The sequence below is a fragment of the Bubalus kerabau genome, chromosome 19 (assembly GCF_029407905.1).
Source record: "Bubalus kerabau isolate K-KA32 ecotype Philippines breed swamp buffalo chromosome 19, PCC_UOA_SB_1v2, whole genome shotgun sequence".
Taxonomy (NCBI): Eukaryota; Metazoa; Chordata; class Mammalia; order Artiodactyla; family Bovidae; genus Bubalus; species Bubalus kerabau.
Genome location: NC_073642.1, coordinates 34,007,327 through 34,077,851, shown reverse-complemented (window position 1 = coordinate 34,077,851; position 70,525 = coordinate 34,007,327). Strand labels below are relative to the sequence as shown.

At 50.9% G+C, this 70,525-nt stretch overlaps 1 protein-coding gene and 1 long non-coding RNA gene across 4 annotated transcripts; one reads left to right on the top strand and one right to left on the bottom strand.

The window, feature by feature from the left end:
- Positions 1-42,141: 42,141 nt before the first annotated feature.
- Positions 42,142-43,722, bottom strand: LOC129634098 (uncharacterized). Of its 2 annotated transcripts, none has more exons than XR_008705421.1 (3): positions 43,518-43,722; positions 42,622-42,775; positions 42,142-42,275 (listed from the first exon to the last, which is right to left on the bottom strand). It is a non-coding gene; the product is annotated as an uncharacterized LOC129634098 (long non-coding RNA). The 2 variants fall into 2 exon arrangements; XR_008705420.1 differs by lacking the exon at positions 43,518-43,722 and adding an exon at positions 43,387-43,452.
- Positions 43,723-56,869: 13,147 nt separating this feature from the next.
- On the top strand, positions 56,870-69,256 carry C19H15orf39 (chromosome 19 C15orf39 homolog). 2 transcript variants are annotated; one of them, XM_055556065.1, is made up of 3 exons: positions 56,870-57,035; positions 61,994-64,819; positions 66,729-69,256. In XM_055556065.1, the coding sequence occupies exons 2-3, from the start codon at positions 62,044-62,046 to the stop codon at positions 67,094-67,096; spliced, it is 3,144 nt and encodes a 1,047-aa protein (XP_055412040.1). In that variant the 5' UTR covers positions 56,870-57,035; positions 61,994-62,043; the 3' UTR covers positions 67,097-69,256. The 2 variants fall into 2 exon arrangements, with proteins under 2 accessions (XP_055412040.1, XP_055412041.1); XM_055556066.1 differs by having other exon boundaries at positions 61,994-64,871; positions 66,729-66,862.
- Positions 69,257-70,525: the final 1,269 nt, after the last annotated feature.

Here is a 70,525-nt window from a genome sequence, read left to right as displayed (position 1 = left end):
GAAAATTTTTAAATATTTACATATTAATCATTAAAAAATAACTACAATAAACCAATTATTTGTTAATATAAGGAACATTTTTATGAAAAGAAACTATTTAAAAAAAGTGAGAAGAATGGCTTTGTTTTGTTTTTGAGAACCTCTTTAATCCCTGGCTTAGTAGAAAACAGCTTGATTTTCATATCTGTTTCTGCATTCAGTCTATTGCAATGCATTGTTTTGGCTGAAGAAAGTGAAGAAAATTCAGTGTCACAAAGATATATAGCTAGAAAAAGGAGGAACCTTTTAATAGACTTTTGCAGATATTCTTCTTTGATAGCATGTCAAAATTTGACAAGTGGAAGTTTCTTAAAGGTTAGTTGCAATGTAGAATCTAAAACCATAGCAAGGACATTTTTATCCTCTGTTACCTTAAAATATATTGTTCTGTCTTGCCCTTTGAATGAATCTTTTATATGGGCATGATTTTATAATATCATGTATTTGTCATTTGGAAAATATTGATTGAGTTATGCAGATCTTCCAAATTTTAACACGTTTTTACTATACAATATTGAAAAATCACATATGTTACTATCACCACTAATCTCATCAGAAAAGTACTGCTGCTTCTGCTGCTGCTAAGTTGTTTCAGTCGTGTCCAGCTCTGTGCGACCCCATAGACAGCAGCCCACCAGGCTCCTCCATCCCTGGGATTCTCCAGGCAAGAACACTGGAGTGGGTTGTCATTTCCTTCTCCAATGCATGAAAGTGGAAAGTAAAAGTGAAGTCGCTCAGTCGTGTCCAACTCTAGCGACCCCATGGACTGCAGCCCACCAGGCTCCTCTGTCCATGGTATTTTCCAGGCAAAATTACTGCAGTGGGGTGCCATTGCCTTCTTCGTTTAAGTACTAGTAAAAGAAAAAACTGCTGTTTCCTCTCTATTCACACTTCTGATATCAGATGTATGGATTTTTTTCCCCTACATCACCTGTTCTCTAACACTAACTACTTGGAGTTACAGCAGACCCCAGAGGTTAAGGGCTCAGTCCCACAGACTGCCACCACTTTAGATGCCAGCCACAAATCCTAAGTTGTTACTTGTACTTTCAACTAATCAGCTATTAAGCCTAGGGTTCCCATAACCCCCTTTTAGATAATTTGCTATAATGGCTCACAGAACTCAGGGAAACACTTATTTACATTTACTGGTTTATTATAGGATAAATAAAAAGGATAAAACAAAAGAAATGAACAGCCAGATAAAGAAATACATAGGCAAGATCTGAAAGTGTCCTGAATGCAGGGTTTCATCTGCATGGAGTTGGGGTGCACCATCTTCCAGCACATGGATATTTTTATCAACCCCAAAGCTCTCTAAATTCCTTTGGTTAAGGGTTTTTATGCAGGTTTCATTACATAGGCATGCGTGTATGTGTGCTAAGTCACTTCAGGTGTGTCCAGCTCTTTGCGGCTCTATAGATTGTAGTCCGCCAGGCTCCTCTGACCATGGGATTCTCCACACAAGATTACCGGAGTGGGTTGCCATGCCCTCCTCCAGGGGATCTTCCCAACACAGAGATCAAACCCTCATCTCTTCTGTCTCCCGCCGTGGCAGGCAGGTTCTTTACCACTTGGGAAGCCCCATTATATAGCAAGATTGATTAAATCATTGACCACTGAAGATTAAGTCAGCCTCAAGCCCTGCTGTATTTCCCAGAGATAAGGAATGGACCAAAAATTCCAACCCTCTCTAATCTTCTGATTGGTTCCTCTGGCAACCAGTCCAACATCTTTCAGGAGTCACCTCACTAGTATAAACTCAGGTGTGGATGAAAGGGACTTGTTATGAATAACAAAAGACCTCCTCTCACCCCTACCACTCTGGAATTTCCAAAGGTTTTAGAAGCTCTGTCCAAGAAAGGGAGGAAGACCAAATACATACTTCTTATTACATCACAGTTTTGATGCCAAAATCTGAGCCTCTGTGTGCTGGTGCCAAATTGAATCTTGGAGACAAGAGTTTTGGGTGACGTAGGAAAGAATAGCTTTATTGCTTTGCCATCACCAACTTGATGAGCAAGGTCCAGGAAGTGGTGAAGGACAGGGAAGCCTTGCAGGCTGCAATTCAAAGAGTCAGACATGATTAAGCAACTGAAAAACAACAATTGCTTTGCCAGGCAAAGAGGGACACAGAAGACTTGTGCCCCTCAAAGGTGTGTGCAGGGCCTGCACTCATTTTTTTTCTTGGAAAAAAAAAAATTATTGAAGAATAGTTGACTTACAATGTTTCAGGTGCACAGCAAGGTAAGCAATCATTTAATCTAGCCTTAGGCAGTTTCCTCCTAATGAGCTTCTCTGGGTCCCTAAATCAGGCCTCAGGTGGTCTCTTGAGGTTGTCCAGGTTATCAAACTATGATCTTCTTTGGAGTGAAGAACACTATTATCTTTCATTTGTTGGGGGTTTCAGTTCTGGAGACTTCTCAGGTGGCACTAGTGGTAAAGAGCCCGTGCCTGCCAATGCAGGAGACAAAAGAGACGCGGGTTTAATCCTTGGGTCAGGAAGATCCTCTGGCAGAGGAAATGGCAACCCACTCCAGTATTCTTGCCTGGTGAATCCCATAGACAGAGGAGCCTGGAAAGCTATAGTCCATAGGGTCCCAAAGAGTCAGACAAGATTGAAGTGACTTAACATAGCATGTAGACTTACCTTTGTGTCCACTCTTCATCTCCAGTGATAAGAGACCCTCCTCCCTTCCAGGTACTGAGGGAAAGATCTTTGCAAGGGAAATTGATGCCCTGCCTTTAGGTAGATAAAGGGAGGATAAAGACTTCTTCCTGCATCAGTCAATTACCAATTGCCTTCAGGTCAAAATAATCCTTATGCCAAAACGCTATATTTTGGGGTGGCATATTTCAAATCCTAAAAGATGTTGTTGTTAAAGTGCTGCACTCAATATGCCAGCAAATATGGAAAACTCAGCAGTGGCCACAGGACTGGAAAAGATCAGTTTTCATTCCTATCCCAAAGAAAGACAATGCCAATGGATGTTCAAGCTACTGCACAAGTGCACTCATCTCACATGCTAGTAAAGTAATGCTCAAAATTCTCCAAGCCAGGCTTCAACAGTATGTGAACTGAGAAATTCCAGATGTTCAAGCTGGATTTAGAAAAGGCAGAGGAACTAGAGATCAAATTGCCAACATCCGTTAGATCATACAAAAAGCAAGAGAATTCCAGAAAAACATCTATTTCTGCTTCCTTGACTATGCCAAAGCCTTTGACTGTGTGGATCACAATAAACTGTGGAAAATTCTTAAAGAGATGGGAATACCAGACCACCTGACCTGCCTCCTGAGAAATCTGTATGCAGGTCAAGAAGCAACCAGACATGGAAAAACAGACTGGTTCCGAATTGGAAAAAGACTACATCAAGGCTGTATATTGTCACCCCGCTTATTTAACTTATATGCAGAGTACATCATTCAAAATGCCAGGCTGGATGAAGCACAAGCTGGAATCAAGATTGCCAGGAGAAATATCAATAACCTCAGATATGCATATAATAGCACCCTATGGCAGAAAGCAAAGAGGAACTAAAGAGCCTTTTGATGAAGGTGGAAGAGGAGAGTGAAAAAGCTGACTTAAAACTCAACATTCAAAAAATGAATATCATGGCATCTGGTCCCATCATTTCATGGCAAATAGGTGGTAAAACAATGGAAACAGTGACAGACTTTATTTTTTGGGGCTCCAAAATCACTGTAGATGGTGACTGCAGCCATGAAATTAAAAGATGCTTGCTCCTTGGAAGAAAAGGTATGACCAACCTAGATAGCATATTAAAAAGCAGAGACATTATTTTGGGGTTGCAAACAGCATGACTGAGCGATTGAGCGACAACATCCCAGTCCCTTCATGTGCCACTGCCTTAATGTGTGCTAAGGGACTAACAGCTTTACCCACCATTCTTTTGAGTGATCAGTGAAATGATAACATAGTCAAAGGGTAAATAATGTCTTAGAGTATTACTATAACTGAGCATAGCCCTGTGCAGGTCCTCCTGGGCACAAGAAGCCTTTCTGTGTCCCACCCCTTACCTTCTCCCCTTGTTTTTTATTTTCAGGATAAAGGCTTTAGGCTCCTAGATGTCCCTGAGTTCCAGGGAGCAGATTCAAACAGTTGCTCATCAGGGCAGTAAGGGAATGCAGAAACAAAGGAGAAACAGTCAAGAAACTTTAGTGCGATGATTAAAGCAAGATCCTGGTTCCTCCCCAAGGAGCATACATCACACTATCTTTGGATTCTTCTGCATGAAATAAGAAGAATACCAGACCACCTGATCTGCCTCTTGAGAAATTTGTATGCAGGTCAGGAAGCAACAGTTAGAACTGGACATGGAACAACAGACTGGTTCCAAATAGGAAAAGGATTTCGTCAAGGCTGTATATTGTCACCCTGTTTATTTAACTTATATGCAGAGTACATCATGAGAAACGCTGGACTGGAAGAAACACAAGCTGGAATCAAGATTGCTGGGAGAAATATCAATAACCTCAGATATGCAGATGACACCACCCTTATGGCAGAAAGTGAAGAAGAATTCAAAAGCCTCTTGATGAAAGTAAAAGTGGAGAGTGAAAAAGTTGGCTTAAAGCTCAACATTCAGAAAACGAAGATCATGGCATCCGGTCCCATCACTTCATGGGAAATAGATGGGGAAACAGTGGAAACAGTGTCAGACTTTATTTTTCTGGGCTCCAAAATCACTACAGATGGTGACTGCAGCCATGAAATTAAAAGACGCTTACTCCTTGGAAGGAAAGTTATGACCAACCTAGATAGCATATTGAAAAGCAGAGACATCACTTTGCCAACAAAGGTTCGTCTAGTCAAGGCTATGGTTTTTCCTGTGGTCATGTATGGTTGTGAGAGTTGGACTGTGAAGAAGGTTGAGCGCCGAAGAATTGATGCTTTTGAACTGTGGTGTTGGAGAAGACTCTTTCGAGTCCCTTGGACTGCAAGGAGATCCAACCAGTCCATTCTGAAGGAGATCAGCCCCGGGATTTCCTTGGAAGGAATGATGCTAAAGCTGAAACTCCAATACTTTGGCCACCTGATGTGAAGAGTTGACTCATTGGAAAAGACTCTGATGCTGGGAGGGATTGGAGGCAAGAGGAGAAGGGGACGACAGAGGATGAGATGGCTGGATGGCATCACCGACTCGATGGACGTGAGTCTCAGTGAACTCCGGGAGTTGGTGATGGACAGGGAGGCCTGGCGTGCTGCGATTCATGGGGTCGCAAAGAGTCGGACATGACTGAGCGACTGATCTGATCTGATCTCTCTGATCTGCATGAAATAAGGCCCCCACTGATGTGGATGATGAATAACTTCAGGTGGACCACAAGATTCCTGGAGCATCACCCTGTTGCCTTACCAGCAACCAATCAGGAGAAAGTCACGCACCCTGTAGCTCAGTTCAGTCACACAGTGTGTTCAACTCTGAGACCCCATGGACTGCAGTATGCCAGGACTCCCTGTCCATCATCAACTCCCGGAGCTTACTCAAACTCATGTCCATCAAGTCAGTGATGCCATCCAACCATCTCATCCTCTGTTGTCCCCTTCTCCTCTTGCCTTCAGTCTCCCAGAATCAAGGTCTTTTCCAAAGAGTCAGTTCTTCACATCAGGTAGCCAAAGTATTGGAGTTTCAGCTTCAACATCAGTCCTTCCAATGAACACTCAGGACTGAGCTCCTTTAGGATGGACTGGTTGGATCTCCTTGTAGTCCAAGGGACTCTCAAGAGTCTTCTCCAACACCACAGTTTGAAAGTATCAATGATTTGTCACTCAGCTTTCTTTATAGTCCAACTCTTACATCCATACATGACTATTGGAAAAAACACAGCTTTGACTAGATGGACCTTTGTCAGTAAAGTAATGTCTCTGCTTTTTAATATGCTGTCTAGGTTAGTCATAGCTTTTCTTCCAAAGAGCAAGCATCTTTTAATTTCATGGCTGCAGTCACTATGTAACCCCGCCCCAAATTTTGCCTATAAAAACTCCCTGAAACCCATTGAGGAGTTGGGGATTTTTTGAGCACAAGCTACTTGTCCTTTCTTGGCCCTGCAACAAACTTTTCTTGGCTCCAAACTCTGACGTTTTGGTTTGTTTGGTCTCACCATGTATTGAGTACATGCATTTGTTTTTGGTAAAAGGAGTTTTGTATTTTCATTTGCTAGATCTAGCAACCCTAAGGGAGAAGGCAATGGCACCCCACTCCAGTACTCTTGCCTGGAAAATCCCATGGATGGAGGGGCCTGGTAGGCTGCAGTCCATGGGGTCGCTATGAGTCGGACATGACAGAGTGACTTCACTTTCACTTTTCACTTTCATGATTGGAGAAGGAAATGGCAACCCACTCCAGTGTTCTTGCCTGGAGAATCCCAGGGACCGGGGAGCCGGGTGGGCTGCCGTCTATGGGGTCGCACAGAGTCAGACATGACTGACGTGACTTAGCAGCAGCAGCAACCCTAAGCAAGACATTACTATTTAGCACCCCATGCGAGGTAAACCTCTTTTTATACACCATGTTAACTCTTTGTTAACCCTTGCTGCCTCCATGAGAATCTTAAAACACTTACTGAAATGAATACTTTCAGTCCCCAAACTGCAAAGACTCAGAGGACAGAGGCAAACTGTGGGCTGGGATGGATACTAGAGGTAAGGACACGTGTCTTCCTGTAAAGGACAGGGGGAGGGTCTCCATTTCAGCTTGGTCACAAGCTCCTGTCTTTTTATATATATATATATATATATTTGGCTGTGCCAGGTCTTCCTTGCAGCATGCAAACTCTTTGTTGTAGCGTGTGGAATCTAGTTCTCTGACCAGGGATCAAGCCCAGGCCCCCTGCACTGGGAGCAAGGAGTCTTAAGCCGCTGGACCACCAGGGAAGTCCCACAAGCTCCTTTCTCAACCCATCTCTTCTCCCCACTCTCTCGCCAGTCCTGTCTCTAACCAAGGCTGGTATCTGTGCAAACTCTCCCCCCATAGAACTGACCACCACTCCCCACAGAGTTCTGAAATATGGTTCCACCTTCTGGAAGGCCCCTGGGTGTCTGCAATCCCCCTGGTAGCGGGGCTCCGGTCTGAGGCGGGTGGTGGTGATGGGTCCTCCCTCACAGCCTGTTGCTCTCCACCAGACACAGCTGCTGCCATTTTTCTCTCCTGTTAAGGACCTGAGAGCAAACTCTCCTCCCTGCTGGGAGAACTTCTTCGTCCCAAGATCACAGAGTGGGGGATATTCCCTGCTTGAGGCCCTGATTTCTCTCCAGCTAACATGACCTTGACCTATTCCCTTCTGGGAGGACAGCCCCCACTATATTAAGATGGCTTGCACTCCTTCTGGGCTGCCATTCCCAGCATCCCAGAAACTGAATGCTTGCTGCTGAACCGTCTGATCAAATGGCACCAATCTGCCCAGGGTTGGTTCCAGCCAAATGGCTCCAGCCCAGGGTTCCCCTCTGAGAAGAAGGCCACAGAGGGAGAGGTTTGGATGAGGTGGCCCCAGCCATGGACCAGTCTCTAGGAGAGGCTGTGTAGGGTCAAGAGCAGCAAACCTCTCCCATTGCTGGGCACTGATCTGGGGAAATAGCTTTGCTCAGAACCAGAGTAGGTTTTTCCCCATAGAAGCGGGGATGGGTGTATTCTGGAAGCAGTGATGTGTTCTCCTAAGGAGGTAACAGGGGAGCTGGGTGTGTGTGAGCAGGTGGGTATGAAGAAATGGGTGGAGGTTCCAGGGCTGGTGCTTTCAACCTGCCCTCCCGATTCACAGGGGAAGAGAGAGTGAGGCCAGAAGACAAGTGAGTTGTCCAAGATCACACAGTGACTGAGGCCTAGAACTCAGGGCTTTGGGTTCTCCATTGGGATAAGAGGCCTCAGGGTTAGGTGGCAGATTCTCCCTCTACCTCTAGAGGGGGGAAGGGTGGAATTTCCTGGTGAGCCTTATGTCAGAAAGGACTCTTGGGGCTAATTCAGTCACTCCTCCTCTCCCAGGCCTAACCCTAGCTGCTGCTATTGGACTTAAAAGATCAGGGAGACTGGCTCTGGGGTCCTGGCTGGACACCTTCTGGTTTAAGCAGGATGGCTTCCCACATGTGTGGACACCTAGAGCAGAGGAAGCTGGGTTGCACAAGACTACTGCCACCTGTATCACTCTTTGCAGAGTGGCACTCAGGCCACTCTTTGCAGGCCTGGAGCAGGAGTATACACAGAGGCTGCTACCGGGCTGGTGTCCCTTCTCTGTGGTGGCGTGTTGCATATTTCAGAGGCAGCTCCCACAACATACCCCAGTGCCTTCTTACAATGTGTTTTGACACATGTCTCATTAAGACATGCAGTCTGTATGCCCTGCCCTCTCATTTGGGCAACCTTATGACTACTGCAGAAACAATGCTATATGACTTCTATAACAGAGTCATGAAAGGCCATACAGCTTCTGCCTGATTCTTTTTAGGACTCGTGCTCTTAGACCCTAATTGCTAGGTTGCAAGAGAGCCCAGGCCCAGGCCAGCATAGGTGGAGGTGCACTGCCTGCAGCCAGCATCTGAGTGAGCAACTTTTGCACTGACTTTTGCCCCAGCCACCGTCTGACTTGACCTGCATACTGGTATCTCAGCAGGCAGGTAGAGTGACCTCATATTCCCATCTCTTTAAGAATTTTCCACAGTTTGTTGTGATCCACACAGTCAAAGGCTTGAGTGTAGTCAAGGAAGCAGAAGTAGATGTTTTTCTGGAATTCCCTTGCTTTCTCTATGATCTGACAGGTGTTGGCAATTTGATCTCTGGTTCCTCTGCCTTTTCTAAACCCAGCTTGTACATCTGGAAGTTCTCAGTTCATGTACTGCTGAAGGATTTTGAGCATTACCTTGCTAGCATGTGAAATGATCGCAACTGTGTGGTAGTTTGAACATTCGTTGGCATCACCTGTCTTTGAGATTGGAATGAAAACTCCACACAAAAGACTCCAAGAGAGAACAGTCCAGCTGAGTCCAATCAAACTCCAGAACCATGAGAGATACTGTTCTTGTTTCATATCACAAAGTTTTGGGGTGGTTGGTTACCTAATAGAGATTGGAGTATATTCTATTCCAGGCTCTATCCTGCACCATGAGTGGCCTCAGCACCCCAGAACCTCTGTTCAAAATCTACATGCTCCCTGGGTCCCCCTGCACAACAGGCACCATTGGCCAGCCCTTGGGCTTAGAAATACCCATCCTTGCTGCCCTAGGGGAGATAAGGTGGGCAGAAACCAGCTCAGGTCTGGAAAGTAGGCTGGACATCTGGAAGCCAGGGACCCAGAGTGTGGTCTAAAATGGGGCATGGGCTCTACTCTTGGTCCCAGTGGGGCTGGGAGCAGGCAGGGCAGGACCAGAGTGAGGGCTTCTGAAGCACAGAACCCAAGGACAGTACTGGATGAGTACTTTATATCTGCCATTTCTTTTCTTTTCTTTTTTTTTAATTCTTATTAATTTGGCTGTGCCAGGTCTTGTATATAGAATTTTATTTATTTATGTTTGTATTTATTTTGGCTGTGCTGGGTCTTTGTTGCTGTAAGGGCTTTTTCTAGTTGTGGAGAGCGGGGGCTATTCTTCGTTGTTGTGCACAGGCTTCTCATTGCAGGGGCTTCTCTTGTTGCGGAGCATGGGCTCTAGGGCACATAGGTTTCAGGAGTTGCTGCACATGGGCTCAGTAGTTGCAGTTCTCGAGCTCTGGAGCACAGGTTCAGTAGTTATGGTGCTCGGGCTTAGTTGCTCTGCAGCATGTGGGATCTTCCTGGATCAGAGATCGAACTCATGTCCCCTGCATTGGCAGGCAGATTCTTTACCACCGAGCCACCAGGGAAGCCCTATCTGCTCTCTCTTGATCCTCCCCCAGCTCTGCCCCACTGGGCTCATTGTCTTTGTTGCCCATGAGAACACACAGGTTCGCAGAGAGTAAGTCACAAGGTACAGATACCCCAGCAGAAGCCAAGGTCAGATGATAGTCTTTGTCAAACCACAAGGCTCCCAAGGCCCTCCTTGGCTCAAAGACACTTGATTGAGCATTTCTCAGACATGTAGTCTACCTACCTTTATTTAAAAACCAAACAAAACTGTACCCACTTTAGATTAAATGGGGAGGCCAAGGAAGCCTGAAATAGGAGAACCCAGCCTTGACCGTGGGGGATGACGCTGGAAGTCAGAGGGCTGGAAGCGTCCAGCTGCCATTCGTCCAGAAGCCCAGTCCTGTTGGAGGTCACCAAACCAGCTGGGGGAGACTTATTTATCTCTTTAGCTCCCCACCAAGGGATCTCTTTATCAGCTGCCCAGTCCTTAAACCCAATGTTCACCCCGAGGAGTGTCTTTTAAAACCATTTGGCCTTGAGAAAGGCAGTCTGCCCCTTATCACTCTGTTCTGTTCTGTGTTGGCTTCCTGGTGGGTTATCAGGGGAAGCTTTGGTTTCTCCTTCTCCTGTTATCTCCCTGCTGGGTTTCAAAGCTGCCCTCAGCAGCTCCTGGGTGCCCCACCCTGCAGAGACTAGACAGCTGGAGGGGCAGGAGCTTTCCCTTCCAGTCAGTCCTTCCTGAGTCCCAACTCCTGGAACTTGTTTGCCCCTCGCCCACCTGGGCACTCAACAAGGCTGGCTGGGTGTCACCCATGGCTTCTCCAGGGACGTATGACATCATGAGGGTAAGCCTCATGGAACCTAGATTTGGGGAGTTCACAGAGCATCCACTTACAAAAAAAGCAAACCAATGTAGGCTTCTCGCTTTACTTTTGTATTGCTTATTTATTTGCCAGATACATTATATATATATATATTATAGAAAGCAGCTTCTTTTATTTCTTGAGAAAGGATGTTTTAACTCCCAATGAGGCAAATTCCCTGGTGGCCTGGTGGTTGGGATCTGTGCTTTCGCTACTGAGGGCCTAGGTTCAATCCCTGGTCAGGGAACTAGGATCCCACAAGCTGCACAGTGCAGCCAAAAAACAAAACAAACAACAAACCCAACTCCCAGTGAGTAGGAAGGCTATAAAGTCAGATTAAAATGATGGTGGCCTCGCATTCCCAGACCTACCCTCTGACAAGAAAGGATGTCTGGCAGCCTGACATGATCTCTAAGGCCTGTGAAAACCTTGTCTGGGTTGCATCAGCTCCTAGATAGGTATTGAGACTCAGATCTAAGGAAATGAGGCTCTGGGAATTCCACAGAGCTGCCAGGTCCTAGCATACACATGGCTGTCTCAGGGCCTGCATAGCACCTTCGCTTGCCCTGAATCCCCATCCCCTCCCCCCCACGCCCACACTCACGCTGCAGACACAGCCCAGCCGTCTCCTCCTCTAAGCAAAGCCTGCTTTGTGGGTGTGAGATCTGTGTGGTCACACAGGCTCTGTGCTGAGAAGGGCCCAGTGCTTGGTTTCACGCTCTGCCTTTGCTATCTCAAAATCTGAGCAAACGGACTTGCGTTTTCATCTGCAAGAGGCCATACCGATTATGTAGCCAGTCTTGCTTCCACAACACCTTGCTAATGTCATCTCTCACTCTAAACTGAGTCTGAGACCTCAGACAGCAGCTCTGCTTACTTCCCGATCACTCTCCCTTGAAAGCCCTACTTGCTTATTTGTCTCCTCACAAGTCTCTGAACCTCCTGAGGTCTTGGACAGAGTCTACATGAGCCCCGCACTGTACTTAGTACATGGCAGGTGCTCAGTAAACGTGTGTTGACATAAACAGTCCAGCAAAGGACTGGCCCTGTTCCTTATGTGATTCTGGCCAGAGCTGGGCTTCAACACACTTCTCCTGCTTTGGGGCCAAGACAATCTTCCCCGCCCTCTTGCTCTCCTGACCAGTGGCCAAAGGCCAAAACCAACCCAGACCAAAGCCAAACAGAAATTTGTTTTTCTGACCTAGGACCCAAATTAACTTATTTTGTTTTTTCCCAGAGGTACTCTACCATTTTCTAGAGGAGTTAAGATCAACTAATCCAGAACATCAGAACACCCTCAACTCTCCAGGGCTGGGAGGTGTAAGGTCAGAATGAGGACAAAAATACCACCCAAGGTGGAGTAGGGCCCTGCTGGGTCATGATGGACCCAGTATATCTGGGACCCAGATGTGAGGAACTGGTAAGCTGTGACCAGGGGGAGTGGCATGTGCTGAGGCTAGATTTCATAGGAGCAAAGAAAAGAAGGGTATGGCTTAGACCAGTTCTGCCAAATCCTCCATGAAATCCCCTTACAGCCTTTCATTCATTCATTCATCCACGTATGCAGGGGATGTCTAGTGAGGAAGACTGACAGATCCCAAAGTTGTCGTTTTTTTTTCCTGACTGCTCAAGTGGCATGTGAGATCCTAGTTCCCCCACCAGGGATGGAACCCATACCTCCTGCAGTGGAAGTGCAGAGTCTTAACCACGGGACCACCAGGGAAGTCCCGATTCCAATCTTTTTAATGCTTAGAACCCAGTCTTCTTTGGAACAAGGTAGAGTCTATAAATAGAATGATGGAAAGAAGCCACTGGTGCCCACTTGGCTCCCTGCACAGGATGGAGGTTGCACAGATGCACCTTCGGGGCTTCTGCTGTCTTTAAAGGCAGCCCTCTCCTTGCTCGGGGACCAATGCCCAAGCCAGTGGTTATTTGAGCCTGCAACCGGCAGTGCTGTGCTGTTCTCGAAACTTAACCAACTTCCCCAGGGCTCCTCTCTCCTCCGATAGCTGAGTTCTCAGCCAGCTGCTCTGGGCTCCATCTGATCAGTCTCTACATGCATGCATGCTAAGTCGCTTCAGTCGTGTCGGACTCTGTGAAATCCTATGGACCGTAGCCCGTCAGGCTCCTCTGTCCATGGAATTCTCTAAGCAAGAATACTGGAGTGGGTTGCCATGCCCCCTCTAGGGGATCTTCCCCACCCAGGGATCAAACCTGTGTGTCTTATGTCTTCTGCATTGGCAGACGGGTTCTTTACCACTAGTGCCACCTGGGAAACCCTGAATTAGTCTCTAGTGGAGCCCCAAAACGGACCACTCTGCTTGGCCCGGAGGCATGGGAGATAGATCCGGCCATGTCTCCCCTCAACAAATATTGAAACACCCGCTGGGTGCCCAGCTCTGGGCTCAGGAGGGTGTATCCAGCCCCAGGAGGGAAGGGATGGTCTATTTTCTAGAGCTCTGGTCCCCATTGTGGGCACCCAAGAAAGAAGTGTTGAAGGAATGAATGACCAGGCCTGGGCAGACTAACTTCTGGGCAAAGTTGGGCATAGACCATCAGTGCTCAGCTGATCAGAAAGGAAAGAAGTCAGGTGTATGGGGAAGGTGAAAAAACTTTCCATTTTCTAAACTCAAGAAAGGAAAATACTTCCGGGGCCAAGCTCTTAGCCACGAACAGGTTCATTTTAAACCTGGCGGAAGTAACCACAGACAGTCTTACGTCAGTACCCTCAGGGCCAGCCAATCAGTGGCGGCCTCGTTCCAGGGACCACGCTTCTGAGAACCAGCCAATCAGTACCAGCCTTATTCCCCAGAACTCCCGCTTCTGAAAGACAACCAATTCCTAAGCTTTAATGTTGAAAGTCAGCCAATCTACAAATAGCCGGGCTTCTGAAAGTCAGCCAATTACTGAAGAGCCTGCTTTCCATGCCCTGTACAAGATCAGTTCCAGCGTTGTGCGGATTTTGCGCTTGCTTAGCAAGTAAAGTTCTGTGTGTGTGTGTGTGTGTGTGTTTTCTCTTTCTGCAATAAATACAGCTTCCCTGGGAGGAAGAGTTGCACTCAGTGCACAGGTCCATAGGTGACTGGTGGTTTCTGGGCCACTGGGCCACTTCTCTGTAACCCTGTCCTCTTCTTGCCCCAGAGATGTTTCGAGAACTGGGGAACAAGGCTTTGACTAAGGAGAGAGTGTGTGTAGGGTATCTTCACAAGATCCTCTGTGGGGCCCCACAGGCAGGGGAAGAGAGTTCAACCTAAGAGGGATCCATGGCACAAACAGCCCTGCTCTTCCAGGGCTGCTATGAGAGGGCCGTTAATGGATAGTGAGACATCCATGACATCACAACTGATTGGAATGACATGATCTGATGGAGGCGGCAGGACAGTAAGAGCAATCCTCAGAACTACTCTAGAGCTCCCGAGCCATACCCAGCGGGGCCCCTCTTTCATGGGATACAGTACGTCCTGATGAGTGAGGGGAGGGTAAGTCTGGGAGCGGTTCCCATGGGGAGTGAGGTTCAAGGGGCCAGAGTGCGTCTCCCACTTGTGCTGACATTACTGGCCAGCACTTTAGGTCAGGGAAACAAAGAGGTGAGCACAGCTCCTCATCTTTATCTTCTCCCAGTGCTGTCCCCCACTATCCCACAGGCTAAGCCAGTGATGGGGTTGTTACTGAGCACAAGTTTGTGTGCTTGACACAGTAAAGGTCAAATAAGCTGAACCAAAATGTCGAAGTTTGAAGCAGAGAAAGGTTTATTGCAAAGCCATGCAAGGAAAAATGGTGGTTTGTGCTCAAAAAACCCCCAGAACTCCCCAAAGGGTTTCAGCAATGCATTTTTAATGACCAGGTGGGGGAGAGTCCTACCAGGGTATGCACTCAGCTACTGCACAATTCTCTGGTTGGATGTTGAAGTAACAGTGATTAACTTTGTCAGTCCTTAGGTGCCAGTAGGCCTGGGGGCTCCGTGCTCAGGATCATTAAGTAGTTAATTTCTTCCATTTGGTGGTGGGTTTTAGCATCTGAAAAACTAAAGAAATGCACATGAGATACTATTATCTGGATACTTCAGAGAGGAGCTACAGCAGAGGGTTTAGGAGTGAGGTCTCTCCTGGGAAGGCCCTGCAGTGTCCTGCCTAGTTACAGTGTGAACCCAAGGCAGGAGATTCTTTCAGTGGAGAACTTCTTGGGATAGGGGCCTGGGTTGGCCGGAAGAGGGCCTGGTCGGGACCCTTGGAGTGATGCTACAGGAAGCCGTCAGTCTCTGTGAAGAGTCTGTGTGTTCTGCCTGCTTTGTCCCACTCTGTTCCTCCATACAAACACCTGTTGCCACACCTGCCTTCACTGGCTAGATGACATATATTAAGGTGCCTTTTCCATTTACCGGAATAGACCTAATGTGGCAACCAACTATCTCAGTAAGTTGTGCTTTATCAAGTCCTGGTCTGTTGGGAGTTTGCAGTGATTTGGGACTTCTCCTTGTGCAATGGGTGCAGCAGCCACCCATGTGCCCTTCCTACAGTCTGGCTACCGGTTCTTCTTCCCTTGACCTTCTACCCTCAACCCCATGCAAACCTCCAGAAGGCTGATTTGCATAACATTTTGCCTGTGTTTGCCTGGTGGCTCCTCTCTCCTTTTGGAGCCAGCCTGGAACTCCTGGGTTTTGGCTGCCAGGAGCTCTGCTCCTCCACACCTGCCTGCAGGATGAGTAGGTTCCTCAATTCTTCTCCCCAGAATTAGGCTGGGACTAAAGCAAGGCCCAAAAGTGCGCACAGCAGAAATATTAAAGAGGCACTCATTCTTTCCTTCCTTTTTTTGGCTGCATCGCGTGACTTTTGGGATCCTAGTTCCCCTACCAGGGATCAAAGCCCAGTCTTCGGCAGTAAAAGCATGGAGTCCTAACCACTAGACCCTCAGGGAATCCCCCCTCTTTTTTTTTTTTCAATTGAGGTGAAGTTGGTTTACAATGTTGTGCTAATTTCTGCTGTGCAAAGTGAACCAGTTATACACACTTATTTAACGTATTCTTTTCCACTATGGTTTATTCCAGGAGATTGAATATAGCTCCCTGTGTTATACAGTATGACCTTGTGGTTTCCTATTCTAAATGTAATAGTGTGCAGCTGCTAAGCCCAGACTCCCAGTCCCTCCCCCTCCCACCCCCCTTCTCTCGTGGCAACCACACATCTCTTCTCTGTGTCTGAGAGTCTGTTTTGTAGATAGGTTCATTCATGTCATATTTTAGATTCCACCTGTAAGTGATAGCACATGATATTTGTCTTTCTCTTTTTGACTTACTTAGTATGAGACTCTCTCAGTCCATCCGTCGCTGCAAATGGCATTATTCTGTTCTTTTTTATGGCTGAGTAGTATTCCATTGTATAGATCTACTGCATCTCCTTATCTGTTTATCTGTCGATGGCCATTTAGGTTGGTTCCGTACCCTGGCTATTGTGATTGGAGCTGCTGTGCACAAAGGAGTGCCTGTATCTTTGAATTATAGTTTCTGAATTATAGTTTTGTCTGGTATATTCCCAGGAGTGAGACTGCTATATCATACATGAGAAAATGGAATATCTCCTGCCGTATAGTAAACAAAGAATATCACAGTAATCCGCAATTGCAGCCACCACTGACAGTGAGCTGGTGAGCCCTGAGGGAACTCAGGAAGGATAAAATACCTGCCATCTAGCAGTCAGGAGCAGCAGCAGTCATCAAAGTGCAGCCACTCCCTACGGTGAGCCCTAAGGAAGCTCAGAATGTGGAAAACACAGGACACTGGCCCCAGATAGCCGAGGTGCATATCAAAGGAATTATTTCAGTGAACCCAGACTCTTGCATCTTCCCATGCATAGAAAAGCACTAAATTCTTTAACCCGGGATATCTGGTCTTCTTTAATTTACAAACAACTTTTAACATTCAGACTACCTGCCTTTTGTTGCAAAATTTCTATATTACCTGGTTCATCCCCCTCCCCACCTCCTCAGAGCAGTTCTCCCAGAGTTACTTGAGATGCTGCCTCCTGGGCTTGAGTCCTAAAATTTTCTGCCAAATAAAACATAGCTCTCAACTTTTAGGTTGCGTGTATTTTTTCAGTTGACATATGGTAATTCTATTTTTAGTTTTTTGAGGAACCTCCATGCTGTTTTCCATACTGGCTGCATCAACTTACATTCCCACCAACCATGTAAGAGGGTTCCCTTTTCTCCACACCTTTTCCAGCATTTTTTGATTGTAGACTTTTTAATGATGGCCATTCTGACCAGTGTGAGGGGCTACCTCAGTGTAGTTTTGATTTATATTTCTCTAATAATTAGTGATGGTGAGCATCTTTTACATGCCCACTGGCCATCTGTACATCTTCTTTTGAGAAATAACTATTAAGTTCTTCTGCCCACTTTTTGATTGGATTGTTTGTCTTTCTGTTGTTGAGTTGTATGAGCTGTTTGTATATTTTGGAGATTAAGCCCTTGTTGGTTGCATCATCTGCAATTATTTTCTCCCATTCGTAGGTTGTCTTTTCATTTTTCAAATGGTCTTCTTCACTCCACAAAACTTGTAAGCTTGATTAGGTCTCATTTGTTTATTTTTGTTTTTATTTCTAGTGCCTGGGAGACTGACCTAAGAAAACATTGGTACAATTTATGTCAGAGAATATTTTGAAGAGACACTCACTCACTCTTAGGTGCTGACCCTGTCCTTGCAAGATCCTGAGGGTGAGAGCCTCCTGAGCTTTTGCCCACGAGATGCCTCACTTGCCTTACTGGAGCCCCTGCTGGGGGTGTTCAGGCCCCCAGGATCTGAAATCAAATCTTATCAAATGTGCCCTAAAAGCTGTTAATCCTGAGTCTGCCTCCAACCCCTCTTGGAGGGGCAGCTGGAAGAGGGAAGAAGGGGTCTGAGGTTGGTGGCACTGTGAGATCAATATCAGGATCAAGAATCAGAGGGGAACCGCCCCCACAACACCACCCCAGGAACTGAAAACCACATTGAAGGAAACTTGGAGTGACCTGCCGTCAGAGGGAACCAAGCAGGCCGGTGAGCGGGGACGATGCTGATGTGAAACTCAGCATCCTGAACTGAACTTGACCCTCACCACAACCTATCCTGGGGACCACCTGGCCCTTCCCAGAGAGGTCTAAAAGACTCTAGGGAAGGCTAGGCTGAAGCAGGAGGTTTAAACTCCATGTCTCTCATAGGTTAGCTGTAGAAAGGGGACTATTGTGAGACCAGGGTACAGGCAGTAAAGATTCACCTGTGCTGCAGGCGTTGGTGGTGGTAATGTGCCTCTATCTCCATGCCTAGGCCTCAGAATCTCTCAGGCCCTGGCCAAACTTCCCCCCCTCTCTCAGCCCTGCCTGTTCCCCACTCTGCAGAGAACTTTATCTTGCCTGACCCTTTGGACATCCCTCCTGCTTTCAAAGCTTATCCAGAACCTAAAACCCCTCTGTGCCTAGGTCACTGTTTGTGGCTTCAGGGTATGTTTTCTTGGGAATTCCCTGTAGGTCTAGTGGTTAGGACTTGGTGCTTTCACACTTTCAATGCTGTGGCCCGTGTTTGATCCCTGCTTGGGAAACTAAGATCTCTCAAGTCACACAGCATGGCCAAAAAAAAAAACCCCCAAAGAAATGTGTTTTTTTTTTTAAGTCTAGCTAGAGGAGAGTGTGCCCCTGCTCACTGACCTCTTTCAGTGGTTGGGTGGAGGTGGTCCACAGGCCCACGTGGGCAGGATGAGGGGTAAAGCCAGTGTGGGGTGAGCGTCCTGCTGGGTTGGGTGGTGCTGAGCAGCTCTGGGAGGTGTGTACATGTGTGCGTGGAGGTGCCCCCAGATTATTCCAGGCTGGGTCTTCTGCATTCCCTGCGTGTCTGGGAGTCCTGAGCTCACTGGACAAACATCACCAGTGGCAACTGGCTGGCAGGACATTGTTTTCCAAAGGTGTTTCCTCACTTCTCTTTGGGAAAGGTGAAAACAAAGACGAGTTGACTCGTGGTTCTGAGCCTACCTTCAGAGTGTGAAGGGATCCCAAACACCCCGCCTCCCATATGTCCCCTCCCACCTCCCCCAGGGCCGGGGAACCCAGGCGGCTTCTGACATGATACGTATGAGATAGGTCAGCCTTTAGCCTTGTCTTGTGGCTCTCTAGTGACTTATGCCCCCTCAGAGGGTATGAGGAGATAAAAATCAGAACAGACTTCAGAGACTGGCTGAGAAGGTAGTGGCCTGGGGAGGCTGGAGGGAACTGATCATAAACCAGAACTGGAGGCAGGCACCATATCCCCCCCGCCGCCCTACACACACACACCTTTGCCAGTGACCAGAGCAGGATATGACATGCCAGAAGGTGCCGCTGTCACGCGTGGACTAATTTGAACTGAACACAGTGGGGGCCCTCTCGGTGGGCTCAGGAAGAGCTTTTATCTCCCCTCACAATGGCCTAAGGGAATCTAGAGAGGGGCCTGAACCAAGAAGAGATAACTTTTCATACCAGGAAGATTTATTTGCAGGGCATGACAAGCATTTCTTTACCAAACATCTGCTGTTCCCATCTTCCTATGAATTTTCTCTCTTCCCTTTGAAGCCCCTGACCACTACTCTCTTCTCCTTAGCTTGGGACGGTATGTATATAAACCTCAGTTATTCCTGACTGCCCTTGGGAGTCTCATATTTGTTGACTGAAAAAATACACACAATCTAAAGTTTGAGTTGTTCTTGTTTAGTCACTAAATTGTGTCTGACTCTCTTGTGACCCTATGGACTGTAGCCCACCAGGCTCCTCTGTCCATGGGATTACCCAGGCTAGAATACTGGAGTAAGTTGCCATTTCCTTCTCCAGGGAATCTTCCTGAACCAGGGACCGAACCTGTGTCTCCTGCATTGGTTGGTGAATTCTTTACCAATGAGTCACCAGAAAAGCCCTAAAAATGGACAGTTATGCTTTATTCAGTAGAAAATTTTAGGACTTAAGCCTGAGAGCCAGTATCTCAAGTAACCCTGATAGAACTGCTCCTAGGAGGTGGGGTGGGGGGGTGAAGAGGAGCCAGGTTATACAGAAGTTTTGTAACAAGGGACAGGTAGTCAGAACATCAAAAGTTTTTGTAAATTAAAGAAAACCAGATACCCCAAGTTACAGAATTTAGTGTATTTCTATGTATGGGAAAATGCAAGAGTCCAGGCTCACTGAAATTATTTCTTTGATCTGTACCTCAGCTGTCTGGGGCAGTATCCTGTGTTTTCACATCCTGAGTTTCCTTGGGGCTCACCATAGGGAGTGGCTGCAGTTTGATGGCTGCTAGATGGCAGATATTCTTTCCTTCCTGAGTTCCCTTGGGCCTCACCAGCTTACCATTCATGGTGGCTGCAATTGCATGACTGTGACATCCTAGTTTACTGATACAATAGGAAATATTCCATTTCTCATATTTTTATGGGTCTCCCATATGTATGAAATTTTGTTTTTCTCCTATTAATCTACCCTATGTCAATTTAATGATTAACACAGCCAAGAAACTAGAAGGGGAAAAGGGAAAAGTTTTTTGTTTTGTTTGGGGCCATGTCAGCCAATGGGGTGAGTTCCAGGGAGAGAAGTTTCAGCTCAAAAAGAAGAACCTTTTCTCAGAAGAGCTAATGATGCCAAAAATGTGACCTCTGTGTACCAGTGCCGAATCAAATCTCAGAGACAGTGTCTTGAGTGAAGTAGAAAAGAAGAGCTTTATTGCTTTGCCAGGCAAAGGGGACAGCAATGCACTGCATGCCCTCAAAAACTGTGTGCCCCAACACTGAAAGATTTTTATAGTAAGGAGTTTTTGAACTGTGGTGTTGGAGAAGACTCTTGAGAGTCCCTTGGACTGCAAGGAGATCCAACCAGTCCATTCTGAAGGAGATCAGCCCTGGGATTTCTTTGGAAGGAATGATGCTAAAGCTGAAACTCCAGTACTTTGGCCACCTCATGCGAAGAGTTGACTCATTGGAAAAGACTCTGATGCTGGGAGGGATTGGGGGCAGGAGGAGAAGGGGACGACAGAGGATGAGATGGCTGGATGGCATCACTGACTCGATGGACATGAGTCTGAGTGAACTCTGGGAGTTGGTGATGGACAGGGAGGCCTGGCGTGCTGCGATTCATGAGGTTGCAAAGAGTCGGACACGACTGAGCGGCTGAACTGAACTGTTTTATAGTAATAGTTCAAGGGTGGGGTTGCTGATAAGGATTAGGGTGTGTGTAAAGCCTCACAGATTAAAGCTCCTTTAATCTGGCCTCAGGTGGTCTCCTGATGAGCTTCTCTGGAATGAAGGAGGGGTAACACGTTCCATTTTGGGGGGCTTTAGTTCTGGAAAAGAGCTCAAATATATTGTTCTGTGTATCCCTTGAGGTAGAACCAGGACCCTGCCCCAAGACTGCACTACTGCTTCTTGTCTGCTCCTCCCTTTTCTCTACATTCCCTCCCTTTCCTGATTTACAGTTGTCTGAAAGGCTCAGCACTCAGACGTGAGTCTGAGTGAACTCTGGGAGTTGGTGATGGACGGGGAGGCCTGGCGTGCTGCGATTCATGGGGTCGCAAAGAGTCGGACACAACTGAGCGACTGAACTGACTGAACTAAAAGGCCCAGCAGGCCCTGTGAGGTTTCTCTAGGGGCTGTGATCAAGCTTTGGGGGAGCTAATGAGCTTTCTGTCACTGGCGAAGTGCAAGTAGAGCGTGGCCCATTAGCAGATTGTGATGGTTTTCTGAAGGCCCCTGAGAAGTGTCCCGGGTGCTGGGACCAGATTCTTCTCTGGGAGCATGGCCAGGAAGGGTATCTCTTCCCCAAATCCAGCTGACCTGTCTGAACAAAAGCTGGGAGCTAGAGGGATGGGCATTGCCTGGATATCCCACTCTCAGGACAGGCTTCTCCTCTGGGCATCAGCAGTTGGTCTTTAGCTTCCTCTCCCAGCTCTGCTTTTGTCCAGCTCCTGTCACCTGACTCAACTCACTCTCACAGCCAGACGAAAGCAGGACTGACATCCACAGGCCTCCTGTGTTCAGTGCTTCTTGGATTCAGGTGAGTGATGGCTTCCCTTCTCAAGACCCAGACCTGTTGCTCAGGTGGAGTGTCTAGGGATGGACCAAGAGACCTTTCCCCTCCCTTGCCCCTCCCATGCTGCTCCCAAATTAGCACCTTTTACTGCTTCACAGCCAGGCTCAGGAAGGGCGAGGCTGTGTCATGGATGGGCACTGATAGGGAGTGGGGTTCCGTGACACTGCACAGGGGAAGTGATGGGTGCCAGAAGGGATCTTCCTGAGCCCTGGGAGCCTATAAGTGGACCTGCTCTGGGTGTGACATGCAGAGGCCCATTCAGATGAGATGAAAATCAACCCTGCGGTGCCCCAGCCAGTCCCAGGGCCTCTCTTCCCCTTCCTCCTGCCTGACCGTCACAGGGAAGCAAGCTGGGGCTGAGCCATCACCAAAGGGGCTGGGAGCTGGGTCAGGGTCCTGCCCTCAGCTTCAAGCCCAGGAGAAGTTCCTTTCCACTTGCAGCCTCAAGTTTCCCCACTTGAATTATCGCTAAGAGCTTGTTTCAAGTGAATTGAGGTCTAGGGAAGGGGGAGGTCTTGGAGGCCAGAGAAAGTTAAAAGCAGTCTTGGCCTCAGGGCCTACCATCCCAGCAATGTGACCAGTCAGCCTCCGGCTCAGGGCTGACAGGTGATGGGCCTGAGGGTGGTCATGAGGGTGGGACAGCTTGTGCTAGTGATGTACAAAGGTCAGGATGGTGGGAGCCCTATACTCCAAGTGTAGGCAGTGCGAGGGGTGTGTGTAGAGAATTTTAAAACAGTAACAGAATAAAGTCTATCTGCCTTTTATTCTTGCCATGTGCTGGCAGTTCTAAACTCTATCTGTGATAAAATACTTCACTCTGAACATCTTTCATTGGTTGAAGTTTTAAATAATTGTTTCAGTTACTGTTGAATTTTTTGTAATAGGTAAAATAAGCTTCAAATTAGTACCTTTTACTGCATATTCATTAATAAGTGTTTTGTTCTACAAAACAAAATTCTTGGGCTTCCCCTTGGCTTAAAGTTCAGCATTCAGAAAAAGATCATGACATCCAGTCCCATCACTTCATGGCAAGTAGATGGAGAAACAGTGGAAACAGTGGCTGACTTTTTCGGGCTTCAAAATCACTGCAGATGTTGACTGCAGCCATGAAATTAAAAGACGCTTACTCCTTGGAAGGAAAGTTATGACCAACATAGATAGCATATTCAAAAGCAGAGACATTACTTTGCCAACAAAGGTCTGTCTAGTCAAGGCTATGGTTTTTCCAGTGGTCATGTATGGATGTGAGAGTTGGTGGCTATAAAGAAAGCTGAGCGCTGAAGAATTGATGCTTTTGAACTATGATGTTGAGGAATGTCACGCGGTATGTTCCTCGGTTCTTTGTCTCATCACAACAAAGATTTGGAGCGATGGACATTAAAGCCCTTGGCGCGTCACAGCTCTCGGGTCTTGGACAAACTGTGCTACAGCTCTTAGGCAAATCAGTGTTACAGCTCCATTTTATTTAGAAGATAGCAGGAGAGAGAGCCAGAGAAAGAAAAGAGTGCACGCACGTGGGAGAGAGAGTCCGTGAGAAAGCGCTTTGGCCCCTCCTTTTATATGTTTTTCCTCCACTTGGGCCTGCCCTATGCAAATTGAGCTTAGCCAGAAGTGCTGTTTGTTCTGCCTGAAGTCTTTACTCTGGTCCTCGGACCTTTCTTTGACCTTCCTTCTCTTTTAGCCACCGCCATTTTGGACTCCTTTTCCCTATTCTACCTACCTAACAGGAAGACTCTTGAGAGTCCCTTGGACTGCAAGGAGATCCAACCAGTCCCTCCTAAAGGAAATCAGTCCTGAATGTTCACTGGAAGGACTGATGTTGAAGCTGAAACTCCAATACTTTGGCCACTTGATGCGAAGAGCTGACTCATTTGGAAAGACCCTGATGCTGGGAAAGATTGAGGGCAGGAGGAAAGGGGACAATAGAGGATGAGATAGTTGGATGGCATCACTGACTCAATGGACATGATTTGAGTAAACTCTGGGAGCTGGTGATGGACAGCAAGGCCTGGCATGCTGCAGTCCATGGGGTTGCAAAGAGTCAGACACAACTGAGCAACTGAACTGAACTGAACTGCGACTCAGTTGGTAAAAGAATCTGCCTGCAATGTGGGAGACCTGGGTTCGATCCCTGGGTTGGAAAGATCCCCTGAAGAAGGGAAAGGCTACCCACTCCAGTATTCTGGCCTGGAGAATTCCATGGACTGTATAGTCCATGGGGTCCTAAAGAGTAGGACACGACTAAGCAGCTCTCACTTTCACTTTTGTTCTACTGAGAGGCCTACTCAGAGAATTCCCTGTTACACACACCCGCCAAGCTTCCAGCATGATTTCCTTTGTCATTCCTAACTGGCTTGCCTTATCACTACTCCTGATGGCACATAATTCTGTGTTTAAACAGTGACTTCTGAATCAGCAGGGCTTCCCTGGTAGCTCGGACCTTATAGAATCTGCCTGCAATGCAGGAGACCAGGTTCAATGCTTGGGGTGGGAAGATCTCCTGGAGAAGGGAATGGCAACCCACTCCAGTTTTCTTGCCTGGAGAATCCCAAGGACAGAGGAGCCTGGCAGGCTACAGTCCATGGGGTCACAGAGTCGGACACGACTGAGCAACTAATCCTACTACTATTCGGAATCAACAAGGACAGCACAGTGACTGTAAAGACAAAGCAATGGAACTTGATGACCTCCGATTCTGCCACTCTGTGTAAAAGCTTGGAGGTTTTATTTGTGAAATTAGAGCCAAGTAGGAGGTGTAATGGGCTTCCCAGGTGGTACCAGTAGTAAATAACATAATGCAGGAGATGCAAGATAGATGGGTTCGATCCCTGGGTCAGGAAGATCCCCTAGAGAAGGAAATGGAAACCCACTCCAGTATTCGTGCTTGGAGAATCCCATGGACAGAGGAGCCTGGCTGGTTACAGGTCATGGGGGTTGCAAAGAGTCAGACATGACTGAAGTGACTTAGCACGCTCGCACACATAAGGTGTAATATTTTTGTTTGATAAATGCAAATGTTAGTTCATTACGAATGCATTCATTTCATTTCATGATCCTTTCCGTGTAATCACAGAGAGGAGGGAAGTGTTAAAGAATGGTCCACCACGAGTCAAATGTGCTTAGTACATCACTGGTTTGTGCAGCTCTGCGGAGGGGGACCCAGCCAGTTTTCTATCCTGGGGACCTTGACCTCATAGGGAAGGCAGGGAAAGGGGTCAGTCTCGCTGGTAGAGGAATGGCCTGAGGACTTTTGCAGCCCAGCCGCAGGTCCTCCTCCCCCATCTCAGTGTTATTCACCAGTGGATGAAGTTCCCTAGTGTAGCCTGCAGCCACTCCATTGCCCCAGGTGGGAGAGGCGCGGGCTGCAGCTTAGTCCTGAGCAAACTCTGATAAGGAGCAGAGGCCCCAACCTCAGCCTGGAAGAACAATCTGGAAGTTGTCTAGAAAACTGACAGGTGCCCTCCAGCCTGGGCTTACGTCTCCCATCTCTGTAATGAGCGAAGGGGTACCAAGTCTACCACTGTGTCCTAAGAATTATTTTGAGCTGAAGATATTTGAGAAACAACAGATGCAGGAAGAGGCCTTTCTCTGAACTTTCCCTTATCTGCCTAAAAGCAGAGCCTCCCAAAAGAATTCCAATGTCATAAATTCCCTCCTGGGAGTTTCACAAGCAGAGAAGATGGACTCCAGTCACCTGAGACAGGGACCAGAATTCACCTAAACAGATCTTATCACAATCCTCTCACTTCTCCCATCTATTCTCCTAAGAGCCCATTTATCTTTCCTAAAAGCTGTTTGTTTTCCCCTAAGTGCGCTTTCTTCTCTTCCCCTGTTAAGATGGTATATAATATCTGATAATGGGTTAATATCCAAAGAACTCATACAACTCAGTAGCAAAAAGAAAAAAAAAAGATCCAATTTAAAAATGGACAGAAGAAAAACAACAACAAAAAAAATGGACAGAAGAACTGAGTAGACGTTTTCCCAAAGGAGACATACAGATGGCCAAAAGGTACACAAGAAGGTGCTTGGACATCTCTGATCTCCAGGGAAAGGCAAATACAAATCACAGTGAGACACCGCTTCACACCTGTTAGAATGGCGGTCGTGTGTGCAAATGACTGATGCATGTTGATGAATGTCAGAAACAGATGCACTATTGTAAAACCATTATCCTTTTATTAAAAATAAATACTTTTTCAATAAAAGAAATAACAGTGTTGGTGAGGATATGGAGAAAAGGGAATTCTCTACACTGTTCTTGGGAATGTACATTGGTGCTGTCATTATGGAAACCATATGATCCAGCAATTCTACATCTTGGCAAAGGAAATGAAAGTGAGAACTTGCACAGACAGCTATAGCCCTAGGTTTCCTGCAGTGTTATACACAATAGCCAAGACATGATAATAACCTAAGTGTCTGTCAACGGATGAATGGATGAAGATGTGGTATATGTGTAAAGACACCATGGAATATTATTTAGCTATGAGACAGAAGAAAATCCTGCCATTTGTGACAGCAAGGATAGACCTTGAGGACATTATGCTCAATAAGATAACAAAAGAAAAATACAATATGATATCACTTAAGTGTGGAGTCTAAAGTTGAACTCCTAGAAACAGAGTAGAGTGGTGGTTGCTAGGGGTTGGGGCAGCAGGGTGGAGTGGTGGTGGAATGAGCAGATGATGGTCAAAGAGTACAAACTTCCATGCATAAGATGAATAAATACTGGGGACCTAATGTATAGTATGATGATTATAGTTAATAATACTGTTAGGACTCTCTCTCCCACGTGCGTGCACTCTTTTCTTTCTTTCTCTCTCTCTCTCTCCTGCTATCCTCTAAATAAAATAGAGCTGTAACACTGATTTGCCTAAGAGCTGTAGCACGGTTTGTCCAAGACCCAAGAGCTGTGACGCACCGAGGGCTTTAATGTCTGTCACTCCAAATCTTTGTTGTGACGAGACAAAGAACAGAGGAACATACACTCGTGTGACATCTATGGCGCTGTGACTCAGATATAACCTGGCTGAAACAACCTCTGCGTGGAAGAGGCCAAGCACAGCAGGAGCCCAACTCAGCAAAGCTCCCGCGCTAGAAGCAGAAGGCGAAGAAACCCAGCTCAGGGGAAGGCCCATCTTGCTGGAAACCGGGACAGCGAAAAACGAACTCAGCAGAAAGCTCACGCGGCCCAGTCTCAGATTCCAGAAGACCTCCGGTTAAGGTCAACCAGCTACAACATGCAGTGCCAGTTCAACAAAGATATAAAACTACAGCTAACCACGGAATATATCACACACCCTTGGACATCGCTATAAGGACTCTGAGGATTGAGACTAGCAAGAGGGGGAGGCCCAATACACCTCACCGCCCCAGCTCAGCAGGAAGTAGCCAGAAAGACCTCGACACCCCTATTCCCAAAGAATTGGGCCTCCCGTCTCTTGAGGGGGGAATGTTAGGTAGGTAGAATAGGGAAAAGGAGTCCAAAATGGCGGTGGCTAAAAGAGAAGGAAGGTCCGAGGACCAGAGTGAAGACTTCAGGCAGAACAAACAGCACTCCTGGCTAAGCCCAATTTGCATAGGGCAGGCCCAGGTGGAGGAAAAAACATATAAAAGGAGGAGCCAAAGCGCTTTCTCTAGGACTCTCTCCCAAGTGCGTGCACTCTTTTCTCTCTCTCTCTCTCTCACTCTCCTGCTATCTTCTAAATAAAATAGAGCTGTAACACTCAAAAAAAAAAAAAAAAAAATGCTGTGTTATATACTTACATATAAAGAATGTTCAAACTACTATACAGTTGCATTCATTTCAAATGCTAGCAAGGTAATGCTCAAAATCCTTCAAGATAGCCTTCAACAGTAAGTGAACTGAGAACTTCCAGATGTACAAGCTGGATTTAGAAAAGGCAGAGGAACCAGATATCAAATTACCAACATCCATTGGATGATAGAAAAATCAAGAGAATTCAAAAAAAAAATCTGCTTCATTGACTACGCTAAAGCCTTTGACTGTGTGGATCACAACAAACTGTGGAAAATTCTTAAAGAGATGGGAATACCAGACCACCTTACGTGCCTCCTGAGAATTCTGTATGCAGATCAAGAAGCAACAATTAGAACCAGACATGGAACAATGGACTGGTTCCAAATTGGGAAAGGAGTACATCAAGGCTGTATATTGTCACTTTCCTTATTTAACTTCTATGCACAGTACATCATATGAAATGCTGAACCAGATGAAGCACTAGCTGGAATCAAGATTGCCAGGAGAAATATAAATAATCTCAGATATGCAGATGACTCCACCCTTATGGCAGAAAGTGAAGAGGAACTAAAGAGCTTCTTGATGAAAGTGAAAGAGTAGAGTGAAAAAACTGGCTTAAAACTCAACATTCAAAATACTAAGATTGTGGCATCTGGTCCCATCACTTCATGGCAGACAGATGGGGAAACAATGGAAACAGTGACAGACTTATTTTCTTGGGCTCCAAAATCACTGCAGATGGTGACTGCAGCCATGAAATTAAAAGACACTTGCTCCTTGGAAGAAAAACTATGACAAACCTAGACAGCATGTTAAAAAGCAGAGACATTTCTTTGTCGACAAAGGTCCCTATAGTCAAAGCTATGGTTTTTCCAGTAGTTATGTATGGATGTGAGAGTTGGACCATAAAGAAGACTGAGCACTTTTGAACTGTGGTATTGGAGAAAACTCCTGAGAGTCCCTTGGACAGCAAGGAGATCAAACCAGTCAACCTAAAGGAAATCAGTCCTGAATATTCATTGGAAGGACTAATGCTAAAGGTGAGGCTCCAATACTTTGGCCACCTGCTGCGAAGAACTGACTCATTGGAAAAGAACCTGGTGCTGGGAAAGATTGAAGGCAGGAGGAGAAGGGGAAGACAGAGGATGAGATGGTTGGATGGCATCACTAACTCAATGGACATGAATTTGAGCAAGCTCTGGGAGTTGATGATGGACAAGGAAGCCTGGCATGCTGCAGTCCATGGGATTGCAAAGAGTTGGACACAACTGACAACTGAACTGACTGAAGATGTGTTACCTAATTTAATCCTCCCAATAACTTTTTCTATATGTATATGTTTTTATACTGCATCTACCGTGCAGTATATATGACTGCAGGAATTATGACTCCCAAGTCCCAGAGAGATGGTGACCACAGCATCTTATCAGCATCAATGTATGAAGGTTGCCTAATTTGCATATCTATCAGACCTACAGCCAACTGTGATGGGGTTGCAGAAGAAGCGTTTATGCACTAATCCTGTCATGTTGTTGCTGTTGTTCAGTCGCCCAGTTGTGTCTGAATCTTTGCAACCACATGAACTGCAGCCCGCCAGGCCTCCCTGTCCTCAGCATCTCCCGGAGTTTGCCCAAGTTCATGTTCATTGCATTGGTGATGCCATCCAGGCATCTCATGCTCTGATGCCCTCTTCTCCTTCTGCCCTTGATCTTTCCCAGCATCAGGGACTTTTCCAAAGAGTCGTCTGTTTACATCAGATGACCAGAATACTGGAGCAGCATCAGTCCTTTCAGTGAACATTCAAGTTTGATCTCCCTTAAGATTGACTCGATTGATCTCCTTGCTATCCAAGGGACTTTCAGGAATCTTCTCCAGCACCACAGGTCGAAGGCATCAATTCTTTGGCATTCTGCCTTCTTTACGGTCCAGCTCTCCTGTCAACAGTCACACCTAAAAATTTAGTTAATTTGCATGTAGCCAATCATAGTGAAGAAATGAATTGCAATGCCCTTAGGGGAATTGTGGTATGATTAAAAATATTATGTACTTCATACGGTATTTATACTACAGTATATACTTTACATGTGAAATAATATTTTACATATAACGCACATGTAATATATCTCTAAATTATATGTTTATTATTTAAATATAATTATAGATACATGTGTTTATATAAATTTAAATATATCTATATATTAATTTAGGGCTTCCCTGGTGGCTCAGAGGGTAAAGTGTCTGCCTGCAAGGCAGGAGACCTGGGTTCGATCCCTGGGTCAGGAAGATCCCCTGAAGAAGGACATGGCAACCCCCTCTAGTACTCTTGCCTGGAAAATTCCATGAATGGAGGAGCCTGGTAGGCTACAGTCCATGGGATCTCAAAGAGTCAAACACAACTGAGCAACTTCACAGGGATACTATAATTGCATTAAAAGAACCTAAAGCTTCCACTGTGCTATTGCTGTGCTGTGACTTGGAGGTTTGGATATATTAATTTATTCTTGTCATAGAGCTTCTAAGGGGTTTCCCAGGTGGCACTAGTGGTAAAGAATCCTCCTGCCAATGCAGGAGATGCAAAAGACTTGGGTTTGATTCCTGGGTCCAATCCCTGGGTCAGGAAGATCCCCTGGAGTAAGAAATGGCAACTTACTCCAGTATTCTTGCCTGGGAAATTCCATGGACAGCAGAGCCTGGCAGGCTAGAGTCCATGGGGCCTCAAAGAGTTGGACACGACTTCATGACAAACCCTTGGAATTTCCTGAGTGATAGCAGTGCCTTTTATTATTTGTAACAAGCTCCTTTGATTATACCTGAATTCATGTTAATGCGGTGGCTTTCTAGTCACCAGAAAGGCCAAATATGTGATGAGGGGGTGGGAATTTTCCACTCCACCCACCTCATTCGGACCTCCAGGAAGGGGATGGGGCCCTGGAAATCGGATTATACAAACTCTTACCCGATGAGGTTCCGAGACCTTCCAAGGTGCTGGTAGGGTGGCACACCTGGAGAGGGCTTGGAAGTGCCTATCTCATCCTCCATGTCTTGCTCTATACATCTCTTCCCTCTGGTTGTTTGTTTGAGCCTGTAAAATAAACCTTAGTTCTGTGAGTCATTCTAGCTAATTATTGATCTTGGGAGTGGGGAGTTGTGAGAACCCAAGAATTTGTGGTCAGCCCAGCAGAAGTATGTATGCCCCAGGCACCCCATTTGCAACTGGCATCTGAAATAGGGTCAATCTTATGGGACTGAGCCCTTCAACTTGTAGGATGTGACACTCACACCAGGTAGATAGTGTAGGAATTGAATTGAATTGTTGGGCACCCAGGTGGTGTTAGGGAATTTGTTGTTAATGTGGGGAAAATCTCCACAAAGGAACCAATTACAAAAAGAGAGTTCCCCACTGCAGAGTATAAAGACCCAGAACTTTCTTACCACCATCCTCTATTTATCAATAATATGCAAAAAAAAAAAAAAAAGTTTGAAATAAAAGGCAAATTTCTGGCAGGAGGCTCTGTGTATTTCTATGAAGAGCTTCACAGGAGATCCAGTGCAGAATGGCATTCTAGACCCTCCCCATTGTTGGTGAGAGAGACAGCATCTATACCAGCAAGTTGATCACCACTGGCATCCATCTGGAGCTTAAGGCACCATGGTTCTTTTGCTCCAAAGAAATGTGTATGTGTGTAGTACATATTAATAGAGACCTTTATCTGAAAAGATGGAATATTTCCATATGGAGTTCTTTTATGTTGAATAACCCTATAATGTAACTCCTGTAATATGCTCAGTGGTGTCTGACTCTGCAACCCCATGGACTGTAGACCACCAGGCTCCTCTGTCCATGGGATTTTCCCAGGCAAGAATACTGGAATGGATTAATTTAGATATTTGGCAAAACTAATACAATTTTGTAAAGTTTAAAAATAAAAAAATTTAAAAAAACTCAAAAAAAAGAATACTGGAATGGGTTACCATTTCCTCCTCCAGGGGATCTTCCTGCCCCAGGGATCGAACCTGGGTCTCCTGCATTGCAGGCAGATTCCTTACCATCTGAACTAAAGCAATAAAGAATCCTTTTATCTGAAAAGATGGAATAGTTCTATATGGGGGATCTTTGACGTTGCATAATCCTATAATAAATACGAAGAATTTGGAAATGCTGTCCATCTTCTGGTGGGTTCTCTGAGAAAACAGAGCTTAATGCAAGGATTAAGGTGTTAATTGGGGAGGTTCAAGCCCATGGTAGCAAGGGTAAAGAAAAGGTAAGTAAGGCTGGGAAAGGTGGAAAAAAGAAGATTCTTGGGAGAATGTGAGCAAGCACCTAAGGTTTGTACCCCAAGATGCCGTTAGGTTGGGTTACAAAGTTACTTTGAAGCCAGTGGAATTAGTGTAATACATTCACTGCAGATGGACACAGTTTCATCCCGTGTCCGTCACAGAAACAGAGGGACATCCCATCATGTCCATGGGATGGAGCTGGTTGATGGTGACCTTTCCCCCACAGGCCTCCTTACTCCATTTCTGAGTGTTTCTTAGAGGGGAAGGGCTGCCAGGGGCCCAGCACAGCTCACTCACACCTCTACCTTCTGCTGCCTGTGGCCGCACCCCCGAGAGCCCAGCCAAGGCCCAATAGTTGAATTTACATCACCCAGTACCACCCATGGTGCACAAGGAACCCAGAAGCGAATCAGACCTTGTCTTTACTATTTGATTGCTAATAATAATAATAGCCACCCCTATTGCCATCGGTTACTATAGCACCTGTTTTGTGTCTGGCATATAAACATACACACACACATTACATATGCATCTTGTTTAATTCTGACCACAACCTTGACAATATACATCACTTTTCCATTTTGAAGATGGAAAAACTGAGGCTCAGATGTGTTCTAGACCTTGCCCAAGAGCACCAAAGGGTTAAGAGGGGCCTGGGTTAGGCTCAAAACACGGTTTGAATTTCTATGAGGAGGTCAATCGAAGAACATGCTAGAGGGACGGTCTTTGTTCCTTAATCACCAGGTTTTCTCAATATGCTATAGTGCTGTATGACCAATGCACTGCAATGCACTTCAGGCTAAGGTTTCTGTGTGGCTTCCTCTCTGGCTACTTGTGTTCCAGATGAGGGCTCACCTGGAACAGCGAAGCCCTCTTCCCCTCCCCCAGTGCAGCATGGCCTGAGAGCTCATGGGCTGAGCCTGGACCCCCAGAGATGGGGTATCACTTGGACAGAGCTGTGGGATCCTCTCGTCCTTTGCCCTCACTTTCCAGCCCTCTTCTCTGGTGAGGTGCACCCTCCAGCATGCCTGAGCATCTGGCCACTCCTGAGAAATGAAACCCGTATCACCCTGGTCTGAGGCTGCTGTGGTGTGGTGTGAAAAGTGTCCCTTCGAAATTCTCATCATCAGGAAGTAGATGCCTGGGATACCACAGTCACTCCCTTTAAGGGAACAAACAACCATTCTTGACAAGTTGAAATATTTTTTTAAGCTAAGAAGCTGCTGCTCTAAAGTTGCTAAAACTTGAGTCAATATTTAGCTTCAATCCCCAGGACAAATAACAGTATAGAGAAAACTTTTAGAGTTGCGGGTACTCTGTAGACAAACGAATGCTGCCAATTGTATGTTTTGCACATGGGCAATGAATTGGATGTTTGAAAGTGTTATCTTTCATTTTTTTTTTTTGGTCTCACAGCTTGGCTTGTGAGATCTTAGTTCCCCGACCAGAGGTTGAAGCCTGGGCCCCCGCAATGAAAACGCTGAGTCCTAACCATTGGACCACCAGGGAATTCCCCTCTTTCACTTGATTGGAAGCAAAAGAAGCATTTTAAATATATATATATACATGTATATATAGCTACTTACTTATTTGGCTGCCATAGATCTTAGTTGCAGCATGTGGGAGCTTTGATCTGATTTGCAACATATGCACTCTTAGTGTGGCATGTGGGATCTAGTTCTGTGACCAGGGATCAAACCCTGCATTGGGGCTTCCCTGGTGTCTCAGTGGTAAAGAATCCACCTGCCAATGTGGGAGACACGGGTTCGATCCCTGATCCGGGAAGATCCCACGTGCTGCAGAACAACTAAGCCCGTGCACCACAACTACTGAGCCTGTACTCTCAATCCCCGGAGCCACAGCTAGTGAGTCCACGTGCCACAACTACTGAAGCCCACGCACCCTAGAGCCTGTGCTCAGCAACAAAGAAGCCACAACTAGAGAATGGCCCCTGCTCACCACAACTAGAGAAAAGCCCTCGCAGCAAGGGAGATCCAGCACAGCTAAAAATAAACAAATAAAATCCAAACAAACCAACCAACCAACCCTGCATTGCAGCACAGAGTCTTAGCCACTGGACCACAGGGAAGTCCCCAAAAGATGAATTTTTATAAAGTACAAAAAAGGGAAAAGTGGCACAATGCAAATATGAGACTTGCAAATCCTTGATGATAAATGTTCCACAACAGGCTGTATTTTTGCTGTTGTTGAACAAGTTTTTGCCAAGTTCACAATGCCCTGTGAATGCTTTCCGTGAAACAGGAAAGATTTCTCTCTGAATAGTGAGGGTCTGTGGGTCTCCTTGGCTTCTTTGGCCCAGGATCTGCAGGCATCTCAGACTTGGGCTGGCCCTCTCTTACGTGAATGACACACACAGTTAGAGCTGGCTTAATGGGCCTGAGGCCAGGGCAGGCCCCAGGACCCTCACTCAGAAGGGCACTGAGTTTGGTTTAATGCACTGGAATTGATCAGCATCTTGAAATTCTTCATAATTTTATCTTTGAATTTGTGTCTTGTAAGGAAAGTCCAGTGGGGTAACGGGGCCAGTGCCATGCACTTGGGGCCTCCTGCTCACACATGGTCTTGCATCCTGCCACCTTCCTGTCTCTTTGGAACGTGTTCTCATCCTCTGGTACACCTGGCTTTACCTGGCCATCATTCTCTAGACAGGCAGCAATGTGGTGTGCTCAGCAGGGTGACCTGGCCAGGGCAAGCCTTTTTCCCACTCCCACACAGGTGCTGAGCATATCCTGGCTTGGAGGTGTGGGACATGGATGGGACTGTAGTCCTGTGGAAAGGTTAGATGCCCGACTTGACTCCCTGGAGCATCTACCTGGTGGCTGACAGGAGGGACAACCTGGTCATCAGTGGATCCCAGATGGATGTATCAAGTCTTGAGACTTGCATATCCTGCTGTGCATTTGTGAGGGTCTGCGCATCGCCTGTGAGTATCCACATGCTGCAAGGAGTGTGACATTAATTAAATCAAAGGAGCATAGAATGGATTGAGAGAGAAATTGCAGAAAGAAGGAAAACGCTTTAGCTTTTCCCCTGCTTTCTGAGCAAAGGACCCTGCCATTTCATTTTGCACTGAGCCTGGTGGATTACATAGCCAATCGTGTATGCAGGGTTGTGCTGGAGCCAGCTCTCACTGGCTGCCCACTCCACATCCAGTGATGTCATGTTAGAAGCTTGAAAGGGCCCTGGTGATAATATTAACAAGACAGAAATCAGGCAAATGCTGCAAACCAGGACTGTGTTTTTTTTTTTTTTTTTTTTTTTAGAACTGGTTGTTAAACATTTACCAGTACTCCATTGCACAGAGCACTCAATAACGCTGGAGACTTCTTCCTCTTGTTATTTTTATCGGCTTGCTGGGCAGGCCCAAACTTCTAAGGGGACAGTGCAGAGCCATGGAAGGAAAGCTAGGGGCAAAAAAAAAAAAAAACAACCACTTACTAAGTGCCCAGACCATTTCACCACCATTTCCGGGATGAAGAGACAAGTTCAGAGAGGTAATGGACTCACCCAAGACCACACAGCAGGACAGCTCCTGAGCTCACATTGGGCCCAAGGTCCTAGCTCTTAGGAGAGGTTCTTTAGAGCCACATGTCCCCTGTGTCCAGCACAGGGTTCTGAACTTCAGGAATAAACTGAGATGAGGGGCTCAGGAGGAAAAGCAAGAGGGGAGTCGGAGAAGGACCCATAAGTCTCAAACCCTACACTTTTGTCCTCTTCCAGGATCCTCACAGCCTGAGGCAGAGGCCTAGATGAACAGGCAGCAGGACAGAATGTTCCAGCAGCCACTGACTAGATCAGAGGCACAAATATTTGCTAAGCCCAGAGGCCTCCCAGACACGCTGGCAGGGTTCAGGGAAGCAGGTATATGGAGGCTCTTCTTCTGGAGCCAGGGAATCCAGGAGAGGGAGAAGCCCCTCAGAGAGGTTCTCACTGATGCCATTTGTATTTCACACTTATATTTGAGTCCCTTACACCCTCAAGTATGTCAAGCCCAACTACAAAGCACCTTCTCAGCCGTGAGCAGAACAGGGAGATGACCCCCACTTTACAGATGAGAAAACTGAGGCCCACTGAGGGAAGAGAACATGCTCAATGGCTGGGAAATGGGGGAGCTTAAAGTGGAGGTAGGATGGGAAAGCTCACCCCCAATATCAATAGTCTCCTGCATCTGGTCTACGGCCCTCCTACTCAAGAAGTGCCCTTGAACCTCACTGGCCTGGAGTATTATTTTCTAGTCTCTCATATCTGGCCAGAGCTCCTGTACCTTTGCTTCTTACAGCTCCCAAGCGCTACTCTCTCCCATGGGGAACCTCCCCTCTCTTCTTACCTCCCAGGTCAGGGAGCCCTTCCCGCCTTACACCCTCAGCAAATCTTGACCCTCCTGCCCTACCTATCTTGGACCTGGCCTCCAGTCCAGAAAGCCGTCCAGGAATGCTTGCTGCTCACAGAGCTCTTGCCCTCTCAGGAGTGAAAGCATGAGGGATCTGAGTCCTCAGAAGTGGGAGTAAAACAGGGGCTTGGGGTCTACTTGCAACTCTGTTACCAACTCACAGGGTGATCTGGGGCTACCCTGTTCTCTCTGAGCCTGGGTTGCCTCATCTGGACTCAGTTTGCCTGCCCCACCAGGGCACTGAGACTCTGGGTGGGAAAACCTTGACTGTGGGCACAGGTCACAGCTGCTAGAGTTCTTGTTGGCATCAGCACTGTCCAAGCCTTGGGCTCCATCCAGACCCACTGTCATCCAACCATACAGTGTATCGCCTTCAGCCGCTCCTCCAGGGGTAGGAGGCCTGAGCCTAGCCTGAGAGCTCAGCTGGGGTGGGTGCTGGGCACACAGGCACTCTTGCTCTCCTCCACTGGCCCCAGTGAACCAGGCCCAGGCATGGAGCTGGGAGGGGCTGCAGATAGAGAAGCTGGAGGCCACCTTGAGTCTCAGACCCCCACAGCTCTGCCCTTCAGTCCTCCGGGGTATTAATGACTTTTCGCAATCAAGAGCAAACTCTATCTCCATGGCAGCAAGACTAGGAAGGACCCCTGGGAAATACTGGAGGTTTTTTTCCCCTGGAGGCCGATTTTGGAAGGTCCAGATAAGTGCTCCCCATAATGCCTAGAATCAGAGACTGTCGTGGCAATGCATCGTATAGAAGCCTGCTTCCCAGAGTACAGATGAGAAAACCGACACCTAGACAGATTCAGGGACTTGATACCACTGCAGGTAGCTGAAGCTCCAAAACTTTGGCCGCCTGATGCGAAGAACTGACTCATTGGAAAAGACCCTGATGCTGGGAAAGACTGAAGGTGGGAGAAGGGGGTGACAGAGGATGAGATGGTTGGATGGTATCACCGACTCCATGGACATGAGTTTGAGCAAGCTCCGGGAGATGGCGAAGGACAGGGAGGCCTGGCGAGCTGCAGTCCCTGGGGTCGCAAAGAGTCGGGCACTGAGCGACTTAACCACCACCACTTGCAGGGGAGACGCTAGTACGTACAGAAAGGCGGGACCTCGCCTTAAAGGTGCAAGCTCCAGCTTTTTACATAGTTTTAACGCTATTCTGAGTTGCTTTGGGGGCTCAGCTGATCATAGTCACCCCTGGGCACCGCTTTAGGTCTTCAAACATCTAAGACTGAAACAAGACCAATCCACTGGAGCTCTGTTTCGAGGCTCCGGACTCTTGGGATCCCACGGAGGACAGAGTCGCGCGCTCTCAGAGACCAGTGTGGGGGCTCCAGGGGGCGGGGCGCACCGAGGGCGGGGCCGAGGCGTCTGTGACTCCGCCCCCAGTAAACTCCCGACCTGGTAAACAAGCCGCTGCAACGCCTGGGGCTTCTCGTGCAAGCCCGGCGCCGAGTTACATCACGGTCCCCTGGAGTTTCAAGCCCCGGCCGCCTGGTCCCCGCGGCCCTCGCCCGCCCGCCCGCCGCCTGTGTCCGAGGAGCGGAGAGTCAGCGAGGCGTCTCCCTCCCCAGGCTCCTCAGGGCAGGAAGGCCTCCAGGTTTTCTCGGGCGGCCCCTGGGACTTCGTGGAAACCGATTCAGCTGGAGGAAAGGGGTCACGGCGTGGCCGCACAGGAACTGCACCTCAGTTTCCCCACCTGTGAAACCAGGGGGCTGCATGAGGGTTCTGTGCCATCCAACTAGGGGCAGGAGAGGTGCGCCCTGAGCCCGGGGCGAGGGGCCGACCCCCGAAAGAAATGGCTGCGGCCAGAGCCGGGCTTTCTCCTTGAGCGGTGGAGCTCTCAAAAAGCCAGGTGTCCCAAAACGCAGACCCTCCCCTCCGAGGGGCCTGGGTGACCGTGAGTCGCACAGAACAAAAAGATGACTTTGTAGTATCCTAGCATCTCCCCTCTCCCGATTTGCGGTGGGACAACGACCCTCTGGGTAGAAGGAAGACCTGCCCGCCACCCCCACAGCGCGTTTGCGCTCTGAAAAAGGTGTTGAGGCGCAATATCCACAGCTTGCACGTCGGAGCCTGAGTTGAGCCTCAGGCTCCCGAGGAGGCAGTGGGTCCCCGCCTGTGGCAGACACTAGATGGGCCAGAACAGGTCCGGAAGGCCGCAGAAAGGACGCTGGCCCCATCGAGCCCCAGGAGGTGCCCGGTCTGGGGACTCCACGTTTTGGTGATGCTGCACCTGCGCTCTCCAATAAGGTAACCACTAGCCACTTGTGGCTGTTGAGTACTTGAAATAATAGTGTGGAGACACACTTGGAACCACAGAGTTGGCATGAAGATCCTTTTAAGCTGAGGATATTTGAGATTCAACAGATGCAGGAAAATAGTCTCCTGGGAGCGTCCCTTATCTGACGAAAAGCAGCAGCTTCTGGGAAATGAGGCTACCATAAATCCCCTCTCCAGGGGAGTTTCACGGCCCTAAAGAAGACAAGAGACCATTCATACTTGTATAGACAATTATTACCACAAACTTTATTACAATGTTTCGCCTAAAAACCCATTTATCATTCCTGAAGAAATCTATTTTGTTTTTTTTCCTATAGAAGCCATTATTTCCCCTCGATTTTTCCCTCAGTTAGGTTTGTAAACCTTTAATCATTTAATGAGCCAGCTACTTCTTTGTTGGCTCCCGAATGCATACGAAATACACTTTTTTCTTCTGTTAATCTGTCCTTTGTCAATTTAATTCTCTGGCCTCTGCAACTGAACCTGGGAGGGCAGAGGAAACTTTTTTCCTCCCGTGCAGGGGCTAGTCGGCATGAATATGTGCAAGAGTGTAAAATACAGGATTTCAAAGAGTTAGTTTGAAGTAAAAGAATGTCATGAATAACTTTAAAATGTCATTAAAAATTTCATGTATTGATTACATATAATATTTTGGATAAATTGGGCTAAATAAAATATATTCAAATTAATTTCACCTGTTTTCTTCTCTTTTCGTGTCCACTAGAAAATTTTTTAAAAACATGTGGCTGGTATTATATTTCTATTGGCCAGAACTACTAAATGTCAGGTGACCTTGTGTCTTTTGGTTTACTTTTACCAGGCAACATCAACACGGCTTTATTAACTGAATGCTTGGTCAGGTCCTGAGCAGCTCCCTGGGGCGAGGCAGAGGGGGGTTGGAGAAGGCAGAGGCACTGTGCCAGTCCTCAAGAAGTTGCCAAGCCCCTCTTGGCTCCCAGCTCAGCCTGGCTGGGTCCTCCTGCAGTCCTGCCTCCCCTCCTCCACAGGACACTCAGGCCAGCAGAAGGCTGGGCAGAGGAACCTGGGGCCTGCCAAGGCTCTGGGAACTCAGGGAGGGAGCTCCACACAGGCCAAGGGTTCAGAAGACAGTGTGGCCAGTGGCCAGAAACCATGGCTGGCCCTTGAGAGCTATTCCCATAGCCAGGACCACAGAGGAGCCTTTCAGCTGCCCATTCCCCAGCCTCACTACACAGCACCTCCTGCCCATCAATTAGTGGCAGCAAAGCCCTCTCTCTACAAGCCCTCCCAGTGCCACCTGGCAGTATTGCAACAGGTTCCCCAGCTCTCTCATCCTCTCTGCCACCTCCTGTTCCCCAGGCTCTGCTTGATTAAAAGATGTGCCTGATCATCAGTGGGGTACAGGCTGATGTCTGGGCAAGAAAGATAGCCCAGACGCACACATACACATACAAAACCCCACACCACTTCTGCAGCTGGTTATTTCTGATTAACAACCCACACCTGGTCATTTGAGGGCTGTCCTAGTTGGTATGACCCAGGTTTAACCCATGCAGCTGATACGAATGTGACAGCTTTACAGCTCTGTAAAGCTAACCAGACCTGTACATAGTTAAACAACCTTATCTATCATTCCTTTTGTCTTCTCCTATATAAACTTGCTCATAATAATAATAGCTACCACTCTTATCGTGTTTATTGTGTGCCAGGCACTGTGCTAGTGGCTTACACATATTAATTAACTTAATTTGAATTCAGTTGGATTTCTGGCACAACAACCACCCTATGACGTCCGAACTGTTATTATCCATTGTTCATGGGTGAGGAAACCGAGGCACAGAAACGTTAAATCAACTTGCTCAAGGTCACAGAGCTAGAAAGGGGCAAAACTTGGATGGGAACTAGGCTGTCTGGCTTTGTGTTTGTGCTGCAAATCACTTCATTACACAGCTTCTCCCCCCATACTGGAGGAATCTATTGTGTTTTGTTTTCCTTGACTGCTTCCTTTGCTAACCAGTTTATGATAAACCTGTAACAGGTGCTCACCATCTAAAACCTGAGATCGCCTTTCACATATTAAAAATGAGATAGCAAAGTGACCAAACTCATGGGGGAGAAGAAATAAATCCCAGAGGAATAAATCTTCCTATCTTTCTTTGTCCATTTCTCTACGTGGGTGGGCAGGAAAGCACTGTCTGTGAACGGGTGTAGCTTGTTAAAAGAGACATTGTAGCTGAAGGCTGCAGAGGCCTGGGCTGATAGGTGTCTTTAGTTTAGCAAGCTGCCTGGGCGGGCTTAGAAATGCAGAGACATAGCTGGTTTGCTGGGGTGGGGGTGGGGGCAGGAGGCTAAATTGCTACAAATGAGGGTGGGAGAACAAGCATTTCAGACAGGGGTTGGGGAAACCCTAGAAGATGTCACTCCAGTACTCTTGCCTGGAAAATTCCATGGACTGAGGAGCCTGGTGGGCTGCAGTCCATGGGGTTGCTAAGAGTCGGACCCGACTGAGCGACTTCCCTTTCACTTTTCACTTTCATGCATTGGAGAAGGAAATGGCAACCCACTCCAGTGTTATTGCCTGGAGAATCCCAGGGACGGGGGAGCCTGGTGGGCTGCCGTCTATGGGGTCGCACAGAGTCAGACACGACTGAAGCAACTTAGCAGCAGCAGCAGCAGATGTCTGCAAGCTGTGGCCTGAGTCAGGTGTGGCAGGATAGGAAATGGCTGATGGGTTTTAAAACAAGATGGCCACCGTTTGGTTGCCTGCAGTGCTTAGCTGTGATGTTCCTCTCCACCCTCCTGACCTTTGGTGGAAATCCAACACTGATACTACTTTGTGCCCGACAGTGCTGAAGAGCTAAGGGGCTGGAGTGGGTATCGGGATCCAGCTTGGGGAGGAGTGGGCCTGGAGGCGATGGGCACAGGGTGAGCTGCTGCGTGGAGAAAGAGAAGTTGCTCTGTCAGCCTCTGAGTTACTGGGGAGGTCACTGGTCCCTGCCAGCTGCAGGCTGGGCAGTGTGTAAGGATGTCCAGCCCCTGAAGTCCAGCACATGCTCTGTTCCCCCTGTCAGAAGCTCTGGCGCAGGGCTCTGTCTGCCTAGTGTGGTGCCTTTCCCCAGGCTGTGTGGGCTGGCAGCAGCCCTGTGTGGAGCCTCTGCTGAAAGCTGAAGACTTAAGGCCTCTCCGGCAGCAACCGCTTGGGTCCCTCACACAGTGCAGGTCCTGGGCTGCTGCTCTAGACCATCCTGAGTCAGAGAAAGACCCATAGGGCCTCATCCTAACTCCTAATTCCGCCTCCTGCCTCTTTCTGGGGCTGCTGTAGGCCCACCTCCTCTGGGCAGCCTGCATCCACAAGTGCGTCCAGCCTGTGGGACGTCAAGGACAGAAATGGGGCCCACAATGGGAGTCCCAAGGGGTATACTACGAGCCGTACAGCATCTGCATTTTCTGATCAGAGTTTGGTTTGCTTTGGTTTTGAAGTTAGAGCAGACTCGAGGGTTTGTTTTTATTTATCCATTCCTATAGTTTATAATGAACCTGTGCACCAGATACATTGATTTTCTAATTTAGTCTCACAACATACCATTGAGTATTTTTACTCCTAAATTACAGATGAGAAAACTGAGAGTCAGGGGACCCAACCCCTGTCTATATGGTACAGGTCTTCCAGTTTGGTACAGATGGGGAAGCAGCAGCCTGGGCTTCAAGTGGGAAAGGGGGAACCAGTGAGGGCTGTGGTTTTCACTTGCTTCCACTGTAAGAAAGGAAGAGTTCGTTTCAGAGATGAGAAAACCGGCCAACTGTGTCCAGGGACTGGCCTGAGCTCACAAAGCTTGGCTGGGGTGCAGCCAGGATGCAAACTCTCCTTTGCTAGTCTGGCAGAGGAACTCAGTGTAACCCCCAAAGCAGTGAGTGCAGGGGCAGGCCTGGGGATAGGGGAGGGTGGGCATGGAGTTAGGGGAACAAAATCAGAGTAGAGGGCCGTGGACACCCCCACCCCAACACCCACCCTCTCTACACTTCCTTATCCCAGGCTAGAGGGCTTTAAGGACCCTGAGTGACTAGTGGGTCCTGTGGACACACACAGAGGCCATGCATACCTTGGCATAACAGGCGTGGCAGAGTGCAGGACACAGAACAAAGGGGGAATTCCCTTGCAGTACAGTGGTTAGGATTCCGTGCTTCCACTGCAGGGGGTATGGGTTCCATCCCTGGTCAGGGAACTAAGATTCCTGCATGCTGTGTGGGCTCAACCTTGAAAAAAAAAAGAACAAGGGGGTGAGCCAATGAATGTATAAATGAATGGGAAAAGAATGAATGAAAAGCCATGTTCGAAGGTGTGGCTGTGCTTCTGAGTGGTTGCAACGTCTGCTCCTGGTCCTCCAAGCTCCTGTGAGTCTGGCCTGGCTGGGAAGGCTCCATTCCAGGCACGCTGGCAGGAGTGCAGGGCTGGGAGTGAGGAACTCCAGCTTGGGGTCTGCTTCTGTTGCTCCCTGGCAGTGAGAGCTTGAGCAGGTCCCTTCACCTGGGCTGCCCCATCTGCACGACTGGCCTACTAGCCCACAGCTCTGGCGACTGCTGTCCACTACAGTCCACTGAGCTCCATGAACTGTAAGGCTCTAGACCCATGTTGTCCTTGTAATGAGAAGAGTCAACAGCCCTGGACAGAGTCCACAGGCAGCAGGGTGGGCAGGAGATTGGATGGGAAATGGGGAGGGGTAGAGGCTGAGTGAGGGCTAGGGAGGGGGCAGGCCTCCAGTACTGTGGAGACGGGGTGCTCTTGGCTGTTCCAGGACAGACCCCCACTTGCATGCACACCCCCAGCTGCACAGCCCAGTTTGGTGACCTCCACCCCTTGGGTTCACCTCCAGCTCACTCTGGGTTCCTCACATCCACACTCTGGCCTAGTCTGCCTGATTGCCCCACAAGGTGGGGGGGCAGTTATCCTAATTTTATACCCGCAGAAGCTGTGCTTCAGGGAGGTAAAATGACTCACCTAAGGCAACACAGCTAAGAAGCAGCACAGGCAGGATGTGAGCTGAGGACGGGGCACCTCCAGCCCAGAGTGTGGGCCTCTGACCTTCAGTGCCCTGGCCCTGGGAGCACATTCTTAAGCTCAGGGAGGGTCCTCAGTCTACTCTGAGGCCTGTCTTGACTGGCCATGGGTGAAAAGCCCCGCACCCTGGTAGAAGTGTATCAGATCACAGTGATGGTCCTGGCTCCCCAGGGACTGGCTCCCAGCCATAGCCCTGGGGGTGGGGCGGTGGTTAGCACTCCACCCACCCTGAATGGAATCTTGGAGTCAGCCAATCAGAGGGCCCCTCAAAGTCCACAGGAGTGCGTGGGACTGAAGGGGTTGCAGGAGTGGATGAGAGGTGGCCCCGGTTCTGGGCCGGCCCTGATTGAGGACTGAAGCAGACTGTTCGTGGAGGGCAGACACAGGCTGTGGTCAGATGGGCCCAGGGAGCTGCCCAGGTCTTTCACATCCAAGCCAGATCCTCTTCCTGGGTTCACCAGCTTCCCCTGCTGCCTCCCACCGCCCCCACAGTCGAGCTGAGTAGTGGGAACAGTTGCCCCGCAAATGCCTTCACATTTGCCCTTGGCGCTCATGGCTTTATGCTGCCCCTTCTAGGGAAAACTGGGGCCACGGTCACAGGCAGGGCACAGGGTGACCAGAGCCTCATACTTCTGCCCTTCACCTTCAGCACCCATGGTGCAGGTCAGAGGATGCCCCCATGGACTTGAGGGTGCGTAAGGAGGATCCAGCCAGGGGCAGTGGGAGCCCTCAGATTGCCCCCTGGAGGCAAGGAGCCATTGGGGGGTCTGAGTCCCTTTTTCTTAACTGAACAAACCCCCTGCAAGGCCTTTTGCCCTACTAGGATCACCCTGGTGTGTTTCCTGGCTCTTTCCTCAGACTTGGGACAGGAATGAGGATGGAGCTGGAACTGGAGTGGGGATGAAGATGGGCTGGGAACTGGAGACTTAAGAGCAGGAGACTTTATTGGAAGGGTCTGCCTGGCCCTCCCCTCCAGCAGGGAGCCTCTGGAGGGAGGAGGGATGGGGGGGAGCGGGGGTTGGCTTTCTGGCCTTCCCACCATGACTTACAGGACTTCTCCTTTCTAGAGAAGGGAAAGCAGACCTCGACCCTGCACTTTCTCGGGGTCCCGAGGCTTTCTCAGGAACTGGTCTGAGGAAGGAGTGGGAACACAGTCTCCCTGAGTGCTAATGGCCTTCCGGGCCTGATCAAACACCTGAGAACACTGGGCACTTGAGGCTTACCTGGGGCAGGAGCATCAGTTCAACAGTCAAAGACCCTGTAGCTCAGCCAGGTGAAGGGCCTCCTTGCCTGAGGTCCCACAGCCACGAGTGGCAAGTTGGGATTTGGGACGGGGTTAAGTGGCTGGTGGCTTTTTAAATTTTTTTCCACCAGAGCATCCTTAAGAAAGCCATGCTTATCCCCAGGAAGGAGGCATTGATGGGGAGTTTTGGCACCATAACAGTGAGGCAGGAGTTTCAAAGCAGTGGGACTTTTCTAGGCTGAACTGGAGACTCATTGCAGGGCAGACCGGGCCCCGGCCAAGTATCCTCCCCCAGTTGCTCTGTACTTGCCTTTCCGGCTGCTAGGGCTCCAGTCTCAGGGTTGACCACAGCCTGGTATCAGCCCCAAGCCACCCCAGTCTGTGGGTTCTGGCTTGGGGTGAGGCTGACTTCCTGTTTGTCTGTGTCCCCTGCGCCGTCCAAACTGGCTGGTTACCTGGGCCTGACGTGCCCTCCCTCACATCCTCCCCTAAGCCTCAGCAGTACCTGGTGGGACCCGCATCCCTGTCAAGACCTCTCTCCCTGGGTCAGTGCTGCTCTGAGTCTGGGAGACGGAGACAAAGGCTGTGACCCTCATCTCCTGCCCCATGGCCTGGGTCCCCGCACGCCGCTTGCCTGCCTGCCACTTCCATAGCACTACGGCTCGCCCCACACCTCACATCCTGTGATTCTCTCTGGAACCTGGGAGCTGTTCCTATGACTGTCCCACTGTTAAAGATGTGGAAACTGAGCTCAGTCAGGGAACATCTCAGCCTGCCCCTGACTCCAGAGACTCTCCACTGTGCTGCGGCCTCACACACCCTGACAACCTCTCACACTGCGCCACTTCCTTTTGTCTCCTACAGTGGGGCCTTTCTGACCCCACCAGCCACAAGCCGTCCCCACCCCACCCTTAGCTCCCTGATCTGACCCTACCCTTTTGCCCCCTTCCCTTGGGGACTCAGCTGTCTTCTTAACTTCCCCTGCCTATCACCCTGATATCCCAGCCAGCCAGGGGTCCCTAAATAAGCAGAGCTGGTGAGAAGGTGTGTGTGGGTGCTGAGAAGGGTCCCAGGGATTGCTGGGAGAAGCCTTGTCCTGAGGCTTCTAGCCCCCTACTCCAATCCCAGAGGGGTTCTTCAGATGGCTCCCTTGCCCAGTGCTGGGAAGCCCACATCAGCTGAGGGCACCTCTGGGTGCAGGGAGACTGATGGGGCCTTGCAGCCTGGCCCCTGGGCCTGCCTGAACCTGCCCAGCCCTGGGCCCTGAGGTCATGGAGACCTCCTCAAACCCCTTCCCGGGGGTGCTGTTCAAAGGCAGACAGGCCTGATGAGGTGCTAATTACTGAGCTAATTGGAGCTGAGTGAGCTACAGATGGCCTGGCTGACAGGAGGGAGGAACTGCCCAGGGGAGGAGGCTGCCCACAGAGCGTGAGGAGGAGGCCCAGGACCAGAGTCGGCTGTGTTTGTTCAGGAATTGTTGATTTACCAGCCCTGGCCAGCTGTCTTGCGACATGTCCTGGTCTCCTCCACACCTCAGCCCTGGCCCTGGCTTTCTCTCCACAGGAAGACTTGTGCTCTGAGGCCACACATGTTGGAAGGGATCTTTCCTGAGCACTGGGGAGCAGAGTGCTCTGCTCCAGGGAGACTGGAGGAGGAGGGAGGTCAACCCTGTCCTGGTGTAACAGGAAGGAAAGGGACAGGGTGCAAACTTTTGAAAGAATGATATAGCCCAAGGACACAACATAAACCAATTAGAATCAAATGGGACCAAGATGGCAGACAAGACTAGACCTTGATGCTCAATCAGCAAGTGAAATGACACACCCAGAGGTGTCATGACAGTTCCAAGGCACTGTCAAAAGACCAAGGAGTGGGCATGACCCAAATCTTGGAAATCTCCACTCTTTCCTCAAAATAGATGGAATAATCCTCCCATTCATTAGCATATGGAATTCAGTTCAGTTCAGTCGCTCAGTCATGTCTGACTCTTTGCGACTCCATGAACCACAGCACACCAGGCCTCCTTGTCCATCACCAACTCCCGGAGTCCACCCAAACTCATGTCCATTGAGTCGGTGATGCCATCCAACCATCTCATCCTCTGTCCTCCCCTTTTCCTCCTACCCTCAGTCTTTCCCAGCATGAGGGTCTCTTCAAATGAGTCAGCTCTTTGCATCAGGTGGCCAAAGTACTGGAGTTTCAGCTTCAACATCAGTCCTTCCAATGAACACTCAGGACTGATCTCCTTTAAGATGGACTGGTTGGATTTCCTTGCAGTCCAAGGGACTCTCAAGAGTCTTCTCCAACACCACAGTTCAAAAGCATCAAATCTTCGGCTCTCAGCTTTCTTTATAGTCCAACTGTCACATCCATACATGACCACTGAAAAACCTTGACTAGATGGACCTTTGTTGGCAAAGTAATGTCTCTGCTTTTTAATATGCTGTCTAGGTTGGTCATAACTTTTCTTCCAAGGAGTAAGTGTCTTTTAATTTCATGGCTGCAGTCACCATCTGCAGTGATTTTGGAGCCCCCCAAATTAAAGTCAGCCACTGTTTCCCCATCTATTTTCCATGAAGTGATGGGACCAGATGCCGTGATCTTAGTTTTCTGAATGTTGAGCTTTAAGCCAACTTTTTCACTCTCCTCTTTCACTTTCATCAAGAGGCTCTTTGTCTAAGATGACCATTATATCTACTACTGTGGGCAGGAATCCCTTAGAAGAAATGGAGTAGCCATCATAGTCAACAAAAGAGTCCAAAATGCAGTACTTGGATGCAATCTCAAAAGCAACAGAATGATCTCTATTTGTTTCCAAGGCAAACAATTCAATATCACGGTAATCCAAGTATACACCCTGACCAGTAATGCTGAAGAAGCTGAAGTTGAACGGTTCTAACTAACACCCCCAAAAGATGTCCTCTTCATTATACGGGACTGGAATGCAAAAGTAGGAAGTCAAGAAACACCTGGAGTAACAGGCAAATTTGGCCTTGGAGTACAGAATGAAGCAGGGCAAAGGCTAATAGAGTTTTGCCAAGAGAACGCACTGGTCATTGCATTTGAAATTACCTAGCCTACAAAAACTAACCATGCCATATATGGCAGCTGCACTCGCCCTCTGTAATGGCCCACACTCTGTCTATGAAATGTGCTTCTCTCTGAATCTGAATAAACCCCTTCTTACTTATCACTTTCTCTCTCACTGAATTCTTTCTGCCATGAGACATCAAGAATCTGAGCTTCATTATCTGAAACCAGGTACCATGGGTTTTGGCTGGGTTTGAGTCCCATGCACATGGGCTCAAGTCCCAGTCCGTGGTGAACGGTTTCACTGGGGTGGCAGGTGTGGGGCTGGGGCCCCTTGGGGTGCAGTCACTGAGCTGGGTCATTGCGAAGGGGTCTGGGGCTCATGCCAGCCCTGACTCTTTCTGGACCTTGGCCTGGGCCCTGTCCCTCAAGAACAGACCTGTGTGGCCTGGAGAGCCCGAGGAGGTGGATTTGTGCTCTGTAATGAAGGAGGCTCACAGATAAGGGATGAGATTGATGCCCAGACAGAGGGTGGGGGAGTTAGTATGGCCATGTTGATGCAACTTTTAAGGATTCTCTTCACAGCCCACCTTTCTGGCACAGTAGTTCTCAGCACCCTGCAGTGAGAGGGTCTTTGTTCACCTAGGGCCAGAACCCAGGCCTCAGTAGAACAGTACGTGACTGTCATTCACATCAGCCCACAGCAGCTCTAGCCCCACTGACGATGCCCTGTGGCTCCTGACCACACTCTGCATTCTGTCTGGTCTCCAGGCCTTTATAAAGCTGTCCCCAACCCTCCCACCACCACAAGCCCCCAAAGCATACCCTCTCTGCTCCTTTCTGCCTAGTTAAGTCCTCTCCACTCTGCAGGCTCTGGTTCCATCTGCATCTCAGACAGCTCTGTGACCTTCTGCTTGACCTGCAGCCCTGGCTTCTTCACTCCATTTCTTCAGGGGGCCCAGGGCCCAGACCAGGTAATCAGGAGAGAAAGCTGGAAGGCTAAACCTCCCCCAGGTGAATGCTTGTCCCCACTTCTCCTTCCTCCTAGGATGCTCTCAGAGCTCAGTGAGATAGTGGGTATGAAAGGCCATTGGTAGTAATACAGGTTTAATAACATGATGACAATTATTCCAATTTTCCAAGTCCCCACTTCTGGGCCAGGCACCACATTAGGTACTTTCCATGCTTATCTTCTCACAGCAACCCTCCAGGGCTGGAGTTTCTGTCTGTACTTTTCAAGGAGGAACTGGAGGCTCAGCGAGATCAAGCAACCCATCCAAAGTTACACAGCAACTAAGTGACAGTCTGGGGACTCTTGAGTCCCTCCCCTCACAATGGGGCGGGGGGTTGTTATTATTTTTTTGCCAACCTGTTTCCTTCCCCCTTTCCTCTCCCTCCCTGCCTGTTACCCTCTGCCTGGTGAGTTTGCATCATTACTAGGGCTCAGGGGTCCAATTAGGGGACCTCCTCAAGGGAGCTGCCTGAGGCAATCCCTATCCCAAGGGGGCCTCCCTGAGCCAAAGTTTTAATTAGCCATCACTGCTCTTCCTGAAACTCTGACTTGCCCATGGTGACACCAGCCAGGCTGGCTCTGTGGCAAGAGGCAGGACTGGCACCCAACCCAGCAGCACAGCTGAAGCGACTCTCGTTTGGGAGGGAAGCATGCCTGGGTTCCCATCCCTGCACAGCTCCTATAGGTTCACCTCAACTTATGTTCTTTAATCCATTAAGTGGATTAATATAATAAATGAATTAAGTGACTTAACCCATTAAATGGATTACATAAGTTGACCACATTAATATTTATTATTGTTGTTTAGTTGCTAAGTCATGTCTGACTCTTTTGTGACCCCATGGACTGTAACCTGCCCGGTTCCTCTGTCCATGGAATCTCCCAGGCAAGAATATTGGGGTGGGTTGCCATTTCCTTCTCCAGGGGATCTTCCCAACCCAGGCATCGAAACTGTGTCTTCCACATTGGCAGGCGGGTTCTTTACCACTGAGTCACCAGGGAAGCCCTTAATATTTATACAGCTGATAAATTTAAATCAGTGCCTAGGACATAATCTAAAACTCATTGAGTCTTAATTAAAAAAAAAAAAAATCAACTCCGCAGGAGTAAGGCAAGGAAGGGGCAAGGGCAGGGCACAAAGCTATTCTTGGACATGAAGATGGCACATTCTGGGGTCACCTAGCAATACTGGGTGACCCATGTGTGGGCTGTCAGCATCTGTGATACTTGCCTCCTAGGAATGCAGGAAGGTTGCGACTGAGTACATGGTGGGGCTTGGAGGAAGGGGATGAGCAGGTATGGAGAGGAGGCTATGTGCCGGGCGCTATGCTGAGCATATTATAAACTGCGCACTGCCTAATGAGACAAGGGTTACAATCCCATTCTACATGTCTGACTCTTTTGTGACCCCATGGATTGTAAGCTGCCCTGCTCCTCTGTCCCTGGAATCTCCCAGGCAAGAATACTGGGGTGGGTTGCCATTTCCTTCTCCAGGGGACCTTCCCAACCTAGGCATCGAACCTGTGTCTTCTACATTGAGGCAACTGAGTCTCAGGCAAATCAACATGTCCAGGGTCACACAACCACTGAGAGGCAGGGCAGGATTTAAAAGCAAAGCCTAAACCCTGTAACCTGGGAAAACAGACTCCTCGTGTCCCCACCTCAGGCCACAGGGTAGTGCCCTCGGTCCCTAAAGAGGGAAAAGTGCCCCTCTCTGCTCCCACTCAGGCTCCCGGAAACCTGAGTATAGGTGTTTGTGTGGGAGACCCTGGAGACCCCCTTAATGGGGCAGGGCTGTGGGTCTAAGCTGAGAAAACGACCAGGAGTTTCTGAGGCTGCAGATCTGAAGCATCACCCCCTCTCCTCCAGGCACATGAAGCCTCCTGAAGTGACCCTGGCCTCAACTGATCTGACTGCAAGGCTCCCCCTTCAGCAGCAATAGCCATGCCAGCCCAAAGCCAGAGCTGAGCCCTCGGATGCAGTTGCCTGGTAACCAGCCCTAAGTGATGGAAACCCCAGTGGGCCATTAACGAGGGCACAGTGCCAACCGCCCGGCCCAAACCCCACTGCCCCAGCTGGCTTTAGGAAGGCTTCGATGGACAGTCCACCTGGCCTGCCCACGGTAGGACAAGAGGGTGCTCCAGCAGTAAGGGAGGGGGCCCAGGCAGGGCCAGGAGGAACTGGATTGGCAATCTCCCAAGACCTTTGAACTGGGGAGTTGGGCGAAGGTAATTCCCTATGGAGGCCAAGACCTGACCGAGGTGAGGTGAGCACTGGGCAGGAGTCAGGGTTGTGGGTACAGCTTGCTCAGGCCCAAACCACCATCCTGGAAACAGCTGTGCTGTTCTGCCCAGGGCATGGAGGCCGGGGGAGGGAATCCCCAGAGAGAGGCCCTGGATGGGGAAAGGAAAGGAGGTGATTAGAGAGGCTGGCAGGAGTCCAAGCTCCGGTGGGGGGGAGCAGCCTCCTGCAACAGCGAGGGGGAAGTGCCTCAGCCTCTCCCTGTCTCTCAGGGGCTCTTCTCTCCTCCTTACAACCCCAGCCCCAGGTTGGGGGCCTCCAAGGAAGGGGCTGCAGGCATCCAGGTGGAGCTTAGCCAGGTGTTTCTCCCTCCTAGGTCTGGGGGTAGGAGGCGGAACAAGAAGGAAGCCAGTGTTCAGACTGGAACAGGCCTTCAGGAGAGCTGAACCCAGCTCCTTAGTTTCCCCATGTCGACCAATGGGCTGCCGCTAGTCTGGGGTTTGCAGTCTTTGGTCCTGAGAGGCAGAGGGGGGCATGCAGGGGAGGCTTTGCAGCAAAGGCTCCTCTTAGGCTCTCACCTCTGGGCCTGGGGAGGTTTTTCTGCCTTTTCTCCCTTTCAGATGTGCAGAGTCCTGCTTTGCCATGAACCCATCTCTCCACGACCATGGCTTGACTTAGGTACTTGAGTCCCAGCTTTGTGCTAGGTACTGGAGTCCCAGCTCTCAGGTAGACCCAGGCCCTGCCCAGGACCAAGGTCCATCTCCAGGTTAGTAGGGGAGCCCGGCTTGCCACCAGCCGGTTTAGCGGAATGCTAAGAGGCCTCAGAAGAGGTGACCAGATTGAGCCTGGAGCTCTGGAAGGCTTCTTGGAGGAAGGGATCTGAGCTGAGCCTTGAAGGCCAATAGGAGTTAGCAAAAAAAAAAAAAAGAGCTAGACAGGCAGCCAAGGTCCAGGGAGAGAATCTTCCAAAGCATGGAGGTGTCACCTGGCAAGGAAGTTGGACTCTGGGAGCTGCAGTGGCAGGCTGGCTGGAGAGGGTCAGTCAGGAGACAGGCAGAAGCCAGAGTGGAAAACTGGACCCTGAGGGCACTGGGGAGTGGTGTAGATACAGGGTCAGATGTGGGCGTTAGAACCACCTTCCCGGAGTTAGGGAGGGAATGTTTCCCACTGCTTCCAGCACTTAGCCAGACCCCTACCCACACACCCCCACCCCCACCCCACCCACAAGTGGCTTGGCTCTGGCACAGCCAGATAGGGGGCCCTTCCTGACTCAAGGCCCAGGACCCTATTTCTCGGGCTTCTTGGGCCACAGCAGCCCTCACCCCACACAAGCACACATCATGCTGGAATGCCATGGTCTGTTTTACAGGCATCTCTCTCACTGACAGGAAAACAGCACCAGGATTCTACTCAGCACAAAGCTCAATACTGGAAGGAAGGAGAGGAAGGACAGTCCATCCATCCTGGCTGTCAATTAATCAGAGGGTGCCCGCCACCACCCCTCTACTCCCCTGCAGTACATGGTCCCAAAGTGGCCTAGTGAAAGGCCTTCCCTTTTTCTTGATCTTTGGGATCCCCCTCTGAGAGACTCTGATTTCCTCTGTAGAGGAGTTCAGGCTCCTCCAGAATTTGGGAGGACTCCCAATTCCCTGCTTACCCAGGCATAATAGCAAGTTCTGCCCTCCTCCCCCAACCTGGCCCTCCATGCAGAAGGAAACTCTGGTTTATCAGCACAGTTTTGGGAAGTGGCTCACCACACACTGATCAGATCCTGTGAATCTTCCCCACCCCAGGTCCTATCCAGTCCAGACCCCCTGAGATGCCTGATGCCCAGGCCAGCAGCCACTGGGACAGGGCCCTCCTCAGACTCTGTACTTGGGTGGCAGAGACTTCCTGACCACCAGCTGTGCCTAAGCCTTCTCTCAGAAGGGTTCAGGGTCACACAGTCTGGGGTTGGCAGGGGAAGTCCCAGCTCCTCTATTTTTTGGCTCTGTGGGCAAGCCGCTTCCCCCTTCCCCTCCAGAACTACTACTGATTGAGGATTTATTATCAAAAACCAGCTGTGAACTCCTTGGATCTGCAGGCACTCTGTGACATGTTCTAATCATGACCATTTGACTGATGAGCAAACTGAGAGGTTAAGGGGCTTGCCTAAGGTGACACAGCCCAGCAGGTCACACCTCAGTTTGGTTGTTTTTCACACTCCTGCCTCATATGCTTGTTGTAAGATTTAAACGAGATCACATCTATCATGTGATGTACGGCACAGGGCCACATTCAAGGAGTGTGAACTGCTTGCCTTCTAGCCTTGCTCATCCACTGTTGCAGGGAAAAGCTGATTCTGACTCCATGTTGGAACTGTTTCATTGACTTGCCTTTCATTGCTTTGTTACCATAATTGTACATAATGGTCTGCCTCAGAGAACCCCTGACCGATAAACCCAAGTGTCTCTGTTCAGGACCCCATACACCTGTGGATGGCAGGAAGGAAGAAATTAACACATTCCTTTTCTGAAGCTTGCCATTCTAAGAGATATTTGCAAGATTAACAGCCTTTGTTTCCTCACCTCCCCCATCTCTGAACTATAAAAGAACCTGGCATCCAGACCCCAATAAGATGGTTATTTTGAGACATTAGTCCGCCATCTTTTCCATCAGCCAGCTTTCCAAATAAAGTCATGTTCCTTGCCTCAGCACCTCATCCCCAATTCATTGGCCTGTCTTTCAGGGAGCAGAGCAGGCTTGGACTCAGTAACACCGCCAGCACGGAGCTAGCTGTTCCTCTGCTGGGTGGAAGGAGGGGAAGCATGAGGAAGTATAGAGGACTGAGCACCCTAAAGCAATGTGGGGGTCTCCCTGAAGGAGGCAATGCCTATAGCTAGGTCTGAAAGGACTGGGGAGCATGTTGCTGTGTGTCTTGGGGAAAGGCACAACATTGCTCTGTCCCTCTGCGTGTAGAAGGGGCTCCTGTGAGGAAGAAAGGAGATTTGTAAATAGCAGGTGTGGCCTCATTATAGTGAGGGACATTGTTATTAATAACCATATGTAGGTAACAAGCTGAGATTCAGGAAGCTGACCTTGCCTTCCCAGAGAGCCAGGAGGAGTAGTCAGTGTCTAGGGTGGGGTGGAGGAGGAGAATCTGCCTTCAGAGTCTATGCAGTTCCAGGGTGTGTGTGTGTTGGGGGTAGGATGGGGAGGAATGTCCTCCCTTCCAGGCTTTTATATTCTACTGTGCCTCCAGCCAGGAACCCCACATAAGGGCAGTATTCTCTTCTCTGCTTTGGCTCACACTGTTCCTTCCAACAGCAATACCATTTCTCCTCTCCATGACCACAGGCTAAGAATCACACTGGGCAGTGGAAGGGAGGGGGGATCCCAAGGCAGCCACCTTGTACTGGTTACCTTCTTTCATCCAACAAAGGCTTGATAGGCATCTCTCTCCACAGGCTCTGCACATGACCCTTAGGGTAGAGAAGAAGAGGGCAAGGTCATGCCTTCAGGAGCTCATAGTCAGCTGACACTCTACAAACATTTTAGGGTTTACAGCAATTTCCTACACTGATTTTGTTCAACATTCACTTCAGTCTGTGAGGCAGGTTTCATGGTTCCCATTTTGCAGATAAGGAAACTGAGGTTCAGAAAGTTACAAAGGTAACATCTAAGTGATGCTGAAAAGGAATGGACAAGATGCTGATTAAGTGAAGACACTTTGTGAAGTGTCTCTGGACTAAGACAAGCCTCAATGGGGCTGGGACTGCAGAATCTTGTGACCCCGTTGGGTCTCACCAGCCTTCTCCTGGCCTGAGTGGGCCCCGCTCATGCTGAGAGATTGGAGAGAACACCTGGCTAGCTGAGCATACAACTTGACAGTCCTGAGACTAGACCCCGAATGCTGAGAACACTGCCCTCCACCCAACTCCTAATTACAGGGCAGAGACGGGGAAGTGGGTGTCTTAGAGGGGAGGGAAGAGTTGGTGAGGAGCAAGAGTGGGGAAGTACAGCCTGTGAACTGAGACTGGGCCATGACCCCTGGCTGTCAGCACACAAATGCACTTTCCTGATCCCAACCTGCTGTGTGACTTTGGGAAAGCCCCAACCTTCTCTGAGTCCCTGCTTCCCAGCTCTCTCCAAACTCAATTCCTAAGGATCCTCCAGCTCTCAGTTGAGTGGCACCCTTTCTGCAGCCCCCGGGTGGCCTTTACTTCCTCTTCCTCCCTGTTGTACCCAGTCTCTGCTGCCCAGATCCAGTGGCTCAAGCGTCATCCTTACTCTTGGAACCTGCAGTCCTAGGCCTGCTCTGCCCTCTGACTCAGGCAGGCCTGAACTTTGGGATCTAAGCAGGTGACCTGGGTGGTTTTGCCCCATGATCGTGCTTTGACCTTTGGCATGTCCACCTGGTCCCTCCCTCCTCCATGGCACACACCTGTCCCCAGTCCTAGGGCAGCCCAGGAAATGCAAGGGACCAGGTTTTTCAGAGAAGGCAGCAGCACTGCACCGAGGGGCTTTTCATCTGTCATGAGATGGCCCAGAGAGGCAGCCCTTCCATCCCTCCAGCTCCTCTCTAGGTAACGGCCCAATCCTGGCTGGGAATGCTCCACCCCATCTGACCTCCCAGGCCAAACGTGTGCAGGCCTGTTTTACTGAGGGAGATTTGTCCTAAAGGACAAGCGGACTCACTGAAGCCACTTAGCGAACCTCCCAGCATCCTTATACCTGGTTCACTTTGCATGTGTTAGTTGCTCAGTTGTGTACGACTCTTTACAACTCTATAGGCTACAGCCCGCCAGGCTCCTTTGTGCATAGGATTCTCCAAGTCAGAATACTGGAGTGGGTTGCCAGTTCCTTCTCTAGGGAATCTTCCTGACCCAGGGATCAAACCCAGGTCTTCACATTACAGGCGAATTCTTTATCATCTGAGCCACCAGGGAAGCCCTGGTTCTCTTTAGGGATGAGGAAATCACCCCTTCCTCAGAAGGTATGGGGCATAACCCGAATTGAGATAGGTTTGTAGGAATTTGCCCTCACCGGCTGCACAGAGAATGAGGGGACAGACTAAGGAGCCCTTCTCCAGCCTCCTAAAGGAGAGGGTGATGGCAACCCACTCCAGTACTCTTGCCTGGAGAATCCCATGGATGGAGGAGCCTGGTGGGGTGCAGTCCATGGGGTCGCGAAGAGTTGGACATGACTGAGCAACTTCACTTTCATTTTCCACTTTCATGCTTTGGAGAAGGAAATGGCAACCCACTCCAGTGTTCTTGCCTGGAGAATCCGGGGGACGGAGGAGCCTGGTGGGCTGCCGTCTATGGGGTCGCACAGAGTCGGACACGACTGGGGCGACCTAGCAGCAGCAGCAGCAACGCAACTGTACTAGCCAAGAGAGTCACATATTTAATACCAATACTTCTAAGCCTTACGACACCACCATTATGATATAATTTAATCCCAGTTTTACCGAAATGAGGCAACTAAGGCTCAGCGAGGTCAAGTGGCAGGCCCAAGTTCACAGAGCTAAAAAGTGGCAATGAAGGGTCTAACGGAGGCGTGTGATGGGCGCGCCGGGCGATGGCTTCGCGGAGAGCGGGGGGTTACAGAGTGTGCACAGCGCCGGCGGCCCGGTCCCCGGAGGGCTGGCAGAGGCAGGCCCTCTGCACCCCGGGGCTCAGGGGAGCACAAGCTCCCAGAGGCGCGGCCCGGCTCTGCCCCTGCTGCGCGGGCGGCCCCGCCCCCGCTCCGCCCCCAGCCCGCCCCGCCCGGGACCGCAGACGGCGCCCGGCGGCGGCGCGAACGGCAGCGAGGAGGGTGGCTCCGGGCTCGGTGCTCACCGCGACTTCCCGCGCAGGGCCCGACCGGACCAGGACGCGCGTCCTCAGCGGCGCTGGAGGATGCGGCCGCGGTGCCGGGCAGCAGCAGCGGGAAGCCGGGTGCCCTGCAGGTAGGAGCTCGCCCACTCGGCGGGCGCGGAAACTTGGGCCGAGTTTGCGGGCGGCGCGTGGGGAAGGGGCGGGTGGCGCTGCCCCAGGGCGCCCCTACCGGCCGGTCCCGGGATGGAGCACGCTGGGCCTGGGCCGAGGTGGCGTGGCTCCTACTTGCCGCGGAGGGGGGACCCCGGCGGGCGGGCTGAGGGCAAGGGTCGCGCCGCTGCCCCGACTTTCCCTGGATTTCGAGGCCCCGGGGGCCTGGTAGCGCTCTGGAGCTCGGGTGACCGATCCGGCGCGGGGCTGGCGAAGAGGAGCTAAGGCCGAGCCCTCGGGCCTCCCGCGGGGCCCGGCTCACGTGGACTGCCCGGGCGGAGATGAGGGGGCGGCGGGGGCCTGGCCTGGGGGCGGCTGGCACTGAGACGCCTTGGGGCCCTGGACGCGCCCTGCTGGGACGGGACGGCCCTGCGGTTTCCTCGCTAAGGCTTGACTCACCCTCTGGCCGCAGCCCAGGCTGGCGGGATCGCCCGGAGGCGGTGGCTGCCCGAACTCTGCTGCCGGGCCGCCCCCTGCCCCGGCCCTCCCGCCAGTTTTTAGATGTCGATCCGTGGGGCCCGGTGCGCCGGCCTGCCCGCGTGCACACGTGTGCGGGGCCCCGAGCGAGGGGAGAACGCAGTTCTGGAGGGGAGTGTGTGCAGATACGGGCCAGGCACGTACTTGCAGGCACGGGTTTGCATGGGTGGCGGCCTGTGTATCGGCCTGCTGGGGTGCACGTGCGCCCCAGCGCCGCCGTATAGAGCATGGGGCCGGCCGGAAGCCGCCGGGGTCGGGTGCGGCGGCAGCCCCAAGGCCAGGTCGGTCGGTTGAGGGCCCCAGGCACTGGAGTTCAGGGCGAGGCAGGTAGAGGCCACGGGCGTGGAGCGGATCCCGCCACCCTTCCCCCACCGCTAGAGCCTGGGCTGCCCCTAGATGCGGTTGTAGCGTAGGCAGGGCCCAAAACCTCAGCCGGGGGAGGTGTGAGAACACGGGAAGCGGAGCCGATTCAGCCTCTAAGAGGCGCTGGCCACAGCTGGGCAGGATCGCTCTCTTCTTCCTGGTCTTGCCCAATGTCTATCAGGAGACCCCTTAGGCGTTGGAACTGGGCCAGAGAGCTGTTTGCGCCCCCTGCTGTTTAGGGCAGGGATGGCACGGCGGCGGTGGGCTCCTCTCCTGGGCGCTGCTTGAGAATGGGCCTACCAGCCCAGCTCCAACTTGTCAGGAAGCCGCTGGGTGGCCCCAAGGGTGATGTGGCCCTGCTCCCTGGAGCCCTGCCCTTCTTCAAACAATTGCTTGCCTCTTCGGTTGTGTGAGGGAAGGAGGCACCTACAAGTTGGGCTACCACTTAGCGTGGAGAGGGGCCTTGCCTTGAGGGGTTGTGTGCTGGGCTCTCCACCTCCTAATAGCAGGAGGTCGTGTTACCCCCATACCCTTCATAGCCCTCTGCTGGTTCCCTGGAGCCCTCATCTCTCCCCCAAAGACTTGGGGGGTCCCAAGTGGCCTCACCTTTATTGGATGAGTCCCAGGGGTGTCGCAGGAAGTCCCCAGGGCAAAGGGTACACAATGGGCAGAGCCCAGGAGAGAATGGCTCTTGGGGGCTGGGGCTGGGTATGGAGAAGGTCCCAAGGAGTGTGTGGGGGAAGTGAGACTAGAGCCTACACTTAATTAACCCAGAGCTCCCCAAGGGCAGGGGTCTCAACACCACCACCACCCCACCACCCCCAATCATACGACCACCTCTTGCAAAGCCGCTGTGCACCGGGGTGGGAGGCTTTCCCCTTGGGACGCAGTGCCCTGTTGTAGGGCACTGCCATCGGTATTGTGGCCCCGCTGCCCCTTCCTGTCTTCTTGGGAGCATCCACTGCTTCAGGCTGGTCTGAGGTTAGAGTCTGGCTAGGAGGTGAGACAACTGTCTGAGTGTTGCCTGGCTTCCTTGGTGCACTTAGGCTGGAATAAGGGTGGTCACTGGCTCCCATAATACCCTTGGCTTTTCTTGGCATATTTTAAAAATGTGCCAGTCTAACTCTGAGCCTGTGGGTGTCATTGGTCACCAGCTGAAGGGAGAGAACTGCAGGGGTTGCAGGGGGGTGAGTGGAGGTTGGTCTTGGCTTGGTGACAGAAACCTGTGACACCTGGCCCATGGCCTAATCATAGCAAGATTGAGCTGATTCATCCTTCCTAAGCCACCTGAGGGTTTCGGGGAACAGGGCACTGGGGGAGGTAGAAGCAGGTCAGTGTGGTTCTAGCAGACTGGCCTCAGATGAGCTCGCCTGGGCCACGGGGTACCTGCTACCTTGCAGGTACCTTGAGGAAATCCGTGTTGACCTCTCTGGGCCTTGGCTGGCCTTGCCTGGGGACCTTAGATTCTTTCTCTGGCACTCAGTTTTTCCTTCAGTACAAGGGGGCCATTGCCAACTAGCACTTTGTGACCCATGGAAGCTCCTCCCTGGATATTCACAGCTTCTTTCCTCTCCACCTGCTCCATGGTCCTGTGCTGCCCCCGTGTGCGTTGGGACAACTGCAGCTTGAGGGGGGCTGGGATGGACACAGGCTCTCCTCCTGCACTTTTGTGGGAGCTTCCTGTTGGTGCCACAGCGCCATCTGCTGGACAGTCTTTGCTCTCCTGCTGGGGTTCGTTCTTGGCTGAGGGTGGGGGTTACACCAGAGGTTCCCCTGGGCCACCTCTCCTGGGGACTGCTGCTCTCTAAAACCAAGCCAGTCACAGAGACAGAAACAGAGATCAATGGAGCAAAACAGAAAGCCCTGAGATAAATCCATGCACCTATGGACACCTTATTTTTGACAGAGGAGGCAAGAATATACAATGAAGAAAAGACAGTCTCTTTAACAAGTGGTGCTGGGAAAACTGGTCAACCACTTGTAAAAGAATGAAACTAGAACACTTTCTAACACCATACACAAAACTAAACTCAAAATGCATTAAAGATCTAAATGTAAGACCAGAAACTATTAAACTCTTAGAGGAGAACATAGGCAAAACACTCTCCGACATAAATCACAGCAGGATCCTCTATGACCCACCTCCCAGAATATTGGAAATAAAAGCAAAAATAAACAAATGGGACCTAATTAAAATTAAAAGCTTCTGCACAACAAAGGAAACTATAAGCAAGGTGAAAAGACAGCCTTCAGAATGGGAGAAAATAATAGCAAATGAAGCAACTGACAAAGAATTAATCTCAAAAATATACAAGCAACTCCTGCAGCTCAATTCCAGAAAAATAAACGACCCAATCAAATAATGGGCCAAAGAACTAAACAGACATTTCTCCAAAGAAGACATACAGATGGCTAACAAACACATGAAAAGATGCTCAACATCATTCATTATCAGAGAAATGCAAATCAAAACCACAATGAGGTACCATTTCACGCCAGTCAGAATGGCTGCGATCCAAAAGTCTACAAGCAATAAATGCTGGAGAGGGTGTGGAGAAAAGGGAACCCTCTTACACTGTTGGTGGGAATGCAAACTAGTACAGCCACTGTGGAGAACAGTGTGGAGATTCCTTAAAAAACTGGAAATAGAACTGCCTTAGACCCAGCAATCCCACTGCTGGGCATACACACCGAGGAAACCAGAATTGAAAGAGACACGTGTACCCCAGTGTTCATCACAGCACTGTTTATAATAGCCAGGACATGGAAGCAACCTAGATGTCCATCAGCAGATGAATGGATAAGAAAGCTATGGTACATATACACAATGGAGTATTACTCAGCCATTAAAAAGAATTCATTTGAATCAGTTCTAATGAGGTGGATGAAACTGGAGCCTATTATACAGAGTGAAGTAAGCCAGAAAGAAAAACACCAATACAGTATACTAACGCATATATATGGAATTTAGAAAGATGGTAACGATATCCCTGTATGCAAGACAGCAAAAGAGACACAGATGTATAGAACAGTCTTTTGGACTCTGTGGGAGAGGGAGAGGTGGGGATGATTTGGGGGAATGTCATGGAAACATGTATAATATAAGAAACGAATCGCCAGTCCAGGTTCGATACAGGATCCTTGGGGCTGGTGCACTGGGATGACCTGGAGGGATGGTACGGGGAGGGAGGGTGGGAGGGGGGTTCAGGATGGGGAACACGCGTACGCCCGTGGTGGATTCATTTTGATGTGGGGCAGAACCAATACAATATTGTAAAGTAATTAGCCTCCAATTAAAATAAATACATTTTAAGAAAAGATAATAATAATAAAAAAATAATAATAAAACCAAGCCAGTATGTGTCCTTCTGGGCCTAGGGACTTGGTTCCAGGTCTGTCTGCCATTTTTTAAGAAGACTGACAGGTCAGAAAGTGAGATCTAGAGTGTCATAGGAAGTCTGGATTTGTAGACAGTGCCTGATTCCACACTTTGGCTGCTGTAGGAATCTGGAAATAACTGTGGCATCTAAGACTTAAGAGCTTGTAGTGGGAAGTAGGAAGCCTGCTTCTCATGCCATCTCTTCTATCAGTGATTGGGATAAACAGGACTCCTCATCTATATACAGATGGAAGCAGGAGCAGGAGGAGTAGCCAAGCAAAGTGACCCCAGAGTCTGAAACTTCAGAAGGGGTCTTGGGAGTCATGTGGAGTAAAGCTGAACTGAAGGGACTCCCGGAGTGGGGGTAGGGGTATAGTAGAGCTGCTGTGTAAGAATTCTTTAAGCCAAGGGTTTTACAGCTTTAGAAATAAAGTTGGCTCCTGCATGCATTCATTCATCCATACATGAATGGGTGTACTTAGCATATATGAACCCGTACATGAATGGGTGTACTTCGTGTCCATACGTGATTGTACTCAGTGAGCATCTACCAAGTGCCAAGTTCTTAGGCATGGCAGTGAGTCAGTGAGAACAGCAGTTCTCTGCTGCTTGCCTGTGGCCTGTGTTTTGACAGCCCCTGCCTTCTCTTCTCTCTCCCAGGTCAGCGTTTGAGTAGCTGGGGCCCTGGAGGGCTTGAAGCCTTCACAGTGATGGCAGAGAAGCGGCCACTGGGGACCCTGGGGCCTGTGATGTATGGGAAGCTGCCCCGCCTAGAGGCAGACTTAGGGCCTGGCCACAGCCTGCCCCCCTCTGCTGGTAACCAGGACCCCTGCGGCTACAAGGGCGCCTACTTCTCCTGCCCCATGGGGGCTCCTCCTAAGACAGGTTCTGAGCGATTGGCACCTTGGACCCCATACCCACCCTTGTACCCTACCAGCATGCCAGGACCACCACTCCGAGCAAACAATCTTCTGACCAGCTGCCTGCTCTACCGCCCGTCCACAGAAAGCTCTGAGAAGGTGCAGGACTCTGGCCCTGTCGAGCTCCTGCCCTTTGGTCCCCAGTCTCACTCCTACCCAGGTCCCCCACTGGCAGCACCCAAACCTGTCTACCGTAGCCCCCTGTGTTACGGGCTCTCGACTTGCCTGGGAGAGGGGGCACCAAAGAAGCCTCTGGATGTTGACTGGACGCTGGTGACTGGATCGTTGTTACCACCAGTGGACCCATCTTGTTCTCTGCCCCCAGCCTCTGGCAAGGGCCAGTTCCTGGATGGCACCTTTTTGCGTGGGGTGCCAGCTGGGGCATCTGACAAAGACTCCTCGGTGAGCTTCTCCCCCTGCCAGGCCTTCTTGGAGAAGTACCGGGCCCTCCATGGCACAGGCTTCCTGGCCTCAAAGTATGCGAGTCCTTTCTCTGGGGACCCCAAGCAGGCATTGTCTGAGGGCCCCCCGAGTCCTTGGACCCAGCTGGCCCAACCCCTAGGACCAGCCTGCCAGGACCCAGTGCCCCCGCACTATCCGCTGCCCCACCCCACACAGCCCGTGCCTTGCCCGCCAGCCTGTCGCCACCCAGAGAAGCCAGGCAGCTACAGCTCAGTGCTCCCACTGCAGCCACTGGGAGCCCCCAAGGGGGCCGGGTACCCAGCTGGTGGGCTAAACAGCCCCTACCTGAGGCAGCAGGCCATTCAGACACCCTATATGCCCCCGGTGGGGCTGGACACTTACGCCTACCCCTCCGCCCCACTCCCGGCACCCTCGCCAGGCCTCAAGCTGGAGCCACCTCTCACCCCACGCTGCCCACTGGACTTTGCCCCCCAAACGCTGGGCTTCCCCTATGCCCGGGAGGACCTCTCTCTCTATGGAGCATCCCCAGGACTCGGAGGGACGCCACCTTCCCAGAACAGTGTGCAGGCCTTGCCAAAGCCCGGGGCCTTCCAGCGGGCATGCCAGCCTCTGCCTGCCAGCCGGCCGTGCTCAGAGCCCATGAGGCCTGCAGAAAAGCCCGTGCAGGAAGCCGAGGAGAAGATGTGGCTGCCCAGCTGCAGAAAGGAGCAGCCCCAGCCTCAGCCTCAGCCCCAGCCCCAGCCCCAGCCCCGGCTTGATGAGCACCCTGGGGCACCCATTGTCATCGGAGATAGTCCAGTTCCGCGCACCCCACCGCCGCTGCCACCCTGTGCCCAGGAGCGCCAGTCTCTGCCACAGAATGAGGGCTCACTGCCCCCCAGCTCTCCACCCATGCCGGTCATCGACAATGTCTTCAGCCTGGCCCCCTACCGTGACTACCTGGATGTGCCAGCACCCGAGGCCCCAGCTGAGCCTGAACCAGCCCCAGCCCCCAACGAGAGCCATAACAGAGACTGTGGAAGGTCCCTGCCTGCCCAGGAAGCCCCCTCCAGTGAGCACCCCTCACTTAAGGAGGAGGTGGCTCTGGACTTGAGTGTGAAGAAGACCACCGCCGAGGCCTCCCCCACCAAGGTCCCTCATCCCATGGGACGTGCCAAGCCCACCGCAGTCGTGGATATGCCGGCCGCAGGAAGCAATGTCTCCAACGTGCCAGGTATGGGGGACACGGTCTCCAATCCACAGGGCCTGCAAAAGGCAGTCACAGAGGCGCCAGAACCACCCGGGGTGCCAGTGACCACAGAGGCCACCCCAAGGACCAACTTCCACAGCTCAGTGGCCTTCATGTTTCGAAAGTTCAAGATCATCCGGCCAGCACCCTTGCCTGCAACTGCGGTCCCGGCCGCGCCCACCTTGGCCCCTGCCCCGGCCCAGCCCGTACCCACCCCCACTCCTGTGCCCCCTGGACTACAGATGCTCACCCAGCCCTTGCCCATGGCCTGCTTCGGCCTGACACTGCCCAGCCCTCCAGCTGTAGCCATGGCCTCCCCTGCCTCCGCGCCTGCCCCGGCTCCGTCGCCCGCACCAGCTCCGGCTCCGGCTCCCGCTCCAGTTGCTGGCCCCTCCCCAGCTTCTACCCCCACCACGGCCGACTCCTCAGAGCAGCACTTCGCAGGACTGCATGCATCCTTGTGTGATGCCATCTCAGGCTCCGTGGCCCACTCCCCACCCGAAAAGCTGCGCGAATGGCTCGCGACGTCTGGGCCCTGGGGCCGGGCGGCGTGGCAGGACTGCCAGGGCGTGCAGGGGCTGCTGGGCAAGCTGCTGTCGCAGCTGCAGAGCTTCGTGTGCACGCAGCAGTGCCCCTTCCCCCACGTGGTGCGGGCCGGGGCCATCTTCGTACCCATCCACCTGGTGAAGGAGCGGCTGTTCCCGCGGCTGCCACCCGCCTCCGTGGACCATGTGCTGCAGGAGCACCGCGTGGAGCTGCGGCCCACCACACTGTCGGAGGAGCGGGCCCTGCGAGAGCGGGCCCTGCACGGCTGCACCTCGCGCATGCTGAAGCTGCTGGCGCTGCGCCAGCTGCCCGACATCTACCCAGACCTGCTGGGCCTGCAGTGGCGGGACTGCGTCCGCCGCCAGCTGGGTGAGCATGGGGCCACCCCCGTAGCCGCCGGAGCTGTGTGAGCGAGTGACAGGTGTGTGGGCTGTGTGAGTGGTCACCGCTGGGGGCTGAGGGATTCCTGGGCCTCTGGGAAGGACTCATGCCTGGTACGGGGGAAAGGCAGGGGCTGGCTTCCTGGGGGGGCCCCCATCCCTCTTCACCCCCAGTGTCAACGAGCACCTTCACAGCCTCCTCTGTAAGCCCCTGAGCATGTCAGCTTGCCAGCTGCTGTGTCCCCAGGGAAACTTGGCCTTCCCTCCCGGATCCCTGCCCCCCTTCTTCCTCTGTTGTGCCTTTTCCATCTTTGGTGCAAGTCTCTCCTCTGGTGTTCCTGGGGCTCTGACCAGGCCCTGTGTTCTGTCTGAGGTCATTTCCCCTTGTGTGTGTCCTGCCCCAGCTCCACACTTCTGAGTTCAAGCCCCAAGTCCCCGACTGCTTGCTGGGCTTCTGCACCTGGGGTCTCTCCTGACCCTTAGCTTCACCCAACCCCACTCCTGAGCATCTGCCTGAGCTTGCTTCCCACCCCAGTCTGTCCCGGCTCAGCGAGCAGCACTGTGCTCACCCAGCACTCAGTAGTTCCCCAGTCCTCCCAGGCAGACACTGGAGTTGCCTGTGAGTCGGAGTGCCGTTCTGTGGGTTGCTTTTCCCTGCCACATGAAGTCTTTGCATGGTGTGACCTTCCCTGTGTCTCCCCTGTGACCTTGTTGTGTCTTAGGGCGTCTTCTGTATCAGGTCAGGCAGCTGGACCTTGCTCTCAGGAGGGGCTGAGTGCCGCCCAGGTGGACCGTGGCCATCGCACTTGGCCAGGGCTTTGGTGATGGCACCAAGTGGTGTCTGTTGCTGCCTGTCCTGCTTTGGGACATTTGGCATCGAAGGCTGAGGCCCCCTCTGTAGTCCGCCGCCCACCTGACCTTCTGTCCTCCAGGCCTCTGGCTCTGTCTCCGCAGAAACTCTTTCCTGTCCCCTTCCCATCCTGGCAGCCTTCCCCTGGACTTCCATCTGGTCCAGGCTCCACAGAGAGGAGACCTGAGGCAACAAGGTATAGATGTGGAGCTTGGGGTCTGAGTGACGAGCATTGCTGACCCCTGAGCACTTGAGAGATTGAGTCATTTGCCCTAATGGGGTGCAAAGAACATGCAAATACAAGTATTCTATTCTTGGATGAGAAGGAATGAAGGTGGGTGGGTGTTGGTGCCTCACTCACAAGCCCCCCAGCCAGTCTTATCTCTACATTTGGGCTCTCTGGGGCCCACAGAGGGGCGGGTCATTTTTCCTGTGCTGCCTGCTGGGCAGTGGGGTCCAGACCGAGTCTATGAAAGTGGGGCCCAGCTTCCTGCCTCAGGCTGCGTTTTGGGGCCCCGTCTCCACCCTCCTGTATCTTTGTGGAGCTGCTCCTCAGAGGTGTCCTTAGACAGGGCTCCCCTGACAGCCTGCCTTCCAAGCAGGAGCCCCCTCCCACCCCTCCCCCGGCGCAGTGCTCTCAGCCCAGCCTTGCCTGGGCTCTGGCCCTTGTTCTGGCTCTGGGGGTGATGTGTCAGGGCCCCCTCTGTTCCTCAGTTCCCACAGCTGTTCACTGAGCCTTTAGATCAGACCAGTGGTGTCTGGCCTGTTGCGCCCCTTTCCTCGTCCTTGCTCCCAGACAGGCCCTGGCTGGGGGCCCTCATTAGATAGAGTGCTGGCATCACCTGGGGAGAGGCCCGCCCTTTTGGCTTGACGGGCTTGACAGTCTTGTCTGTGGGCACATGCTGGGAAGGGTCGTGATGTCTGTGACCTTACCAGGGCTGCCCTCACCCGGGACAGCAGAACCACTGGTTTAGCTGGTTTTGGGGGCCCAAAGATGGGACCTGAGGGTGTTCTGGGTCTGCGGCCTGACAGTCTATTCATTTTCCAGGTGACTTTAACACCGAGCCTGGATCAGTGCCGTCTTCAGAATCCACTGTGGCCAGAGAGGAACCAGGGAGCCTAGACCTGACTTGGAAGTCGGCTGCCCCCAAAGCCAAAAAGCCAGGGAGGAAGCCGCCGACCCCTGGCCCAGAGAAAGCAGAGGCTACCGCTGCGGGGGGGTCCCCAGGGGCCTCCCCCACCCCTGCTGCTGGCGCCAGCTTGCCCGGCCCCACGGTGAAGGCACGCTTCCGCAGCCTGCTTGAATCTGCCTGGCTCAATGGCCTGGCACTGCCCACTTGGGGCCACAAGGCCTCGGGACCGGACCGGACCGCACCACGCCCGCAGCTGTTGGGCAGCCAGAGCCACCAGCTGTAACCTTGGCTCACCACTGCTGTTTGGAGATCTGTGGATCGCTCTAAGCCCCGCTTCTGCCGTTCCAGCTACTGAGGGCCAGGAGCGGACACAGCCTTGCAGTTTTTCCAGCTTTTACCCTGCTCCCCGCCCCTCACCCCAGGCTGGGCTGAGAGCCCCTGAACTTTTAACTTGAGGGTGTTTATCAGAAAGGATATTTCCTGTTAGAGAAAACGTGTGGGCCTTGGAGCACAACAGACTTGGGCTTGAGTCCTGGCTCCTGTTCTGGCTGTGTAACTGGGCGGGCCCCTGCCTCTCTTGTGCCCACGGTTCTCCATTTGTAAAATAGCACAACACAGCCTACCTCAGAGGGTTGTTGTGGAGTGATGCCCGACACACACCCGTCACGGTTTGCTCTCTGCTTCTTGCCCCAGGACAGGAGACGGGATCTCGGCTGGGGCCTTCCTCCAGAAAGTCTTTGGTGTCATCTTAGAGTGGTCCCTTGTCCAGTGTATGTGGCTCACACACTTTCTAGAGTCATTTACGAGGGAAGCTTAGAGCTGCAGCCCCAGCGTTTGGGGTTTGACCCTAACCCCCCAGTCTGGAGCTCCCTGAGGGAGCCCCTCCCCCTCCACAGGGGCACAGGGATACAGCCTGGGGCTGGCATCCTTGCCCTGCTGCTTTCACCCCTGGGGGGCCCTGGCCTGTGATGAACTGACCCAGTGACTTCCCTGCGCTGCTGCCGTGACCTGGCGCATTTTCCCCAGAAGTTGTGTGTTTGCAGGAAGCCAAGCAGCTACAGGGACTCAGGGACTCAAAGGGACAGGCTGAGTGACAGCTCAGCCCTAGAAGTCTCCGAAGATGTCAACTAAGTAAGGACTTTGGCCCTCTCCACACCAGGGTCCCAGCAGCCAGGCCTGCTGTGGGTTAGCTCCTTGCAGAGTGCTGAGCTGAGCCAGAGGCTGGCAAGTTGGGCCCCTGGCCTAGTTAAGGTTTGTAATAAGGCTGTGGGCCCTGGAGACAGGCCATTAAACATTAAAAACATTTGGGTTGTTTTGGACCTGAGGCTTGACTTTGTCTTAATGAGGGGAGGCGTATGTGTCACAGGTTGGTTCCATGTGTCATCGCCAGGCCCCTCGCCCTTCATTCACAGTCTGCAGCTCTCTGCTCCCAGCCCACACATGCCGAGGCTCTCCAGTACCCTCTGCCCGCTAGCTCTGGCCATGTGGGTCCTGGGGGTTACTAGTCTGTAGCCCACTGCCCAGTGAGAAATGCTGGTCACCAGACACCATCGCATACCCCTCTCCCAGGACCAAGGACATGCCTGCCAAGTTCTAGGTAGGACAGAGCTGTCCCCATCCCCCCACCCCACCCCTGGGACAGCCCCTCTCACATCTTAGCTGGGCTTAGGTTCCCTTCAGACGCCTTGCCTCTGCTGGCCTGTATTCCTACAGGTTTGTTCTCAGAGCTGCTGAGGTGCTTCCTAACCATCCATCTGGGCAGGGCCAGTCCATGAGAGCTGGTCACACCTACCAGCATCAACCCTGTTACCTGTGGGTTTTCACTGAGCTCAGCTACATTATTGTGTAGACCCGTTGCCTCCTGTAGTCTAACCACACAGGCCTGAGGAGTGCCCTGGCCTTTGATGGGGGAAGGGAAGTATGTGTTCAGTCAGTCGTGTACAACTCTTTTTGACCCCACGGATGGTGTAGCTTGCCAAGCTTCTCTGTCCATGAAATTCTCCAGGCAAGAATACTGGAGTGGGTCACCATTCCCTTCTTCAGGGGATCTTCCTGACGCAGAAATCAAACCCAGGTCTTCTGCGTTGCAGGCGGATTCTTCACTGTATGGGCCATCAGGGAAACCCAAAATGTGAGTCGCCTCTGTGGACTGTACAGGAATTGAACCCACGACCTTGGCATTAATTGCACCACGCTCTAGTCAACTGAGCTAACCAGGAAACAGGCAACTCTGACACACGTGACTGTAGGGCAGAACCCGGGGGGATGGTGCAGTGGAAGCTCAGGAGGGGCTCAGTGAGAAGGTGTCCTTGGGTTCCAGACAAGATGCTTCCTGCGTGGAAGCCACGTAGGAAGATGCAGGTGAAAGGAGTGCCGGGTGTGGCCTGAGGAAGACCACGTGTGGAGGCTCAGGGGCAAAGTATCTGGGAAGGATTAGAAGTGTGGCTGGAGTGTGGGAGCAAGGTGGAGAGGGTGGGGCCTGGTTACGGCTCAGTCCATCCTGCTGGCAGCTCATTCAGTCCTGCAACCTGAAGAGCTGGGGTGTGGTTCGTGTTGTTTATAGGAAGGTGAAGAGCGGAGAGTCTGAATCACTCGGGGCTACTAGAGGGAGAGACAGGCCTACACTGAAAGTCTTGGGCTTTGTCCACAGTTGCCAGCCCCTTGGTGGATTTGGCTCTGATTCTTGCTTCTTTACTTTCTTATTTTCTTTTCCCTCCTTCCTTGCCCCGCTCCATCTGTCCCTCCTTTCCTGCCTGCCTTGTACACCTACAGCGTCTCCTGTTACCTGCCAGAGTGCACATCCTGCCAGCCATTCCAGGGCAGGAACTGAGGCCCCAGGGACAGGACTCTGCACCCGAGTCCATGTGTCCACCTGGGGCCCCAGGGGCGGGGCGAGGGTGGAGCAGAGCTGGAGCGGGGGTGGGGGTGGCTGCATCTCTTGGGATAACTCTGTCCTGGGAGCCCAGCCTGAGGGGAGAGACAGCCCTGGCCTGAGGGGTCTATTAAGGGAGGAGATACCACAGTGTTCCAAGGCGCCCCAGCCTAAGTGGTGGGGACGGGTCCAAAGCTCTACCCCAGGCCTCCTGTCCGGCAGACAGTGCTACCACCCGTCACAGTTGTTCACTAAGCCCGTTCCATTCTTTGATAGGAATATTGATGGCTAAGAGCTGAGGGCAAGGAAGCCAGGGTAGGGTGTGGAAGCGAGTGTGGTGGCTGCCTGCACCCCTTGAGGAGACTGGAACGGGGCCCACTCCACTGTGGTTCCATCCAAGTGGCTCTTCTGACCCCACAGTTCCCCTGCAACCAGATAAGTCTCCTGGGCTGGGCTGCAACCAGGCAGGACTCTTCAAGCAATCACCTGGAAAATGCTCTCCTGGGCCCCATGGAGAAGGGTCTTAGGCAGAGCCCTGGAATCTAGGTTTCAATTGAACTCCCAGGGGGACACAGAGTCAGGAATCATTTCTAGTAACACGGACTACTACTCCCTCTGGGTCACAGGTGGGGAAAGTGGTCCAGGAAGTTGCTGATGGTTGCATCAAGTCAGGCGCTGTGTCCAGACCTCAAGCAGACCAGGGGCCGTGTCCAGTCCTGAGGGTTCGGGGCCAGTGGGGAGCGGGGAACTTTCTGTACCCGGCTCTGCTCCGCCCTCTGTTGGCTGGGCCCAGACCTGCCCTGGCCTGGCTTCTCTCCGCCCAGGTGGCCCCACTATGTG

What these genes read in the sequence shown, in the direction of transcription:
- C19H15orf39 (XM_055556065.1), top strand. Translation starts at nt 62,044, where the DNA reads ATGGCAGAGAAGCGGCCACTGGGGACCCTGGGGCCTGTGATGTATGGG. An exon ending in CTGCGTCCGCCGCCAGCTGG is followed by an intron (nt 64,820 to 66,728) that starts GTGAGCATGGGG and finishes TTCATTTTCCAG; the next exon opens with GTGACTTTAACACCGAGCCT.